Source organism: Thunnus albacares, chromosome 2, assembly GCF_914725855.1.
Source record: "Thunnus albacares chromosome 2, fThuAlb1.1, whole genome shotgun sequence".
NCBI lineage: Eukaryota > Metazoa > Chordata > Actinopteri > Scombriformes > Scombridae > Thunnus > Thunnus albacares.
Genome location: NC_058107.1, coordinates 37337173 through 37409261, shown reverse-complemented (window position 1 = coordinate 37409261; position 72089 = coordinate 37337173). Strand labels below are relative to the sequence as shown.

At 38.0% G+C, this 72089-nt stretch overlaps 4 protein-coding genes across 8 annotated transcripts in view; 2 read left to right on the top strand and 2 right to left on the bottom strand.

Annotated features, from left to right (window-relative positions):
* The window catches only part of LOC122968483 (GTPase IMAP family member 8-like), a 32267-nt gene extending 8074 nt beyond the window's left edge, over nucleotides 1-24193 (top strand). Inside the window, exons 1-5 of one of the 2 annotated variants that reach the window (XM_044333768.1) lie at nucleotides 1-1511; nucleotides 18002-18055; nucleotides 18295-18936; nucleotides 19037-19102; nucleotides 20724-24193. The exon at nucleotides 1-1511 is cut by the window's left edge and continues 460 nt beyond it. In XM_044333768.1, coding sequence (XP_044189703.1) covers nucleotides 1472-1511; nucleotides 18002-18055; nucleotides 18295-18936; nucleotides 19037-19102; nucleotides 20724-23458 — 3537 coding nt within the window. In that variant the 5' untranslated portion in view covers nucleotides 1-1471 and the 3' untranslated portion in view covers nucleotides 23459-24193. The remainder of the gene's footprint in view (nucleotides 1512-18001; nucleotides 18056-18294; nucleotides 18937-19036; nucleotides 19103-20723) is intronic. The other variant, XM_044333776.1, reaches the window with a different exon arrangement.
* Nucleotides 24194-36384: 12191 nt separating this feature from the next.
* On the top strand, nucleotides 36385-42539 carry LOC122968923 (actin, cytoplasmic). Its single transcript, XM_044334465.1, has 9 exons — nucleotides 36385-36493; nucleotides 38440-38564; nucleotides 38668-38796; nucleotides 39339-39449; nucleotides 39698-39782; nucleotides 40003-40164; nucleotides 40366-40557; nucleotides 41037-41218; nucleotides 41968-42539. The coding sequence occupies exons 2-9, from the start codon at nucleotides 38442-38444 to the stop codon at nucleotides 42109-42111; spliced, it is 1128 nt and encodes a 375-aa protein (XP_044190400.1). The 5' UTR covers nucleotides 36385-36493; nucleotides 38440-38441; the 3' UTR covers nucleotides 42112-42539.
* A 1813-nt stretch (nucleotides 42540-44352) lies between these two features.
* LOC122968570 (GTPase IMAP family member 8-like) lies at nucleotides 44353-70257 on the bottom strand. 4 transcript variants are annotated; one of them, XM_044333930.1, is made up of 6 exons: nucleotides 70200-70256; nucleotides 69176-69218; nucleotides 69032-69086; nucleotides 53309-53395; nucleotides 51370-51426; nucleotides 44353-48805 (listed from the first exon to the last, which is right to left on the bottom strand). In XM_044333930.1, the coding sequence occupies exons 4-6, from the start codon at nucleotides 53328-53330 to the stop codon at nucleotides 46404-46406; spliced, it is 2481 nt and encodes an 826-aa protein (XP_044189865.1). In that variant the 5' UTR covers nucleotides 53331-53395; nucleotides 69032-69086; nucleotides 69176-69218; nucleotides 70200-70256; the 3' UTR covers nucleotides 44353-46403. The 4 variants fall into 4 exon arrangements, with proteins under 4 accessions (XP_044189865.1, XP_044189857.1, XP_044189873.1 ...); XM_044333922.1 differs by lacking the exons at nucleotides 51370-51426; nucleotides 53309-53395 and adding an exon at nucleotides 67990-68052 and having other exon boundaries at nucleotides 70200-70257; XM_044333938.1 differs by lacking the exons at nucleotides 69032-69086; nucleotides 69176-69218; nucleotides 70200-70256 and adding an exon at nucleotides 54634-54721.
* On the bottom strand, nucleotides 57975-61597 carry LOC122968518 (GTPase IMAP family member 8-like). Its single transcript, XM_044333835.1, has 2 exons — nucleotides 60399-61597; nucleotides 57975-60246 (listed from the first exon to the last, which is right to left on the bottom strand). Exons 1-2 carry the CDS (start codon nucleotides 61522-61524, stop codon nucleotides 58169-58171), a joined length of 3204 nt encoding a protein of 1067 aa, XP_044189770.1. The 5' UTR covers nucleotides 61525-61597; the 3' UTR covers nucleotides 57975-58168.
* Nucleotides 70258-72089: the final 1832 nt, after the last annotated feature.

Genomic DNA, 72089 nt, shown 5'->3' with positions numbered 1-72089 from the left:
GACATGTACTCTTCAGTGATCTCATCTGAGAAAACCTTTTACTTCTGTTTTAATCTGACAGAAATTCAGTCAATAATACTTTTGGTGGGATTGAACATTTCTAACTCTGACCAGGATGTTGGTTAAGGGATTTACCAATTATCATAAACCAATAAAACAAACATCTGACCTGCAGTTCAACTTTCTGAATCTGACATCAACAATCTGAGCTGCCATTTCTCCTCAGTGAGCGGCTCTCTTGGCTGCTATAGTGACTGAATTTACCCAGATGTTAATATTTATCACAAAAAGTCCATTTAACAAAAATTAAAAATTGGTGTGAATTTCTCTTTGGTTGCCATAATATCAAATTTCCACACAGTAACTTCATCTCTGTCACAGTTAAATTTTACAGTCAAACAGCAGATCAAAGGTCTGATTTATTGCAGTGTGACCGTGTGTTGCTGCCAAGTTTGGGTGGATCATCATCTGAAGGGAAAACTGACTCAAGATTTACCTGTATGTTAGTTTTCATATTAATTTGCTCGTGTCTGAAGATGAAAAATAAGGACAAGTTTAGTGGGATGAGTCCTCACCCAGACTGAGTTAAATATTATATATACATATGATAAATCATAGATTAGTATAAGGAGCGGCAACCTCATTGTTTATCATGGTTTAGGCTTTTTCCAGAATTCCAACACTTTGTTGTAACTGTGCTAATTTATTTTCTCCAAGATAGAGACTCATCAAGCTGGACACACAGAGATCAAGTAGAGTGCACTTTATATCTAAAGACAGGTCCGATTTTGACTTTTTAACATATTTTAACGTATGATTAGAGTTCAAAGTCAAGTTTTTCTGTCCAATCAGGCTCCTCGTTTGCTCCTGACACACCTTTTGTTCACTCTCATTGAGTCAGTTTACACTGTGAAGTCTGTACTTTCCTTTATGAGCTTGAAGGTGAAATGGTGCAGTAACGACTTCAGGTGAGTAGATTTAACCAAAGAAATATTAGAATAATTAATTAATGACTTAATAGAAACAGTGTAATGCAGGTTGATTCAACAGCCGTGTGACTAAATGTTCAGCTTTTGTTGAGATGACTTTAATTGCTTGTGTTGACTGTGTGTTTAATTTCTATAACTGAATGTTATGGTTGTGGTCAGTTATGAGAAATACAGTTTACATAACAGTTCTGTCTCGTAGCACAAAGATACAAATTACCACAATTTTTAATCATCACTTCACGTTTTACAAGTTTAACTTTTCATTTTACAGACTGTTGAATCACTTTACAGTGTAAATGAATTTCTAGTCTTTCTTCTCACTGTATTTCTTCTTTTTAAATGGTATATTTACATTATCATTGTTAACTGAGAACTGATTTTTATTTTGTGTGCTGACTGTTCAGGTCTGATGCATCAGTGTTAAAGATCATAACTGTCACAGTGACTCTAACAGCTGAAAACTATCTGCTGTAAAAAGCACAATGACCGATGTACAACTGGTGACAACAGCAACAAGTTCAGGTAGGTGAAGCATTTCCAGCATTTTCAGGTGATTTTATATATTTTGTTTGTGTTTGATGTGATATGCAAAGACTTCTTCAATTCTTTAATTTAGAATGCCTTTTATGTCTTTTCTGGTATTATTCATGCTTTTATTGGTTTTATAGTTAGAAAATAAATCAATCCTTCTCTCAAAGTCCAAAATAAAGTCGAACGAGGAAATGATTAATATTACGGTGCAAGAGCACTAATATAACTACTACTGCTTCTGCTTGTAATAAAATTGTTTACAGTCTGTTAGTTACTTTTTAGTTTAGAGAGAGAGAGAGCTGAGCATGTGTCCTGTTTTGAACCAATACAGCTGTTTAAAGATGATAAAATATTGGTCAGACGCTGAGTGAGAAACACTTTGGCCTTCATCTCTTTTTGCATGTTGCAATAAATACAAAACACAATACTTTAGCCGTTTTAATCAACCACTTTACATTTGTATTGTTCAGAATGCAAAGCTGCCAAACAGTTGTTCAAATCAAGCTGCTGAACCAGTTCATACAATTAAATATGGAATTACAGATTGATGGATGAAACTAACTTCAATGATCTCTGCGAACAGCACAATTCCTGAACTATCAGACGTAGAAACTACTACAAAATTAAAGGTGCAAGCAGCGATGAATGGGCCCTCGTGCCCCATGCACGTTGGGCTGTGGTCATTTTTATCTCCAAACACAGCTGAATGAGCTGGAGCGTTATAGCACATTAACACGTTCCATAAGAGGAACAAACCAGACATGCCTTTGTAAGACTCAAAGGAATTGCACGAAGGTATACATGCCAGGGGAAAGAAACCCCAACATTGAATATATTATCCCTTACGCAGTTCTTAATAAAAAACAATTTTTAATATGTCCTCATGTTCAAAGCTTATATCTTTATCCATGTGAATATGTTGTCTTACGTAATGAATATTTATACATATAACGTTTCATGTAATTATTCAGTAATGTGTTACATGGTGAGCCAGAAGTACCATTACCACGGAAGTATGTTTTTTTACACTAAATGATTAACATCTTAATCGTTGACAAAATTTCGCAGTGAGCATGGCAATTTAATTTTCAGTAGTTTTTTTTGTTTGTTTGTTATATTTGGATGTTTTAATGATTTCATTCAATAACTGACATTTGTTCTCAGTACATTTATTTATTAATTCTGTTGTAAATGTGGTTTAAAAAAAGTTAATCAAGACAAACAATTAGTTAACTGTTTCACTTTACAATTTATGTAGGAGAAATAACCAACTTACAGACCTGAATTCTATCCATGCTGACAAATTGCAATCAAAATGGATTACTTTGATACATCTATTGATTCTAACAAAGTAAATAAGACTACAGTTAATATGAACTACTTTGGTGGAACACAAAAATATACATATGTACTTCTATGCCAAAATCCCTCTTGCTACAAGTCACCATCACTTGAAGGGTAGGAAGGTTGGGGACGCTCTATCACAGTAGCATCCTCAACCAGGAAGTTCATCTCAGAGAAAAACAAAGACTGGAGTTTAAATAGGAAAGGCAACCAAACTACTTTGTTGACTAAAATGATTCTACAGACAGATTTACTATGCAAACAAGGGGTCAGATCTACGTCTTCTGCTGCAATCTTGAAACTGTAAAGGTTTCAAGGGATAGAGAGAGAAAACATAAGATTGGGGGGACACAAAAGGGAGCAGAGAGCATGGAAAAAAACGGCAACAGTTCAGAGTTCATGCACACAAACATGAACAACTCTTATTTAAACTACTGATGGTGAACCTTATACAGTACATGCTAATGAAGAAAAATACAAATGTCTCAAATGTATTTACTGCTCAGTTATTAAATAAAAATAATTTCCTTTCCTGTCATGTTTATACGCAACATGTAGTTACTGAATTGTTGCAACTTTTCTAACCTACTGATCAGAATTGGAAACACTGAAGGGATACAGACAACATGCAACATGAAACCTGCTCATTTCCTTTTAAGATACATTTGTTCAATTGACATTGATCTTTTGATATTTTGGATCACTGAGGAGTAAAACTGTGTCATATTAACACATCAGGAATGAAGGAAACATGAACAGAAACATGCAGAAATATATACATTTAAACTTGCAAAAGAGACCAACAGCTAACATGTGGCAAAGACTAACACATCTACAATTACGAATTGCTGTGACACATGACTATATCATCCACCACAGGTTCAACCTTTAAGACATGAATTGTTCCATCTAAAATCTCTATCATGATCATTTTCACATAATACACACAATAAATACATAAAAATCCAAAAATTCTCCACAATAAATAGTACAAAATCTACAATTTATACACACGATTGACCAGTTGGAGTGGGACAAACCTACACTAAAAAAGACAACATCCATGATGAAAGCCAACCTACACATTATGAACAAGACAATACATTACAAGTCAGTTTGTTCCAACTGACTGACAACATGAACACGATGACAACAACACTTGCACTGGGATACTGCAATGTAGCTGTTTGACTCAGACAAACCAACCTAATCCTGATCTAAATTAAACTCCACATCAAAAACTGCCTCCACATCCTCAAAGTCATCAAACACAAACAAACTCTCTATGTCGTCTAACTGCCCCTAATCATCTTTAACACTAAAACTACACAGAATACTTTCATGATCACTGAAGTACGTGGGCATCACTGCACATTCCACATCATACTGTGTTGTCCTAACATAAACATGATAAATCAATGTCCCCTTCTCTGTAGGCTCTTGTGTTACATGTTGTTCAAATCCTTTTTGGGCCATGAATTTACAAATTGATGATCCTTTTAAAGAGTTTTCATTAAAATCTCCCATTACTACAATTGTGTTACTGATTTGATTTAACCAGTCAAGTAACTTCCCCAGATAATGTTTGAATAAAGAATTTGGATAACATGGTGGACAATAAATTACTGCCATCAATATGTTTAATTTGTTACACAGGCACACCAAACACTCCAGATTCAAATCTGGTACCTTCAGAATGTCACAGTCCAAATCGTCTACACTGTAAAGCCAACTCCACCATGTTCTAGATCCTGTAGTTCAGACAATTTGGGGTTACTGCTGCTGTAATACAAACCTCGAGGACGACTGTGGAAAGTGTACCCATCAATTTGCACAATGTTTAATGAGGATTGTGCGGTGAGCTGTGTGCTGTGACAGCAATACAGTTAGGCTGTAAATACTGTGTGCAAGACACCAATTCTAATAGGTGGCACCTTAAACTTTGAACGTTCATTAAATACACAGAGAAACTTTGTGCATTTATTGAAGGCTTTGGCTGCTCATTTAAAAATGGAGGCATGCTATCCATGGCCTCCTTTACGGTGTCCTTGCAGTAAATGGCCTTCTCTTCAAAATCCCTGATGATCAGTCCAGACAAAGCCCTAACACGACTCAGAGCTACATACGCCTGCCCAGGTGCAAACACCTTCTTCAATGACACTACAATTAAGCCCTGAACTTTGTGAACAGTACACACCCGCGCTAACCTTAGAGGAAACTGTAGATGCACACACCTACATTTAGTGGCCTTCTCCTTCTCTGGATCAATAGCAGTAGAATCCCTGCATTCTACTGCTGCATGTGCACATGTTTTCCTCCTCTGTAAGCCAATTTTATCATCATCAAATTTAACATAAACTTTGAGAGGAAATGTTTTATCATTACCAAAATCCATGTGAGTGACTGTGCCACTTGCTCCATTGACCAGACCATCTTCAACATCCACGTTCTTACACAACATCACACGCGCATCCTTGGCCAAACACAAAGTCTGCTCTAAACATGTGTCCAGTTCATTAATATGAGTCCCCCGTTCCTATTTCCCTGTTTTCTTATTGATTGTGAAATTTTTAGCTTCAGTTTTGATATAATCGGGACACATGTCAAACAACTTATTGAAATTGTGGTCATTTACTAAGCTCTCTTCCCCTGTCTCGCGTGATTTTAACAATTTGACGTCGCTCTGTAACATAGGGGTTTTCTTGGAACGCACTCGTAACCTGTTCAACAACTCTGCAAACAAGCTTTCCTTCTGCCTAACTACTGTTTTCAGCTCCACTACACTAAAGTGGCACCACAGTTCCACACCAACCTGACTCTTATACAGAGACTTCCCTTTAACAGGAGGCAACTGATAGAAGTCACCAACAGCTATCACACTAACATTACCAAATGGGGAAAAGTCACCTGTCTGCTTAATCTGCCTCAACCTGCCATGAACATAGGCCAACAGATTGTGATCAACCATACTGATTTCATCAATGATAAGAATTTGGAGGTGACTAAATTTAGCTCTCAGAGAGTTTAGTTTATCTTCACCCAAGGGGGTGTAAGGTAAACTAGAGTGTGTGCCAATACTCAGTGTGTGATGAATTGTTGATGCATTTAAAGTGTATGCAGCTAAGCCTGTAGAAGCAGTTAACAAAACACAAATATTGTCTGGTTGACAAAGTGTTGACTACAGCCTCCCTGAGCCACCTGTCACAAACACATGCAGAAGTCCTGGGTTTTTACCCATCACCTTTTGCAAACACCACTGTCTCACCTTACAAAAAACAGCCATCTGTGTCTCATTCAGAGACACAACCAAAGCTAAACCCTCATTTCTAGGCATGATGTTCCTGTTTCTCTCTAAATGTGCAACCCATCTGCTATCAACAGCCAAATCTGGAACATTCTCCATCGCTTCTACTAACTGCTCATCCCCTACCTCAACTTCCTGTTGCTGCCTTATTTCCTCTACACATTTAAAGCGTTCCACTTCCTGTTCAGGACACAGCTCCCCCCAAACATCTTAATCGACCCCGTTGTTCTGCTCGGCAATCTCCTGAGCTCACACCAAATCAAGACAATCTACTTCAAACTTTGCCCTGTTCTTGTCGACCACGCTCTTAACTGAATGCATGGAGCCATCACTACACGTCACCTCACCGTCTTTATAGAACTGACTAAACAGCTCAAAGCCTTCGGGTCTGAGGTCTGAGTCAGCTCTATAAAGAAGGAACAACTGCAGGAGAATCTGAAAATGGGCCTCCTCTTGTTTTTCTAAATCAAAATGCATATAACGAACAACTGCCACTGAGAACGCGTTCTCCTCAAGATGAATCCCAAACCATTTTTCAATTAAATCATGTCATTAGATTTTTCATTCTTGGAGAGAACACGATACTCAGACGCAAACGTAGCAATGCACATGTCATCAAATACATCATTGTCAAGCCTGTTCTTATACCTGTCTACTATGGTAGTCATCCACATATCTTCTGTCATGAGCTCACTACAAGCTGTTGGGACGGGCAGTAGTGCGTTTGGTTATTAGCAATTTCAACTATTCAACTATTATCATAGATAATTATGAATTATGAAAATAAGATATTGTTAACCTTAATCAATAATTCAGGCACCAACTGTTGGATCTGTGAGGAACGTTGATTATTTGCAATAATTATCAATTATCAAGGATAATTAACCAATTATGACAATAGAATTATTAATATGAATTAACAAATATGGGGCACCACCCGGAAACCGGGACCAATAACCAAACAAGGTAGTCTCATAAATCGGAGTTCACCTAGAATATTAATATCTGAGAGATATCAACATTCGAGGGTGAACAAAGAAGGATGAATTTGAGCTCTGACTCCTTCAGTCAGCCACTTTTACAATATTACACACAATAATGACAGAAGAACTTCTCTTTAAAGATATAACAGTGTTTATTAAACTTAGCAAAATTAACAAAGTTAACAAATGCTTCATTCAATAAACAACTATTCTAAAATCTAATCCTACCAAACAAAACACAAACAGCTATGTACAGGGTTGGACACATGCAGGGGGATGCATGTGTGTGTGTGTGTGTGTGTGTGTGTGCATGCGTGCGTGCGTGCGTGCGTGTGTGTGTGTGTGAGCGTGCGTGTCTGACAAGATGGCGACGGGGCCTGACGTGATGACGTCGTCGGTCTGCGGCGCGGACGTGACTACGGGAGGAAGTCACCTTGCGCGAGAACTGGATGGCAGAAATGTGGCGGTTAGACAGAAGCAAGACGACGCTGCCAGGTGGCCGGTGTCTTGCACTCACCCAATTCTCTGAAAAACACACGTGTCTGATGGCGGATAAGGAAAGACAAAGCGAAGCTTTGTCCGATGTTATCTGACCATCAGATGCGCAAAAAAGATGTCGGTGCGTGTATGTGTGTGTACGCGCGCGTGTATGTGTTAGCCAGAAGAGAGGGAAGAAGGAGAGAAAGCGATCGTGAGAGGGAGAGAAGCGGTTCTTCTGTCCACAGACAGCATGTGTACGGACGGCAGTCTGTAACGCACGTTGTCTGGTTTCTGACCAACAAAGCAACTTACTTTCTCACTCACGATGGCACAAACACAGCAGTAGTCCCGAGCGGGACCAACACAAAACAGTCTAGCGTGGTGAACACAACTAAACAGGCAGCAAACTTAAAATACTCCTCAGAGTAAAGCAGGAAAAATGGGACTCGGCGGTCCGTCAACAACACAACAAACGATAGCAATAAAGCTAAAAGCTAAACGCTAAACAACAGCAACTGATGCTGATAAGAACACACAATTACACTGCCTCTGCCCAGACTTATGCCTCTTACTTGGTCGCTTCAGAAAGCGAGCAGGGTGTGTGTGTAGTCCGTCTTTATGTCCGGCTTTGTCCTGGGTTCGGATGCAGATGGTGGCCGTTCTCGCACGGTCGGCGAAAAGCACAGCAGCTGGCTCTCGGCGGCGTGGCAGACAGAACAGCAGAGTCGACTCGGTGAAGAAGCGTTTCTTCCATCTCGAGGGAATTTGAGGACGCTGGTTGCAGCAGCAGTCTCTCTCGGATCCGGGAATGTGTTCGGGTGAACACGGGCGAAGTCGCTTCTCGTCTGGCGAGGGGAGTCCTCAATGAGGGGAAAACACATGCGTGGGGTACCCCCTTTAGTCAGCTGACTCAGAGGAACTGAAGTTACCCCTAGCTCAGTGACATGGGAAAGGTGTGTGCTTCAGGGCACGTTCAGTTTTTAAAGGGGCGGTGATGTCACGGCTGCGTCATCAGGGCGCTCCGCTGTGCAGGAGCGTCTCCGCCAATGAGACTGTATGTTGACTGTTCCCTGCTGAGGTGTGAAAATCGCAAAGCATCCTTGGAAATGGAGTTTGCAATGGACTCCCATTGTCTGTAAGCAGCATTTTGGCGCTATTCCTTTGTCTCGGGAGACACAAAGGAACAAGCACCTCGTGGTCAGGCCTCATAGGTTACATGTAGGCCTTCTCTGTGTGACCTCATGGTTTGAGGCCCAACAAAGCCGCTCACTGCTTCACTATGTAGTTCCCTGTCTGTACAAACACAACCTTTCTGGAACACTCCTTCAGATGCATGTTCGTTAGCCTATACACTGCCTCCTGGGCACAAGCGTCCCTGTTGTTAAATATACACTGCCTAGCTTCTTTAATGCTTCTTTAGCAGAGAAATTCTCTTGTTTTGTTGCTTCTTTTTGGGTATTACTCAATAATAGGCCAATTTCTCTCTCTGCTTTCATAATGTATGATATGATATAAATGACTACTGCGTAGGCATTGGCGACAAAGCTAATGTCCATGTTTGCATTCCAGCACTTTAACAACTGCTTACTATACTGATTTACCCAACCCTTGTTTACCCTTCTCCTATAAACAACCTTGGTCCTTCTCTCCATTCTCTTATAAGCCTCTTCAAAGATCTCCTGATTGATGCCCAGAGTCTGAAACAACTACTGTACACTTGCATAACTCACTTCATCTTTCTCGGCTCTCTTAACAGCTGTCTTAACATCTTTCAGAATATACTGTGTCCTCTCTTTTGGCATCAAATCATCATCATCCAAACACTTACAGACCAGCTTGTTTTTTGAACCAGGACCATTCTCAGTCTCCTTCACCTTCTGATCACATTTGCATTGTTTCATTTCTAATTTACAAATAAATGTCCTTGCAGAAACAGGCTTTGGGAAATTAAAACAACATCTTTTGTTTTTCCTGCATGATTTCGAATGTCATTTGGAATGTGTTTGGACTGATGACACAATGTCCAATACTGTCTCATCATCTGAGGGTAACTCACATATAACATTTATCAATAAAGTCAACCACCTCCTCATCTGTGTTCTTATCAATTTGGGGAGCACCTTCAATCCAAAACAGACAATGAACATGAGAACCACATTGCTGAAACTCTATCTTATAAAAGTAATCAATGATTTTGCCAATTGGTTGAGAAGGAGACATGAGAACCTCTTTCAAGAAACAATGCCATCTGTAGTCAAACATCCTTGCAGCTGTGACCGGGTTGCGACGCAGCAACTCACACCTGTCTTCCCACTCTAAATCCTCTACCGTCTGCATTCTGTCTTCCTGTTTCAGGATGCTGGCAGGAGATTCTGCCAGTGCAGATCTGCAGATGAAAACAAGCAAACTCATGTTGAGATCCCTAACTGATGTACACAGGCCAAGATGTCCTTCTGAACTGACTGCCAAAAAGCTTGAGTTCCTCTAATTGGTCTAAGACACCTAAACCCCTCATCGAACTGTAAGAGCTGCTTTAACGACTCCTCGTCCATCAACATTTTCTGACTAATCCTTTGAGTCTTCTGACCTCCTTTACCCTTACGTAACACCACAGAAATACCCAACGACACCCAATCTATCTCTGACATGTACTGAGAAAAAAAATGTACTCTGCATTATGCCCAAAATGACCATATACATGCATGATCCTATTGTTAAAGTAACGCGACAATGTTAAGTGATATGACCAACCGTCATGGAAAGTCTTATTACCAAGAGGAAATAACACACAGAAACATTTAGCCTCATTCATGTGGTCAGAAAGCACCCTAATTGGACTATTCCCTTCTGCAGGTGCAATGTTTACAATATCAGCAAAATACTGGTCTAATGCCTCCTGACCAATATCAACATTCATAAGACACGTGTCCTGAAACATGCAGTGCTGCTGTCTGTCATGTAACAGTTCATCTTGTATTATCTCTAATGTTTCCTCCACACCATCAACTACAGCCTGTTCTGTAACCTGACCACCTTCCTGAGCTGTCACCTCACCCTCTCCAACAACCTGTTCATCCTGACATGATTTTACCTTTACTACAACAGTTTCATCCTCACTGGCTGACTGATCCTCCTCACTCTCCCCATCTTTTTGCCTACAAAGCTCATTTACCCACTCTTCATTAAACTCAATATCCTTGTAATACACATTAGTCCTCTTTAAATACTCTAGCACCTGTCTTACACATGAAGTATCTACAAACTGATATTTGTAATGCCCTTTATATGTCAATTTTTGCTCTAACTTCACCTGCAGCAAACACCCTTCCATGCTAACACATGGCAACACATTAGTTGTCTGCACTACGTTGGCTGGAATACATGTTACGGGCCCATGTACTCCGTTCTGTCCTCCTTTAAGCAATGCCAACATTTTCATGAACGGAATGTGCAGAGCTATCAACTGCTGCTCTAAACTATTCAAACATCCCAGTTCAGGTGGAATGGGATCTAGATTTAAGGTATTAACCCAACATTCAGTTGTTATCTAACCTTTACTAATCTTACTGTGACACGTATAACAAATCCAAAGCTGACCTCTAGATGAAAGTAACTGACAGGGCACAACACAGTCATCAGAACATCTGTGCAAAAATGTCTCACTAATGCACGTCTCTGCAATACCAACCGTTGCAGAACTTCTACTATACACTTTCCAATCACAACTCAGCACCTGAGAACTGAACATCAACCTATGACAAACACAACACACAAAATCTGGTCCATCTCTGACCTTCTACAAAAACTGATCCATAACAAAACCAAAATCTTTTGGCTTCTCTATCCTCTGCTTCCTATTCAACCCAACACTGGCAATAACTTGCTGCTTAAACTCTGAACTATCATGATACTTTCTTCTCCTCTCTTCCCTACTCCTTTCTCTAACTTTCTCTCTATGCTTGAGGCTGTCTCTATATTTCACCATACTCTTTTCTTTACTCTTGGCTTTAACTCTCTCTCTATGCTGGAAGCTGTCTCTATATTTCACCATACTCTTTACTTTACTCTCAGCTTTAACGCTCTCTCTATGTGGTATATTTTCATGATAGTTTTCACAACTCCATAATTTTGCCCTTTCCCTAAACAGCACATTTTCATAATACATCTTTCTAATTCTTAACTGATGTTTCTCCCTAATCAACATATTCGATTTCTCCTGTGTCCTTTTCTTCTACCTCAAATACTTTGACCTCAGAGACTTACTACTTGATTTTACCTCAGTAGCATCCTCCACAACCTCATCACTATCAACACCTTTATCAGAAACTACAAATTCAAAATTACATCTTACTCCTGCCTTGTCATCGTCTACAACATCCTTCATTCTAGACCTAGTGCTGTAACCTGTCACTTCACTAACTTTACAGTAACCGTAACTACTCTGCAGTCCAGGCTTACAAACACAAACGACATTCTCAAAATGCCTGTCCATGATGTTCTCTAAGAAAATGCACTCTGCTGACAAATGCTCACTGCCACTGCTGTACTTCAGCCAACATCCACCATAAAAAGTATACACACTAACTCCTAACCAATCTGCTGTGACCTGTATTTCCACCTCTGTGGCCCAAGTGTTAACAGTTCTCATCCTGGACTGCTGAATGTACTGAATGCTGAATATTCACTCCTCAAAATACTCTGATATTTATCCGCATTGCTCTCCAGCTCTTTACATACTGCCAGTCTAATCTTACGATGGTGCTTCTGTGAACCAGTCACAGCCTGAGAGATGGTTCTGAAGAAGCAGTTACCATCTGCCATGATCCTCTCATTCCTACATGGAACACCTATCAACCCAACTTCTTTGGACATTGGACCACTGACCTTCACGAGGTCAACATTTAACTTCCTACACAAAACCTGACAAACATCTACACCAAGAGAACAGAAAACCAGCTCCTCATTTCTCACAGCACTAACAAACTCCACATCTGAGTTAACCTCACTAACAGCAAACCTCTTTAATTTCATAGACATGCAAGTGTCAGAAGAAATCTTGCGCTTTCTGCCATAAGTACTTGTTGGTTCTTCCTCGGAACCACTGCTCACCTCACTGGCTAAAGTCTGAACAGAAATGTTAGACAGTGCTGGACTTGCAGCTACACTAACTACACACTCAGACACGCCTGCAGAAACTTTATTTCTCCTGCACTCAGTAAGAACACTAAACTCTGATGCTGGAGCTGTATTCATCTCAATGATACACTACACTAACACTAACACCACACAGTTCGTATTGCTTCTGCCTGGAATTGTTAGCCAAATGACAGATGTAGTGGTGCAGGTCATCAAGACATGCAAAATGCAGAACCACACTTGTACCGTTGCAGTGTAACAAGCCAATATAACTGCATGAGTGACGGTCGACCATAGCAAACTGTCCATCCTTACAGATGATGGCAGAAGTGTTAAAACACAGTGTCAGAAGACATGTGCTGTACTGACTGAAGATCCTCTCCAGTCCATTATACAGACTGATGAACACACCAAAGTTAACTAGTTCACCTTCAGTCACATCTACTTCACCTAAGACCACATCACCAAAACTAAATCCACGCACTTGTCCATCAATCACTAATTGCTGTGGCAAATCTGGAACAGACAGCAGATCTGACTGATGCATAAGGACACCACTGTCACACAAACTGCTGTAGAACTTATCACCTATAACCAACATGTGATCCAGATCATGCCTCTCCCACAAGAACACACTGCTCACTGTGTGTTTGGTTAAGCTGACCAAAGCTATAGCCATACACTGCAATCCTCTGTATATAAACTGCTCGTCTCCCTGGTAAAATGACCCCCTAACAACCTTTACTAGCCTAATTCCTCTGCTATTCTTACCCACCACTGCCACAGCATTGCTGTTGGAATGTAACTGAGCAGCTTTAACATCAGGAACAGAAAAACAAGGAGCAAAACTAGACTTAGCTTTGCTGATCTGATGTGGTATCCGCGCTCCCTCCTCAATGGTGGACTCCATCGGCATGGCAGGGCAAGCTGCAGCAACCTCCTCCCCCACCACCTTTGGCACCACACCAGCAGACAATGGCACCACATACCCCTCCACGGACTCCTGGGCTGCCGCCTCCACCTGACACAAAATTTAAAAACGAGGTTTTACTAAGAAACAAAATAGGAGAAGAAATGTTGATGCTACCTGTCATCAACAACAAGTCACATATATTTAAACAAAAACAAACCTGCCGCACTGCTGGGCTGGGCCTGGAGGCAGACTCTGTCACATGGGCAGGTGAAGGTGTTGCCAGCACCTATAAAGAAAAGGAAAGGACACAAAAGTCATTGAAACAATGCACTCTTTAAATTTGCATACCAAACACCAACAAAGTAGCATCCTGATGACACATTTGCTCACCCGATACATAGGAATTACTCAACTCACCATCTCACAGCTTACACATGATGGTCAAGACAGAAACACACAACTGAATCTACATCTCAAAGATTTACACACACAGCAAATCAAACAGACAGGCAATTATATGCAATGCAGTCTCTCAGTCACAACCTGGCACAAAAAGGTAACTCAGCCAACCTTTAGCATCTGCAACATTAGCATATGTTTAGCATATGAGCATGTCATGTGAAATGAATACAAGCCATAAGCACAGGATATACACAAAAAACAAATCACCCTAAAAATCCTTAATACACCAATTCACATCTGAAGCTACTGAAAATGAGATTTTTCCCTCACAGAAACAAGACATCCTTCTTTAATAGCATGGCTAACTAAAAAACTATCATCCCATTTAAAAAATTGCTGACTTAATACACAGAAAACAGCCAACACAACTTCTCACAATTCAGCAATGGTGGACAAGCCAGAAACACACAACTGAATCTACATAACAGATTAAGCCAAATCACACACACACACGCAATTACATGCAATGCAGTCTCTCAGCCACAACTTAGCACAAAAGCTAGTTATTAACAGGTTAACAAAGCCAACCTTTAGCCTCTGCAATGTTAGCATAAGATTTAGAATGTCATGCTAATTGAATAAAAGCCATGAGCACAGGAAATAAAGAAAAAAAAAATTTCTCCCTAAACATCCTTAATACACCAATTCACATCTGAAGCCACTGAAAAGGATTTTTTCCCCTCACAAAAGAATAGAAAACCATCTGTAATAGCATGGCTGACTAACAAACTATTTACTTTCAGTGTATGGTTTCTCCCAAGCGGCAACCTCCAGGGCTGAAAAATGAGGCGAATGCTGAAGTGCCAAAAACCTGCATTCTATCTAATGGCCATCAGGGGGCGACTCCACTGCCTACAAAAAGAAGTCCAATTGTATGGAAGTCTATGAGAAAATGACCCTACTTCTCTCTTGATTGATTACCTCAGTGAACACTTTCCTGATGAGTTTGTGGTCTCAATTGCTAGTTTCAAGTCATCTTCAATATAGCATTATGTTCATTTTGTAAATTATGGTCCCATTTAGAATAAAATAGACGATAAAGCAGCATATGCTTCAGGGCATGGCTATGATGTGATTGACAAGTTGCTACCATGGCAACATTGTTGCTTTAGTAATGTAATCATGGCGTATAGGTGTAGCTGCTGCTATTTCACAATGCGTTTTCAGTTAACTAAAGTGTATTGTAACATTATGGTTTCCTAAAAACAATCTTGTTCAGCGTTTAGTTGTAATAAAAAATCAATCAATGAGTCGGATTATCCATTTTTTTAGTGAGTACATTTTGTTTTAACGGTTTTAGGCCTGTTTTTCGCTAGCGAAAATTAGCATTAGCATTGTCGCTGTTAACCATAGATTGTAAATGCACCATGCTAACCAAGCTAGCGCTATGGCCAGCCCCACCCCCTCATCCAAATATGGTCACTTCTGGCTCCAAAAATCAAACATGGCGACGGCCAAATCCAAGATGGCAATGGTCATACCGCTACACTCGAGGCTTCACAACGGCAGTTCGCAAACCAATGGGTGACATCACGGTGACTACGTCCATCCTTTTTGCAGTCTATGGTTTCTCCAAAACTTGACTCTGGCTCAACTTTCCCACCGCAGTCCAATGACTGCACATTACCCCCATTCAAATGTGGGGAGAACTGGCGTTTTCGCCGCACCGTCTGATTTGGTCTGAATATGGCCAGCATACAATTCGCATAAGCCCAAATTGTGATAATCAACGAAAAACCATCAATAAATCTTTTAATCCATCTCACATCATTTGCACTCCTTTTTGTATGTTATCATATTATTTTTACGTCAGCCACTTGTGTGTAAAAACTACATTTTCTCAGGGAAAAGTAAGCTGTGAGTGAAATTTTAGCCCACGCCTGCATCTAACCTCACCACAGAGTCAACAAACAACCGTCACATTACAAATTTACCATAAATGTTAAATGACAAAATAAGACGTTATTACTAAAAGCATCGGTAAACTTAACAAAGAGTTCATGTTAACAGAGATGAAAACAACGGGTAGCACCAATCACGTCAATAAAATGGCGTTTTCTGGGACTTTCTGGAAGCTGACAAATCACAAAGCTTGTCTCCATGGCTCTGGGAATCTGCCTAATTGCACTTCATGTGTGTCACCTGAATTACAAAACTGAATTATACATGTAAGACCTATAATTATTGTAAGATAAATGATAATGACACCAAACTTCATACAAAGTTTGATAAAAGCCGCCACTGGTGTGGGGGTTGAATACAGCTCATTTTTGTAGGATACAGCAGAAAGGACAACATACATACATACAATACATTATATATAAACTTTGTATGAAGTTTGGTGTTATTATCATTTATTTTACAATAATTATAGGTCTTATATGTATAATTCAGTAGTGGGGATGACCTATGACGAGAAGGGAAAAAATGGAGTGAGGATGACAGTTTAGTGATGAAGTGCTGTAGAAAAATAAAATCACAGCTAAAATTTGTAGCTCTGTACTGCAGTTTTTCCTTTATTAAGGCCTGAGCACCTTGCAGTTCACTCACGCTCTCCATTCAAATATATGAGTTTTTTTCTGTGTCCAATTAGCCTTTAGCCAAAATAAGACTTTTCTGTCTTTCTTCAGTATAACGCCACTTCACATCTAAATTTGTGAAGTGGCGATGGAGTTAATGGTATCGGCTTCAAACTTTAATATGTGATTTATGACACTGTGCTGAAAGGAAGTTGTTAAAAACTTTGAAATAACTCAAACAGTTTGGATTTTATAAGCCCTGAAAGTTGCAGTGCCACATCACATCAAATGTACCCCTTAACAATGGGGGAGGTATAGACTTTGTGTCAAACAGAGGCTTCTGATGTCTAAACTATAAGTCTGACCACTTTCAAACCTGTATCAATGGATTCGCCACGAAATGTCCTACTAAATATGATTTTTGATGTAAGATTTGGCCAAAGTAATATGATTTATGTGGAGTTTTTGAGCATGTTTAGGGGGTCAAATTTAGGGTTTAAGTGGAGTAATAATAAAGAAAGAAAGAAACAAACACACGAAATACAATAGGGCCTTCGCCCTTTGGACTTGGGCCCTAATTAAAGCTGCAAGCAGCGTTGAACAGGCCCTCACGCCTCTACGCACGTCGGGCTGCCGTGCAATCGAGGGGCTTCTGTTATGGGCATGTAGATGTCTTCAGACCCCGGCTGTTTTCAGACTGTGCAAGAAGGAGATAAACATCAATTCCTTTGTCCACTGTTTTGCCTGCTGCTGGGGCTGCTTCACTGAAATTTCGTAGGGGGCGCTATTCAGTCAGTTTGCATCACTGATGGAATATTGTCATGTAGTGTGCGGAGGTCCGAGGGCCCATTCATCGCTGTTTGCAGCTTTAATTCACAATGTGTTTCTAATTAAAATACTTCATTTTAATTATAGCTTGATAGAATAGCAAAGTTGCAGGGAACAAGAATTTCTTCGATGAGATTAAACTTGTAATGTCTGTGCTTTACACCTAAATGTTTGCTCTATATTTCCTGTATTTCAGCTTCTCTATACTTGCTACAGAGATACAGTTTCTCTATAGGATTTTTTTTTTTTACCTGCCAAGAAAGTTTTGTTTTCACTCCTGAATGTTTATATGCCTTTTTGTTTGTTAGTTGGTTGAAAAAGATTTTAGTGAAAAGGGAGAAAGTTAGACCATGTGATAACTAAATACAGTGATAGTTGGTAATGCAGTAAAAAAGCAGAACACAACAATGATGCTACATCATAATGATACCACTGTTACTGTCATCAGCATGCTTATTACACAATACATGGGAAAGAATAACTTATTGAGTAAATGATATTGTATATTACAGATGATCTGCAACCACTGAAGCGCAGCAGCAGCTTTGGATTACTGCCACCTGACAGTGAGTCAAACTGACCTTAGAAATATTCTGGTGTTTAATGAGATCTGAATTTACATTGTTTCACAGGAGGAGGGTCCATATTGTCTGGTTTAATGACATATACAAGATTAATAGCTGACAGAGTTTCTACAAATCTGCCTTCAAACTGCTGTGATTCTCTCTGGTTGACAATTTGAGCTGCTGACTTTGGATTAAATCTGCACACAGTTGCCTTGAATAATTCATTGTTTTGTTTCCAGTGTCTGAGCTGAGGGTTGTTCTGCTGGGGAACAGCTGGTCTGAGAGGAGTTCAGTGGGGAACATCATACTGGGAAAGATTGAGTTCAACACTAAGGAAGAACCAGACTGCTGTCTGAGAGTCAGAGGACAGTTGAAGGAGAAAGAAATAGTTCTCATCAACACCCCAGATCTGCTGCATCCAAACATCTCTGAAGACAAACTTACAAAACATGTAGAAAACTGTGTGAGTCTCTCTGATCCTGGACCTCATGTGTTCCTGCTGGTTCTACAGCCAGAAGACTTCACTGAGGAACACAAACTGAGACTCTGCAGAGTTCTTCAACTTCTCAGCGAGCGATCATTTGATCATTTACTGATACTGATATCACCAACCAGAGAGGAGAGTTCAGGTTTCATAGAAAACTACATGAACCATCCACCCTTAAAAGAGATGATCAGAATGTGCAGATACAGATACTTGAAGCAGATGGACCTTGAACTTCCAGAGCTGTTAACACGTTTGGGTCAAATTGTCAAAGAGAACAATGGAGAACATCTGAGCTGTGATGTATTTGAAGACGCACCTGCTTCACCTGATGAGGAACGAAGCCCAAAACAAAAGGAAACACAAACTGTTATCCTGGATGCTGTTACTGCTGCTGGTAAGTTCAGGAATGATTCTAATAAAGATATAAAAACTTTCTTCCAACAATTCATCCTTCAACATCAGGCTGCTGAGATAATAATGTCATGTTTTTACAGGGATCCGTGCTATTGATGAAAACACTGAGACTCTTCCTCTCACAGGGAAACCTATTCTCTCTAAAAGTAAGTGAATGATCACAAAAGTTGTAAATTTGTTATTATTACGTGCAGTCCTAAATCACATCTGTAGTAACAATAGCAAACTTTTACAGTAAACACAATGCAACATTAATCAAACAGCATATATGATGATATCAGTTTGACAACCATCATCGTGACCAGAGTTTATTTACAAGGCAACATGGTGATCCTCTGAATGCTGTGGTTCCTTCTACATGAGGCTGTACTGTTTTTCTATATGTAGCAGTGTGTTCTACAGATCCAAAGTATTTGTTTTCCTTGTGGGTGCTCACTCAGGGTAAATGTTTTTACATTTGCTCTCCAGATCAGCACATCCAGGCTACTGTATCTGGACTATTTTTTCTAACTGTATGACATGTCTGGTGTATGATATGCATGTCAACTGACAATATGCAATGCAGTCAGTGTGTGTTGAGTTTCATTTGAAGCCATTTTGAAGTTCAGCAGAGGGGAGAGAGGGGTTGAGGAACACAAATGGTAAGAAAGAGGATCATGTATAAGATTTAACAAGCACAGAATATTCTTGGTTCTTTATATGGATGTGTGATCACCAAATAAAGTGACAGTATTATGGAACATAAGTACACTGAGTGTTCAACCTGCTCTGAGCAGGCGAGCAGCAGACAGAACAAGACTGCAGTGAGCTACTGCATCACCACAATATCTGCTCCTCCCCCTGTGACGCACAGCGAGCCACCAAAATACCAAACTGGTGTAGTCCAGGAAGTAACCTCAGTGTACTGCAATAAAACAACAGTTGCAACACTGTGCTGATACAAGAGTATGGCTGCATGTCAGATCACAAAGCACAGCTGTCATAATTAACCGGTATTTATGTTTATGACATTGCTGTGATCATGTGTGATCAATAATTTTATCCATGACACTGGTTGACACAGTATTGATAAGCTGCAATCAAATGTATTATTCATTCAACTAACTGACAAAAGAAAAGACTCCCTCACTTTTTTCCTTATTTCTCTTTTTCTTTCCCACTAACTACAGACACAAAAAACTAGTTTTGCTGTAATTAAATACAAATAACATTTATCATTCATCTGTTAACAGATATAGACATTTATATACATTCAGAAATGAATTTCATGCTTCAGAAATGCAAACTGCTCCAGTAAAATTAGACCCGGCCTGTAAAGATGGCAGAGAGGAGAAAAGAGCTGAGAGTGAGACGCTCCACACAGAGCTGGTGGACATTTCTTTACTGGTTAGAATATCGACAGGTGAGCTGGAACCCAACACAGCTGGACCTGGTGGACATTTTCCATCATACAGACCAGAAGTAGTGGTCAAAGTACAGCAGCCTTTCTGAAGAGTTTATAAAGAAAAAGGACAGTGGTGTGTCCCACAAAGTTGCAACACATCAACTCATGATAACATGCATCAGGATGCTGCCTGTGTTCTGCCTTTTACAAACCCATCCTCTACCTTAACCTCTAGACATTAACTCTGGACTGTATGATCATAGTAATGATACTGAGGGTAGCGATTTTAGCTTATGAGTGTGTTTCTGGATTAAGATAATTTATAATTTTATTAATTTTGTATGACTCCATCTCTCTTTTATATGCTCTTTGTTTTATTGCAGCATCTGCACTCAGAATTCTGCTGTTGGGGAAAAAAGAGGACAAAAAGTCAAAACTTGGTAACTTCATCATTGGTAACACTTCACACATGCAAACATTACTGCCAAAACCTTATGTAATCAAACACAGTGTGGCTATCCATGGAGAATGGAGAGGAAAGTCTCTAAAAGTAGTAAAAACCCCAGACATCTTCAGTTTGAATGTGGCGACACTGAGAAGAGAGATGAGGAAACGTGTGACTCTTTGTCCTCCAGGACCAAATGTTCTGCTGCTGTTAGTGAAGCCTTCTGATTTCACTGAAGAGGACAGAAACACACTGAAGTTCATCCTGAGTTTGTTTGGTCAAGATGCTTTTAAACACTCCATGGTCATTGTGACACATGAGGGGATGGAAACAAGTTTCACTGTGAATCAGCTTGTTAGAGAATGTGGAGGAAGACACTACAACATGTTTAAAGATGACCACAGACAGTTGATGGAGAAGATTGAGAACATTGTTCATGAAAACAGAGGAACCTTCCTCGCCTTCTCTGAAGAGATCATGAGACCAAAGTCTGAACACATGAAACCAGTTTTAAACGTGGTTCTGTGTGGGAGGAGAGGAGCAGGGAAGACTTCAGCAGTCAAGGCCATTTTAGGTCAGACAGAGCTTCATTCAGTCTCCAACTCATCAGAGTGTGTTAAACATCAGGGAGAGGTGTGTGGATGTCGGGTTTCCCTGGTGGAGCTGCCTGCCTTGTATGGAAAACCTCAGGAGGCAGTGATGGAGGAATCATTCAGGTGTATCTCCCTCTGTGACCCTGAGGGCGTCCATGCCTTCATCCTGGTCCTACCTGTGGATCCCCTCACTGATGAAGACAAGGGAGAGTTAGAGACCATCCAGAACACATTCAGCTCTCCAGTCAATGACTTCACCATGATTCTGTTCACTGTGGAGTCAGATCCTACAGCTCCAGCTGTTGTTGACTTTGTAAGAAAGAACAGAGACATCCAGGAGCTCATTCAGAGCTGTCGAGGAAGACATGTTGTTCTCAACATCAAAAACAAGCAGCAGATCTCTGAGATGATGGATACTGTGGAGAAGATGAGAGTTGAAGGATCCAGATGCTTCACAAAGGACATGTTCACCAAGGCTCTGATGGAGAAGGTTACAAGACTTAAAGCTGAACTACAGAATGTGCCACAGAGAAATGATGATGAAAATCAGAGCAGAGAGAGTCTCAGGATGGTGCTGATTGGAAAGACTGGAAATGGAAAGAGTGCGACTGGAAACACCATTTTGGGCAAAGAACATTTCAAATCCACAGGCAGCTCAAGGTCAGTGACCAAGTTTTGCAAGAAAGCAACAGGAGAGATTGATGGACAGTCTGTTGTTGTAGTCGACACCCCCGGTTTGTTTGATACGACTCTGTCCAATGATGAAGTTCAACAGGAGCTTCTGAAATGCATCAGCATGTTGGCTCCTGGACCTCATGTAATCTTACTGGTGCTGCAGATTGGTCGATTTACAAAGGAGGAAAAAGAGTCAGTGGAGCTGATCAAGAAATATTTTGGTAAGAATTCAGCAGATTTCATCATCACTTTATTCACCAGAGGAGATGATCTCAGTCAGTCAATTGAGGATTACATCGAAGACTGTGATGACTTTTTGAAAAAACTAATAAATGATTGTGGAGGGAGACACCAGGTCTTCAACAATAAGGACCAGAAAGACCGCACACAAGTCAGTGAGTTGTTGACAAAGTCTAACAAAATGGTGAAGGAAAATGGCGGCAGCTGCTACACCAGCGAGATGTTCCAAGAGGCCGAAGAAGCCATACAGAAGGAAGTAGAGAGGATCCTGAAGGAGAAGGAAGAGGAGATGAAGAGGAAGCAGGAGGAACTTCAAACTAAACATAAGGAAGAAATGCAAGAGATGAGAAGAAGAATGAATGCAGAGAGAGCAGAAATTGAACAACAGAGAGCCAAACAACTTAAAGAAATGGAGGAAAAGATTAACAAGGAGCGAAGGGAGAGAAAGGAAGAACAAGTAATGAGAGAAAAAGAGGATAAGAAGAAGAAAAGGCAGGAACAACTTCAACAACAAGAGTGGGAGCAAAAACTTAAAAGTCTGAAGAAAAAAATAGAGTCAGAATCAGAGGAAAAGGAAACAATTGACAGAAAGTTGGAGCAGAGCAGAGCAGAGATGAGAAAAGAACGAGAGGCCTGGGAGAAGAAACAAAAAGAGTGGTGGGACAAACGACATCAAGAAGAAGAACAAAGACGACAGGAGGAGCAAGAAAAACTTAAAAAGCTCCAAGAAGAATATGATCAGGAAAGAGAAAAATATGAAATGAAAAGAAAAGAAGAAGATCGAATCAGAAAAGAACAAGAGGAGAAAGAGAGGAAAGAATCAGAGGAAAATTATAAGAAAAAACTGGATGACATGAAGAAGAAATATGAAGAGGAGGCCAGAAAACAAGCCGAAGAGTTCAATGAGTTCAGACAGAAATACACCAGAGACTTTGCTGTGTTGGTAGACAAGCACATGGAGGAAATACAGGAACTGAAGCAAAGACATGGCAGACAAATGCAAGAGAAAGAAGGGAGGCAGGACGAAGAGCTTCAACTCTTACAGAATCTTTCAAGTCACAAAGAAAAACATTTAAAAGAAGAAATTGATGACTTGAAGAAAAAACATGATCAAGAAATCAATGAACTGAAACAGAAATACAAAGACAAATGTATCATCCTCTGATGTTCCCATTGACTGAACTCTTCATCATTATTAGCATCATTTGAACATCATTTACCAGCAGTTAATGTGAAGTTTCTGGGCTGTTACATGCTGTCTTCATTTAAACAGATAGTTTTAAGAATACTTTGGGTTTTTTTTAAACATATTTTGTCAAATGTAAATGATTTTTAAATATATATATGTATAATTTTTGATATTTTCTTTTATATTCTTTTACTGTTTTTTTTGCTGGACGATGGAGGTGGTGCAGCCAGGAGACTGGGTGTTTTTTATTCACTTATTGATTGATAATCATTGTTGAATCAAACATGAATATGTTCAACAGTGTCCAGTAGGGAACCAGTGAGACCACCAAGAAACTTCTCTGACATCCGATAAAACAAATAACCAAGTTTCTCACAGCATTCATTCATGTACTTTCTCCATTATAAAGGACTTTACTTTTATATACAGTATATGTGTTTATTGAAATTTACAATTGTTTAATTACCACTGGATGGCAGCATGGTGTTTTCCAAAAACGATGACTGTAACATGATTGTAACAACTTCCTTTTATGTTGATTTCTTTAACATCACATCTTACTATCACGTTATTTTGTTTCTGTATAGACAATGGTGTCTTTAAAACCACAAATATTGTTTTTATTGTTTGCATGAGTGCCTAATTGATACCACAGCTATCTGCAGTGGATCTGTTCACTGTTTCATGGTCAATAAATTAACTGACTGAGAATTATCCACAGTGTCATTTGTAAAGAACAGCAGGATTACCAAACAGGCAAAGTGGGCAACTTCCCCTGAGACCAGAACTGTCAGAGGGCCAAACGCCACAAGGGTTTACTTTGTAGTAAGCTTATAAAAGTGTAATTATTTTTTGCACATTTGTTTTGTAATAGGCACCATAAAATCGTCCGAAGATGGCTTTTGTATTTTCACCTGATCTTCAGGTCGTCTTCTAAACAGGCACTGTGTCCATATCAATATATAAAAAACATTCAGTATGATTAAATTGGCATTATCTCTTCAAAACTACAAGATTTGTTTGCTTATGCTTTCTAATATTTTTTAATATACTCTAAATCAGCTGTCACTGTAAAAAGAACATTACAATCTATATTTCTGATTAACATATGAACAAGGCGAGGTTGCCCACTGTCCATTTTTTATTTGCCCTTATTATGGAACCCTTGGATATAAGAGTGTATGGAGCCTTAGAGGAGCCAGGGAGGAAAAAATGACTAATTCATGCTCTCGATTTAATAATTTGTGTGCACGGATGACTTAATTAGTGCTCGTGATCCATCTGTTTTGCCTGTTCCCCTCTAGAGGTCACCAATCGCATTCAAGCGATGAAGAAAACATTTCCCGTAACATCAGTTACTTCTCAATGTGCTGATGCACGTTGAATGAAGATTGAGTAAAACTTGTTTGATATGCTTCAGGTTTATGCTTAAAAGCCAAAAACTGAACTATACCCACATATCTTAGTCCAAGATCAAAATAAAACCTTGTTAAATCCAAGAGATCCACAGTGAGGGTGTAGCAAGATGACAGAGTAGCATGAGGGTGAATTCCTTTAAATTGAAAGCACAAATTATTAATTATCTTGTTAATATGTGTCAATGTTTCTGTATTTCATCCTTTGTGTGTTTTAAAGTTCTGTATTATAGTTTTGAAGTATATTTTCTATAATATCTTATTGTATTTAGAGAGTACAGTTGTTATTTTGCCACAACACCATATCTATGTGAAGTGAGGTGATTCCTGTTTGACTACTGCTGGTTACTGCAGTGTGAACGTACATCAATGATTCATATTCCTGATCCATATTCAACTCTTGGTCTAGACTAGACTAGACCAAGACTGAACATGTCTAAATGTATATTCACCCCCTCATGTGTGTTAATATCTCAGAAATAAACTAACAAAAGTGATAATTTGGTGTCCTGATGTGCTGGTTGTAGTCGAACGTTATGTTTGATATTTATTTCCCAGAACAAGACTGGTTTCTGTGCATTTTTAAACATCTTTTTTTTTTTTTAAGAGATAGAAGCTCTTATGTAACAGGGGAGATGTTAGTACAGGAACATGTAGACGTTTCTCTTCTTTTCTGCCACTAGAGGACAGTAGAGAGGTACTGTTGATATCCTGCAGGATGTGAAGGTTAAAGCAGGATTCAATCAAACACTTCCAGGTCTTAAAATCAGGATTTAAGTGGAAAAATCCATCATTTTATAATTTTTTTAAGAGGTAAAGTAAAGTAGTCAGTGGTTGACAAGTGATCACAGTGTCTATTTTCATGTTTCCATTTGTTTCACTTCATTAAAAGTTATGTAAAATAAAACTTGGGTCTTTACCTGCACATGTTTCTTTCCTGGATATATTTTCATTACATTATTACAAATTAAAATGACTCAAAATGCTGCTGTTGTCCTTTGAGAAACTACAGCACAGGCCTGCTGTAAAGCTGTACACACATATATTAAGAGTTGGGGGGAAGCTGCTGATTGGACACAACAGGAGAGAGCTGATTGGTTTCTGCTGCAACTTTTACTGATAAATCTTTAAACATTTATGTATTTTTAAATTTTTGTTTTACATTTGATTTTGTTATATTTGGTATTATTTTATATCTCTTTCATGAATTACATGAACTCTGCTGGGGTTTGATAATTGTAATTTTCCATTCAGAAGTGAACTGTCAGTAGCAACATGTGCAGACACATCATGTATCTTGTAACTGAGTCATTTTATTACATTAAACTCAGAATTTCTGTTTGTTGAGAAACATCTCTCACACATTTTTGTATGTTTTTGATGATGTCTGTATTGTTGACACTTACAGTAAATAATTTTATGCATAAACATGATTTGAGAGCTGAAACAGTAAATTAAATAATAAACAACAGTTTCATGTTTCATACAACAACGCTGAATATTTGCTGTTTTATTCTTTGTCTTATGTGATGAACGTCATTTTGGTCTTAATGATCAGTCGCTGCTTTTTAATGGAGAAAACAATTAATCCAGATTAATGAAACAGATCAGTATAGCTGCAGCCCTACATGATTTACTTTCTAAACAAGATTAAACCAGTTTTACTTATTTATTTTGGCAAAAATAAACCTCAAAACCCGTTTAGTACCAATAGAGCAATGTAAAAATACTCCATTACAAGTAAAAGTCCTGCATGAAAAATCCTACCACAGTAAAAGTACATAAGTATTATGAGCTTGATGTAGTTAAAGTATTGCAGTAAAAGTACATAAGTATTATGAGCTTGATGTAGTTAAAGTATTGCAGTAAAAGTAGTGGTTTGGTCCCTCTGACTGATATATTATTATATATGACATCATTAGATTATTAATAGTGAAGCATCAGTGTTAGAGCAGCATGTTACTGTTGTAGCTGCTGGAGGTGGAGCTAGTTTACACTACTTTATATACAGTTAGCTAGTTTAGTCCAGTGGTTCCCAACCTAGGGGTCGGGCCCCTCCAAAGGGTCAGCAGATAAATCTGAGGGGTGGTGAGATGATTAATGGGAGAGGAAAGAAGAAAAAACAAAGTTCTGATACACAAATGTGTTTTCAGTTTTTGGACTTTTTCTCTAATCTTTGATTTTTGCTGAAATATTGGATCATTTGAACATTTCTTGAAATGAAAGCATGTGAGAAGTTTAGAGGGAAAAATCACTATTTGGTGGAGCTGTTAACAACTCATAGACATGTGAAATGTGACCCCGACTACACACTGCTTTTTGTAAGACGTCAAAAGCCAAAAAGGTTGGAAACCACTGGTTTCATCTTTAACAATGTGTTGTATTTTAAAAGCTTGTTATATTATCCATTGTGTCAAATCTTCATCTGAAAAGTAACTAAAGCTGTCAAATAAATGTAGTGGAGTAGAAAGTACAATATTTCCCTCTGAAATGTAGAAAGTAGCATCACATGGAAATACTCAAGTTATTTTCCACCACTGTCTAAAATCTACTGCCTCCCAAGTGAAAACAAGACTCTGACATTTTAGAGACACTCAGACTTCCTGTTAACTGTTTCACAAACACGTTTTACATTTTAAATGGATGTTTCCTTCCGTCTGTGCAGCCATTAGTTTCGTCTCATTTCCATGTAAATCAGCTTGTAGAGACTTGAAAACTGCATCTAATCTCTATCAGTCAACACGCTGTCATTTACTCTCGGCCTGTTTCCTTCTCTGCATTTCTGCCCCAAAAATGTAACTGACAGAGATAAAGGCAGAAATGATGTCAACCGTGATGGATTATCTCTCCACCACAGTCTCAATTCTCTGCACGTTGATTTTATAAAAATCAATTAAATTTTTACAAAAAAAGTAGCATACACAGACGAGACCCTGTGATCTCCATCCTGTCAGGAAGTTTCTCATGTGTTCACACCTTTTTAGGTCTTTGTGTTGTTGCATGTAAATCAGTTTCAGAGTGAGTGTGGTTTCATTAGAGGCAGACTGACACTCCTCCGGCTCCTTGAACAGGCCTGAACCAGCCGGAGAATGTGGACAATGTCGGCTCTGCCTGACTCCGGGGCGATGATCACAGGTCAGGGCTCTAAACCTGCATGCCGAGGCAAACCGGTGCTGTGACTTCACTGTAGGGAAATCCTGCACTTCAGTATTCTGCAGCACGACGACAACCTTAAAGACTGTAAATCTAATGCATTCACATGTTCAGTTTGGTAAAAGAAAAACAAGAATTGGGGGTAAAATAGTGAAGAAATAGTTTCTTCCAAAGCTTTATTAATTATTCTTGTGCTCCTTTCTGAGCACTATTCTACTTCTAATATACTTTTAGGTAGTTTAAATATTGCACACTCCTTTTTTTTGTAATATATAGACAAATAGTGCCTCCACATCTCCACCCTGCTCTTGACATTCAAGGATTTTGGAGTTGTGTATCTTCAGTGGATGACAAAGTACTCAGAAGAACCCAGTAAAAGTAGAAATACCACACTGTAAAAATACTCTTCTACAAGTAAAATTCAACCCCTAAAAATTTAAAGTTTTATCAGGAAAATGTACTTGAAGTATCAAAAGTCAAAGTGCTCATTATGCAGAATTCTTTCTATTATAGAAAATATTTTATTGTTTTAATATGCACGCAAAAAATGTAATATTTTACTCTGAAACGTAGTGGAGTAGAAGTAGAACCTAGAAGAAAATGGAAATACTGCCATTTTCTGACTGCCCTACAGTACTTTAGTAAATATATTTAGTTAATTTAAACCACTGTGTATTTTAGATGCATCACATTTTATCAGCTTATTATTTATTTTGTGAGAAAAATCAGAATCTGTGAAGTCAGTGGTGTCTGCATCCATCGAGTGAATGTTGTGGAATAAAAGTATAAATTGTAAAAATCAGTAAAAACTGAAGTACAGCAGGATCCCTCTGCAGCAGATGTGTCATTTGGTGGACCTTCAGCTGCAGTTGAGCCCATATAAGGACAACAGCAGCACGACTTTGTCACAATACTCATTTAACTACAAGTAGTTTGGTAAAATAAACAAGAATTAGCAGTAAAATTCAGCTAAAAATCAAAAGTTGAATCATTCACTGAGTTTTTATTATTCTCTTGCTCACTTATGAACATTTTATTTTAATCTCATATACTTTTATACAGTTGAAAGATGGCGTACATTCCCTGATTTTGTGATATATAAAACACCCAACAGAGCCTCCAAATCTCTAAATCTTGTCCTGCAGCTGCACGCCACGTCTGGATTTGGAGGTTCTGTATCTTTGACGCATCTCATTGTATCAGCTCATCAGTTATTTTGCAAGTTTAACTCAGAACCTGTGAAGTCTCTGGTATCTGCATCCTTCAGGTAAATGTTAAGAAATAAAAGTATAAATCATCACAATCTGTAAAACTTAAAGTACAGCAGGTCTTCAGTGAATCTCACTTCCCTCCACTGCAGCAGGTGTGTCACTTGGTGGACTTTCAGCTGAAGTTAAGTCCATACAAGGACAGATGGGAAGAAGCTTCGGTCTGATACGCAGAAGGGGGGCGCGGTCACACCTGGGGAGGACCGCCCCCTGAAATCTGAAAGGCACACTCAGGTGTCACCCCGAAATCCTGAGCTGTGATTGGCCGATTGCCAAGTTAGAGGTGAAACAAGAGAAAGATTTTGAGGTTGTTGTTGCCCAAAAATGAGAATTTTTATTGCATAACAAGAGTTTACATGAATGAAAGACGAACAGTCGAGTGGTTGTAACTGAAGATGCAGACATGTCTGTGCAGGTTCAGGGTGTGGACACAATAACAGGAACACCTTTGCAATATAAAGCCTTGCAAAAGTGTTGCTATTGTGAAGCAGTAATGTTGAGTTTTTGTTGCGAGTGTGTCGTTACATCATTAAGTGGAACATCTCATAAAAGACTAAATGACTACAGTAGAAAGAAAATGATATCATTAAACAGCACTGAAGGGGAATTATATAAGAAGTGAACGAGGACGAGTTTATCTTCTTTACAGAGCACAAAAGAACAAACCGGAGATGAAAAGAGACAGAAAAGAGTGACAAGGAGGCAAAAACAACCTGAATAAAGAAAATTATTAAATGAATTAAGGCAACAAATGAAAAGAGAGAAGAAGGTGACAGAAGAATTAAAAGAGTTAAAAAGTAAAAGGTGAAGAGAAGTAAAAAGAGGAAAAACAAACAGCCAGAAAACAGAAGAAAGTGAGAAAATGAAAGGAAAAGTGTAAATGAAGAGAAGTAAAAAGATCAGGGCCAGATTAACTTGTCAGAGGGTCCTCGGGCCGAAATCAGCTGTGGGCCCCTGTTGACCCCCCGTCCCACTGATTCCTGAGCCAAAACTAGATTTTCACACATGCAGGGTCCCTCTGTAAGAGACAACCTCAAGATTTAGATATGTAAATATTAGATATGATATTATAGACGAGGGCAGAAGTCAGAACCGTCTGGTACGACGTCTGTCAACAACACTTACAGGATTCATCTTCACATCGGATCCACAACTTTGTTTACTTGGAAATTTTACGACCTTTCAAAAAAAGTTTATAGAAACAGCAAAGACATGAACGTCAGACTCCCATCTCTTCATAAATACATGTTTTTGGAAATGAACACATACTCTCACCAATTAAAACAACATCTTTCTAAACATTTGGCAGCCTTATTGAAGCTAAATGGACACTTTGCTGACGCTGGTATCAGACTTGATATGAAAATGTTTTTACAACTGATTAGCCTTTCATCTATAAATAATAATAATTATATTAATCACAACCTCCTTCTGGATAAGGTCTTTTCAGGTTGTATGTGGGTGGGACAGGCAAGATATTTGGAGCTGCGTTTGTGCTGCTGTGATTGTTTAAAGCAGAACGGATCGCTTTCTGTTTTCCTCAGAGCGTCGCTCCATGAAGAAAAGATCAACACCACTTTAGAAATAAAAGAGAAGAAAGAAGAATGTTCACTGAAGAGGTTAATTGAAATTGTCACAACTTTATATTAAATCTGGGAATAGAAAAGCAGAAAGCAGAGAGAAATTCTTAAGTATGTGTTGAGAAAAGATAACTGGGTTGGTAGCATGTTTATGTTTTTACAGAATGAAAGAAACTGCACAACAGAGACGGTGAGAACATATTTTCTGTCTGTTGATTTTCATATGAAGGATGAAGATCAGCCTGACTGGATACTGATCCAGTATTCTGAGATTCTAGATTAGCTCACTGATTTCTAGAAATCAAAAGACAAGTTCACTCAATGTGACTAAAACGTAGCACACACAGATATAAGTAGTGTCTTATCAGATTCGCCTGTGTAATATTCCAGGTTTATCATATAGCAATAAGACAATAGAAAGAGGTTGGCCACCTAACAAATTATTATGAGATATAGCTACCAATAACTACTGGGGAAAACAAAAGCGCCATCCTCTTCCTCTTTTGGTTGTCACACTTCCTTTGTGCCGTAAAACGAGCCTCATTTTCCTGTGAGGTCATATGATGACAGACAGAACTGCATAGCGACAGCGAGGCTTATAGGGAACCAATCTAAACACAGATGGTGTCATTATTCTAAAGCTGTCAACATTTACCTCATGATAATAAGTTAAAGCAAAAAAGTTTTCTGGTTCCACTTTAATTTGAACATGGTTAAGTTTTCTAACTTTGACTCAAAAGCCTGGAAAAGAGGACAAGTTGGATTATTTAATTAAGAGTTAATTCTGATTTCTCCTGGATGATATAGAATATGTTTTAATCATTGATTTGATTGCTCTTAAAGATTGATCTTTAAGTGGTTTGGGTTTGGAAGTGTTTACACAAACCTCTGGCTTGTATACATTTGTGGTGTCTTGTAGGCACATGTGACATAGTTATATACATGACACAATAATAATAAATTCATTCATTCAGTTTTGTTATATTTAAAATCTGAAAATAACATATTCCTTTTCACAAGCCACCTTGTTTCTTCTTGCTGGGGTTAGTTCAGGGGAAAGGCATCATTCACACTTTGTGACAGAGGTGAGAGGAAGCACGAGGAAGAGCTCATTTGTTTGTTGTATTTAGCTGAACAACAAGAGAAAGTCAAAAAGAAGAAAGTAGTGTGTGTGTGACTGCTTAACAAGAATAGGACTGAATAGAACTGAGGATGTGGAGAACAGTTCTTACATCCAGTACATGAAACTGGTGTCCGGTTTTCTTTAGTAGTTCATGCGTAGTTGGCAAACTTGTAGTCTGTACAGGAAGTGCGTCACAGATTTTGGCCTGTATGTTGATGCCCTCACAGGGACCTGGTTCATGCAGATTAGGGCAAATGGCAAAGTTTTTTCATTAAAGCAGCTATGACAGCTGATTTTTATAACATTACAGTCTGATCTGTCAATGTATAATGTGTTTGGCTCGTAGTGATGAACCTACAGAGAATCATCAGAGACTCTGCAGCTCCTCTCGGCTTTACGGAGCTTTATATTGAGTTTCAGCTCATTGTTTATCTGTCCGGCTGCAACTTTACTGTTTTAGTTCACTCTCAGTGCTCTCATAGCATTGTTTTGGGCCACAGCAGGCAGCTGTTTTCAGAGAAAAAGCTGTAAAAAGCCACTACCTGCTCAGCACCAAACAGACACAGTTAGCTGTTGCTGGTGGACTTACATTCACCAGGTGGACAGAAACTCGACTCCAAATGAATGATAATGTTGCTCCGTAACTGCTGGATGTGGAAATAAGCAACTGTTTGTTCAACATATCAACTTAAAAGCTGATGATATGTCAGTGTTGTGTTTATTGCTTGTTTCTGCTGAAAACTAGTGGACATAAATAATCAGTCATTACAGGTTTAAGTTAATAAATCAATAATAGTAGATTGGACCAAAGTGCAGACAGAATGCAGAAAGATGCAGAAACAGATAACAACAGAGCTCACACAGTCCTGCTCCTCTGCTTTGCTGCTTGTTGCTTCGTGTCATGAGAAAAAAAAAAGTTTGGAGCCACTGATTCAGAGGATGAAGACAAGGAGGAGGAGGAGGAGGAGGAGGAAGGTTTGAACCCACCAGTTAGCTGTAAGAGTTCCAACTAATCTGAGGACTTGTGGATAAAGTACAGGCTTCCAGGAAACAGACGACAATTAAGCAGCTGCTTTGAATTCCACAGTGACACAGCAGTGACCTTCCTGCTGAATCTGTTCACACCAACAAAAACAGTACAGATTACTGCAGAGCTGCACAGCACATGATGTTTTTAGAGGTTTCTGGGTATCTTTAGGGCTGCAACTAATGATTACTTTCATTATCAATTAATCTGTTGATTATTTTCTTGATTAATCGATTAGTTGTTTGGACCAGAAAATGTCAGAAAATGGTGAAAAAAGTCACCCACAGACCAAGATATGATGTCCTCAGATGTCTTCTTTTGTCCAACAGTCCACAACACAAAGATATTCAGTTTACTGTCATACAGGACGAAAGAAACCAGAAAATATTCACATTTGAGAAACTGGAATCATAGTTGTCAACTGATTGATTAATTATTAATTAATCGATGCAGCTCTAGATACCTTATTTTAAAAAATCATATGAACCTGCTTCTCTACAAAACCTCTAAAGGTAAAGTTGTCACATGAACTTTATCTAAATCAAATTTAGTCTAAAACTTACAAAAATCAGTAACTATCTGATCAAATTACAATTAAACAATTAAACTAAAAAAACTATGCAGAGCTGACCAGTTTATCCAGCTCTGATCTAGATTTGATCAATTTAAAAAAAAGAAGTTAATTTTAGTGTAAAAACAAGAATAAACTTGCAGAGAAAATGTTTAGTCCAATTCAGAACATACATGTACAATCTGAACTTCTGTCTTTGTGGACTTAAAGTTGAAATTAAAGACAAATTCACCCCCAGTCAATGTGAACACAGTCTGATAATTCATTAGAACTATATTCTGATGCTTCATATGTGAGCATGCAGTGATCACAACTACACATGTAGTTTCTCTGTATTTTAGCCACGTTAGCAGCATGTCTCTATGTATGGCCATGTCAGTCAGTTGATCCTCCACTTTAGTCCAGACTGAAATATCTCAACAACTATTAGACTGATTGCTATGTAATTGTGTGCACACATTCATGTTCCTCAGAGGATGAATCCTACTGACTTATCAAAATATCTCAAAAACTTTTGGATGGCTTGTGATGACTTTTTGTTCAGACATTCATGTTCCCCTCAGGATAAATTGTAATATCTTTGATCCTCTGACTTTTCATCTAGTGCCATCATATCAGCATTTAATTATGTCCAATAATTTGTTTTATGACTAAATTCCTGAAAGCCCATGACATTCCCATGAGCCTCAGCTGTAATTTGTGGCTAGTGCTAATTCACAAACATGAGTGTGCTAACACGCTAAACCAACACAGTGTAACATTCAGTGGAGACTCCAGGAGACCAATGATGTAGTGACGTCAGGGTTGATTTGTCACAACTATTTACCAGCTAGTTTCAGTTTTATCACAACTAGATGACTGTAGGCGTAAATTTTTCATTAAGTTGAATTAAAAGAAGGTTATTTGTATTTTTCTGTCTCGATCGAGGACTTCTTTGTTCTTTGAGGACTTTTATATATACAATAAATTCATTCATTTATAGGAGAGAAGATTGTAATGAGTTTAACTTTACAAACTCATGTTGTTGGTCCTGATTTGCAGGATTTACTTGCAGCTTGAAACCAAAACAAAACCAGAAACATTCGGACTGAAGTTCCTGCTTTTAGCTTTTTGTTCCCACATCAGATAACATCACCTGTAATGAATAACCTGCGCAGCGTAACTCAGATTCATTTGAATAAAGAAAATAAACACTGATGTTGTGTCTGAAATTGCTCCCACTCAATAGTTTACTCCACAGAGATTAAACACTTAACACAGCTGTGATTTAAACTTGTATTTAAGGGAAATTACATTGTGGGACCTTTAAAAAAATACCTTTTTTGTTCCATTTTGGGAATTTTTGGGGAAATTTAGAGCATAAACTTTACACTCACCATGTAGGCACTGAAGTAAAGTGTCCTAAAATAAATATAATGTATAAAATAGTGAATAAGGGCATCAATCATATTTAATATTTTCTCAAGAAACAACAGCTTCATTAAACAATATTTATATTTTTAAGGTTATTTGTAGGGCATTTAGACTTTATTTCTGATGGTGTATAGTAGAGAGATGTAGAGAGATCAAATGATGCTGCATTCTGCAACTTTAAGCAGCTTTCAGTTCATTGACCAACTAAACCAGAACTCTGTCTGGTTGTTTAAAACACCGGGCAGCTGTTAGCAGCGGCTAACACAAGCTAACCTGTGTTAGCCTGTGTGAACTAGAGCTCTGACACACTGACTGTGTATTTTGCAACATCCTTGTTTCAAGTCATCTCTCACTTCTCTACTGTCGCTGTCAAAAAGTTATTTGACATTTTAATGTTTGATTTGTAAGAAGAAAAGCTCTTAAACTGGATTTATGGTTGATTAATGGCGGTCTAATAACTACTGTGTAGGTTTTGATTTATATTTCTGCATCACATTTCTCCCACTGATATCACCACCGCAACACTATCAGACATGATCAGGCTACAGCTGCAACCAATGATTATTTTCATCACTGATTAATCTGATAATTATTCTCGACTGACATGTGTCTAACAAATTAACATGATGAAGGAACATGTCACCCAGTGCAGCGGTGTGGCTCACTGACGTGTTTTTACTAGTTTTTGGACAACAACGGAGGAATAAGATATATCAGGCTTTGATACGAACACAATACTTGTTAGTAGATCAGTTCATTGTTCAAAACTGCACATCATTCAATTCAGTTATATAGATGTCTGCTATTTGTTGCAGTCTTATCTTTTTTTCCTCTCTCTTTACCCTTTCTTGTCTTAGAGAGTGCCCTGTTCAAGCCCCTTTGAGGGTTTTTGACATCTCACATTTTTCTGTTGTTCATATGTAGCCTGTTTCAATTTGTATCTTCTGCTTATGTGTAAACAAATAAAGAAAAGCCCCCCCCCGAAAAAATCAATTCAGTCAGTCATTTGAAGAAGTGTTATTTGGTCCAGAGATGAGTTGTTTGGGTTGAGAGAGGCCCTTTCTACCTCCAGAAAAACATTTTAAATCTTTTCTCAACCTTCCGGTCTGACGGGCCAATCACAGCTCTTCTTCTGTGGTAAATTTCAGCAAAAACCCTGCAGGGTTATTTTTTTTAAGGGGGAACTGGTTGAAAGGTTCCACGCGCCCCCTCCCCCTTGACAGATGCCTGCTTCAACCAATCAGAGCGCGAGCTGAGAGAACCTGAAGGATCCCGCTCACCTGGACCAATCAGAGCGTCCGCTGAGAGAACGTTACCTTTTATGGACAACGCCAGCAGCCCCGCGAGCGCAAATAAAACCGGTGCTCTTGGCTCGTGATGCCGCTTTCACTGAGCACAGCTGGGGCAGAACAACACCTGCAAGACTTCACCTAGAGACACACCCGAGACTCACCTGCACAGGTAAGAACCACCGCTGCACCTTCTGTCAGTTCTGAAGTCTTTTTCTCTGAAGTTTCACACAAAATGTAACCGAGATTTATTAGAAAACACAGATTTATTGAACCGATTCATCAACATTGAATCACTTCAGGTGTGTGAGAGGCAGCAGATGGCAGGATGTCTGACGCATCCCCCCGTTTAGAGACAAATGTATTAATGTATTATGTTTCACTGCTTCCGGAAACGTTTGAAATGGAAAACTTATTTTCAGGTCTTAAAGCTTTTAAGTTCATTAATAAAACATTTAGGCTCCAGTAGAGTTATTTATTTATTTATTTAGGTATTTTATGCAAATAAAACTTTCTGACAGAATCTTGAAACATTTTTCAGGGTTTATGACTGTGTGAGTTTCTCTCTGTAAGCTCACAGATAGGCGTCGTTAACTCTAATCAGTTTTATCATCAGGGTGTCAGGAAAACTATCTGATCTCTGCAAGTATGAGGATGTTGTGTCAAAAAAACGGTGTTTCCCACCAACCAAACTTCCTGGTTTTTTTGTTTTGTTTTTTTAAAAGAGGAAGGGAAAAAAAGCCAAATTCTAACAAAATACTTGACTGTTCACGTTAGAAACTGTGAGACTGAAATAAAGCTTTAACAAGGAGATCAAGCCTGATAAATTTCATCTACTTCTGAAACTCGCATCTAAAATGAAATGAGCAATATCACACACATGCAAGAGGAAATTATCTCCATGGACACTTCTTAAAAAGTATATTTTTAATCTGTTAAGTCACCTTGTGTCCAAATACTTTTTGATAAAATTAGGAAAAAATGTCAAATAATTGTGCAGTGATTTCACTGTGGCAATAAGTTCTGCAATGAAATCTTAATTCAGTAAAATGCTGCTCTAGTTTAGATGTTGAAGCTTTCATTCATCTGTTTCTAACAATTTATATTCACAATTTCGTTTTCAAATCAATAAGTTTTGCTCTTTTACCTCTGACTCTTGTTAGTGGACATCTAGATATCATTGTCAGACTATGAATGTCCTGAGGGGAGGGCTGGTCCTCTCTGCATCAGATACTCAACAAAATAAAACCTTGAATCTTGGTTAAACTTAACTTGTCCTTCACTAACAGATCTGACGCTGCAGTTAACCTGACTCGCCTCACATGTGATATTTTAAAAAAAAAAAAAAAAAAAAAAAAAAAAGGTGCAGTAAAGGTATAAAAACATTAGCTACATGTTGAATGGTGAAGGCAGACACAGTCTTGGCTGAACAGGAGTGGTTTATGTTCTGCCTGAACTTGTTTAAAAATGTCCTGAAGTGAAGAAGGTCACAAGAAAAGCTCATCTGATTGGACGACTTAAAAACTGCCACGCCCAACTAACTACTGTCATTCCAGCGTGGGCTGGCCGTCTCCTGCTGGGGGGAAACGAATGAAAAGATGGTACAGAATGAATGAAGACTAGTTTATCTGAAGAGGAAGTTCACATCAACAGAAACCTCTAAGTGCACCTGTACATGATGCAGAGCCTTAAAATCAGTGCTTAAGTTTCTGCAACATTAATCAAGTTTCTGATCATGCTGAAGAATGTTGCATCACTTTTTAAAGGTGCATTTGTAATTTTTAATGTGGCTAAATCTCAAAACTTGACTGTGGCTCCATTTCAAAATGTCAGTTATGAGCTTGGAGGAAAAGAATTTAGGAAAAGGTTGTATATCAACCTCAATTTCTGACTTAACTTATTCCTATTATATCATAATTTGTTTAGATATTTTAATTTTAAATGTGCTTAAATCTTATACTGCGTTCAGGCAAAGTTCTTGTAACACTAAGTGGACATTTCAGTAACCAAGAGTTTTTGCATCTTGTCCTGTTGGTCCTGAAATCCAACATTTACATGATTTTACAGATTTATTAGGAGGATTTTAAACATGTTGCATTAATCCAAATGTCATTTCAGAAATGGATGAAGACATCGCTGCCCTCGTTGTTGACAATGGCTCCGGCATGTGCAAGGCCGGTTTTGCCGGAGATGATGCTCCCCGTGCTGTCTTCCCCTCCATCGTGGGTCGCCCCAGACATCAGGTACAACCTGCTAACATGATTATCACCTGCATCTCAGGACTACAACATGCATCAGTAAGGTAAATGCTGCGTAAAGACGTGATCTGTAACGGTGTGTCTGCAGGGTGTGATGGTTGGAATGGGACAGAAGGACAGCTACGTGGGTGACGAGGCTCAGAGCAAAAGAGGCATCCTGACTCTGAAGTACCCCATCGAGCACGGCATCGTCACCAACTGGGACGATATGGAGAAGGTGAAGACATTTATCCCACCTTACAAAATAATTCTTCTGTTCAGACAGAAAACTACTTGAACAGTGACTCAGGTGGTGTGAAAATGTAACTTTCTGCCTTTGGCTGATGTGGTTGAACTTCCTGTTTGTGCCTCTGTTCAAACCAGAACTGTTGTTGGAGTGAAAGTCTGTTGACTCCTTCCACTGAAATTTAATTTCCTAGTTAAAACAAATTACTGAGGTTGTTGCTCTGGAGACATTTTCATTCATCTTCTGTAGCTACATGCACAGAATGACACAAAACATCGACAGCATGACTCTGGATGGTCTGCCATATTTGAAGAGATCAGTGTAAACTGTCATATTCATACTGTTTGCCACTTTTAATTCATTACTGGGGGGTGGACAAAAAAGGAAAATATCCTTTATTCATAACAGCTAGAAACTGCAACGGGAATGCAGGAAGAGAAAACAAAGTGTTCATGTGTTTTTCTCAGAAAATTTGACAGTTTCTGTAGCTGAATAATTGAGTCTAACTTCCAACTCTCCGTCCTGTCCTGCAGATCTGGCATCACACCTTCTACAACGAGCTCCGTGTTGCTCCTGAGGAGCATCCAGTCCTGCTGACCGAGGCTCCGCTCAACCCCAAAGCCAACAGGGAGAAGATGACACAGGTGTGTTCATGCGACTGCTCAACACAGACAATGAACTGTTTGCTGTTTAAAATCTACTGAGGCTCTCGAAGCACCAATGTGTCCTGTAATTCTGTAACATTCGGCGCCTAAGATGCATTTTCTGTTTAGCCGATTTTATTTTTATTTTTATTTTTTTTCTTAATGCACTGATGCTGTTTCCTGGCTCCTTGTCAGTTCAATCATCTTCCAGTTTCCACACTGACACTTTCTGTCTCTCTTTGGTCCAGATCATGTTTGAGACCTTCAACTGTCCTGCCATGTATGTGGCCATCCAGGCCGTCCTGTCACTGTACGCCTCCGGTCGTACCACAGGTGAGAGGACCACAACATGTCTCTGAGCCTTAAAATGCTGTTAATGGATTAACTAATGGATTTAACTCTAAGCTGCTCATCAGCAGTGAAACATCAACTCTCAAACACCACAGGAACTGCTGCTGTGGAGGTCGCAGTCTGCTGATGCTGCTGCTAATAATGAATCACATGTGACCTCAGACTGTTGGTAATGAGTGGGGTCTTTTTCTTTGTCCTGCAGGTATCGTGATGGACTCTGGTGATGGTGTCAGCCACACTGTGCCCATCTATGAGGGTTATGCTCTGCCTCATGCCATCCTCCGTCTGGACCTGGCTGGCAGAGATCTGACAGATTACCTGATGAAGATCCTCACAGAGAGAGGCTACAGCTTCACCACCACTGGTACAAAACGGTTTTTACCTCCTAAAGTGATAAATGGTTTAGGCCAAACTTGTAATCTTGAGTGTCCTGTTGGAACAGGAGATGAAGCTCCTGCATATATGCAGCCACAGCAGAGGATGATGACTTTAAATGCTTTAGAAGTTCTAAAATATTGGAAAGCTTGTCTTTTTCTCACTGTAATATTTCCACTCTCACCTCCAGCTGAGCGTGAGATCGTGCGTGACATCAAGGAGAAGCTCTGCTACGTGGCTCTGGACTTCGAGCAGGAGATGCAGACGGCAGCTTCCTCCTCCTCCCTGGAGAAGAGCTACGAGCTTCCTGACGGTCAGGTCATCACCATCGGCAACGAGAGGTTCCGCTGCCCCGAGACGCTGTTCCAGCCTTCATTCATCGGTTGGTAACGAATGTTAAACGGACTGTATCACTAAAGAAAATAAGCCCAACACTTAGTGTTATGAGAATGTGACCCTTAATTTAAAATAGCTGCACTTTGTATGGCACAATATCAGAATCCAGCCTGCTGCAGTTGTGGCCTCTTCTTGGTCAATACTTCAATATACAATTGAAACAAACACCCACAAGGTACACCAGGTCCCATACTACAGCAGCCAAATCTCTGATCCCTTTTGAATGTTTTAAACCTTCATCTTAGTCACTCTGAAGCCTTTTGCAGTGAAAACCTAAGTTTAAGGTCTTCATCCTAATAACACCCTAAACACTTGATATCCAATCACTTAAAGTTCTTGTACAGAGTGAATTTTCTACCATCAAGGCATCATCTTAGTTGGGTTTTCTAGCATAAACATGACCACAAAAGGCTCTGAAGCAACACTGAAGTTGAACTGAACACTTAAATCTGTCTGTGTGCTCAGGAATGGAGTCAGCCGGCGTCCACGAGACGACCTACAACAGCATCATGAAGTGCGACGTGGACATCCGTAAAGATTTGTACGCCAACACTGTGCTGTCGGGCGGCACCACCATGTACCCCGGCATCGCTGACCGAATGCAGAAGGAGATCACTGCCCTGGCCCCACCCACCATGAAAATCAAGGTATAACATTTCTTTTTCATGCACATCAGTGAAAGAACGACTCTTTATCAGATTTTCTTGATATACTTGATTTGTCAGGAAGGGGTACAAAGTAGAGGCTTGTAAACCTTGTTGCAGGAGTAACAGTCTGTCTGCAGGTCATACTTTAAGGTGCCGTTTATCTCCTGACTTGTAAGTTCTACTGCCCCCAGTGGACAAACTTGGTCATCAGTTTTCTGGGGAATCTGATCTGTAAACCTTTTTTTTTTTTTTTTTTTTTTTTTTTTTTTTTTTTTTTTTTATAGAAGAGACACTATTTAGTGATTGGTTTAATGTCACATTACAAGTTACTTTAACTTGTCAAAATGTCTGTCCCTCCTGAGAAATTTGGTTTACAAAGTGAACAAAAAGTCTTAAGATCAAAATTTAATCAAAACAAGTTGTGCATGTATCAATTCCCATACATGTTCTTTGACTTTGGTTTCCTGAAAAGCAGTCATCCAGTCAGGAGGTTCTGATTTTCTGGAACGCATTTACAAAGTGGAAAAATCTAAACAGATTTTTTTTTTTTTTTTTTTTTTTAAATGTAAGACCTTCATTTTTCAAACCCTACTTTGTCTGTTACTGAACTGCTAATGCTGGAGTTTTGGGGCCTTTTTTCCGTCAGAAGGAAATGAAACATGGCGGATAATTTTTGCATGATACTGGTCATATTAATTGGTGAAATCCTGCTTCCCAGTCTAACCCATTTTCCCTCCTTCCACCTCCAGATCATCGCTCCCCCAGAGAGGAAGTACTCCGTCTGGATCGGCGGCTCCATCCTGGCCTCCCTCTCCACCTTCCAGCAGATGTGGATCAGCAAGCAGGAGTACGATGAGTCCGGCCCCGCCATCGTCCACCGCAAGTGCTTCTAGAAAGATCCACGTCGTCTTCCTCTGCTTTTCAACTGCTCCATCCAACTAGAAATGTCTCTGGTTTCTCTTGTATGAACAGACTAAAAGATGTGAGATGCCACATACAAGATGAATAAGCGACTGTTTACATTTTAATGTTTCAGCTCGGCAGATCCTCAGCAGCTCACCTGAACCTCCACTGAACTTCCAAACATTTCTGAACATGTTACTCTTAACTGTGCTCACAGCTTCTGCTCCTCCTGGTGATAAAACTACTGCTCAAACAAACAGTATTATCACTCAACATCTTTTCTACCTCTATCTGCTGCAATAAATTGCACATATCAGCTTTTCCTCCTCGTCCATTCTGTCAATTCACTCTGTCAGAGTTGAGTTGTATCAATACTCCGCAGGAGTGTTATCAATAAAATGCCAACATGTGATGGTTACATCTTCTCTATGTGGTCATTTGCTGATGTTCACATTGAAAATTGTAAATATCTGGTGTTTTCTGGACTCAATTCCATTAAATGTCTAATTCTGTAGCACAATGATTTAACAAAAAAAAAAGCTTCATTATAAAAGCAAATTATGACAAACGCAATACAAAGGATAAAGTTTAAAGGAAAGATAATTTCTAAACTGATCCCATAATCAACAGCAGTTTTGTTTCCCTCCCTGGGTCCAAATACAGTACATATAAATGCAGGTCATGCTCTTTTCCTCTTCTATTTTTCTAATATCCAACTACATACTAAGTGAAGTTTTCTACTTTTTAAAGATGTCAACACTTTTGACTCTCATAAATCTACAGTAGATAATAATGTGAACACAAGGCTCACTATAACAGTGATACACATCTGATACACTTAATGAAATAAAAGTGGTAATTTGTACAGCACAGATGTATGTGAATAACAATACTCTGCTGCAGCCATGAAGCAGGCCACTGTTTATTGTATGTAGAAAAACTATCAATTACATTTCTAGTTTCAAAGTGTTTGAGTCATTTTTTGCAAGTTGAGTATCAACATAAATTGCTGTTGGTCTTCAATTCCTAATCGGAATTATGTCATCTGCCCTCAGATACAACCCCAAAAATGTTTCAATTGTATTGGATGAATTAAAATAAACAACCAAAAATATATTTATTGGTCTGTGTTTTCATGACGCCTGTACGTTGGCCACCTAGTTTACAGCGCTGAAAAAAACCTGACCCATGGTTGACCTTGACTGCTGACCCCTGAAATACAGAATCTGTAAATACAGCCCCCCGGCTCTTTCAACATACACAGTTCTTAAAAATGTTTTTGCAAAGCAATGTGTCCCAGTTCCATACTACATACTAACTGTATACAATATACCAATCTTAATAGTTTACTGTTTTATGCTGTTAGTACAATCAACATCCTAAACTGTTTTATACTAACAGGGAATGATGCAATGCTTACGCCATCAAACATCAATCAAACTTCAATTGTGGAATGCCAATTAAACTAAATGTGTAGGACTTACAAGCTTTAAACAGTTTATGAGTGTGACACTACAGTTTGTGAACAATTTACCCAAATGAAAAAAAAAGATATTCTCACTTATGTCTAGTGTTATCTGTCCATGCAAAGAGTTTCTGTTTTATGTTCTGAGGCTTTGTGATATCTGCTTTCATATCACACAACAGAGGTGAGTTTAATTTCATTTGTGCTGCTAAAAATATTGAAAAATGACATTTGAAAAACTCAACATACAGCATGTTTCCTTACAGAAACATTTTTATTGTGACTGTTTCTTTGGTAGAAAGTAGTTTCAGTGAGAAGCATAAAGTTGCAGTCACAGAGAACTTTCCATTCATTTCAGTGAACAAAGGGTTGAGACACATTAGCTTCTTGATACGTAGATATATGATGTACAATTTATGGAATGCTAATTTGAACCTGCTAACCTTGCTAGCTCATGTAGCTTGTGCTTCCAAACCTTCCAACCTTATTTCCTGCTTTTTACCAGCACAGCTCACCAATAAGAGTCTGACAGGACTAGAACAGGAATATTGTTTCTAGAGAGCAAATTGGGTTTTAGTTTTCCTAATGAATTTTCTGAATTCTTCAGGCACAACAAACAAAATTCCATAAACTTCCATCGCACCGGTGTGGCAGCAGAAACATAAAACTACAACTGTCTGCTGCCAGTCCCAAAAGATTTTTTTTTATCCTGTGTGCACAAAATATAGACCTATAATACCTTGTGTGTATCTTTTTACATGCAAACTCTGGTTATGGAAACAAATGGAGGACGAACAGTTCACAGTATATATTTTATTAGGATCAGGTTATTCATATAAATAGAGTATCTGTGTCTCCAGATTTTTCATTAAGAAGCCTCCCAGTGTCATCTAACAAAACTGAACCAACACATACATGAACCAAGACAACAGATGTAAGTTGTGTTTTAAGGGGACACAAAAAGGTAAATCTGAGGTTATGTTTTATCAGATAAACACAGTACATTTGCTTTGAGTGAACTGCCATCGAGGATGTTAAAATGTTTCACTAAACAATAAATTACAAGTCAAAAGTTTGGACACATTTTCTCATTAAAGTGAGTGGGAAGGTGTATCCAAACTCTTGACTGGTACTTTATGTACAAACAATTTATAAACAAAATTTAAAGATATGTATGGAAAAGTATAAACAGTGCTCACGTTTTATATTTACATTTAAATCACAGAACAAAGCATCTGTTTTGCTGAAAGATATGCCCGACAAATATTTGAAAAAACAAACAAACAAACACATTTGTTTAAAAACACTGTTCTGGAGGCATTAATCCTCATCTAATCTCTAACCAGAGATTACAGCGATTAGAAAAATGTTTTCCGCTGTACCATAAAACAGATTTTTTTCCCCCCAAGTACATATTTCACAAGTGTACCAAAATGTTTTTTTTTAACAGTAACGGTTATATATGACTTTATATTATAATATATTTTCATGCACAATAACACATTTATATTTTTCTTGTACTGTACACAATGAGCGAGGAGACATGACTTTAGAGTCTTACCTTGGGAAAATTGATAAAAATCTTTTTATTGTATTTTTTTTATCCTGATAGAGGAACTTTTTAGGGAACTGGAAAAACCTCAAAACTGTGAAATTAAATATTGTTCTTAAATGACCTTCTGAGTTTTTCAATTTCAATCATATCATCATATAACATTCAACAGTTTCAGAGATGCAGAGATTATTTTGTTTTTGTATATTGTGAATAAAACAGGACTGAGAATAGACCATTGTGGGACACCAATACTGTCCTGAAGGAGACTTGACTTGGAACTATTGGAAACTGTTGCCTGAGTTCTAACCTAGAGATAGTCATAAAACCATTTAATGCACTGATTGATTGTGATGAACAAACTGGATGAGCAAATAAATGGGAATATATACAGCATATATTACTTGTCCAAACAAACAAGAACATTAACGTAGTCAGTGGGCATTGTGCTATTCTGAGCAAGCTGATTGAACTTTGTGTAGGGAGGCAAACATGATAAAGAAAAAACATGTTAAAGTTATTCTCAACATGTGTACAAGTATAAAACATCTCCAAACAACCTTGGTGCATGTTTGCTCACATGCAGACTGGGAAACATGTTCCAGCTTTAAACAATTATTATGATTCAGTGTGAAAAAATATATAAACACTGTAAAATATATGTCATTTAAAATGTATTTAAAGGGACAATCAAAGACGGATTACAATAAAACAGACTTGTCATGTAAGCTTGGATATTTTAAATAAAAATGATAGCCCACAGCGGTTTAGCCATACGTCCAAATTAATCAATTTTTATGACATTTCTGTGTTTTCAATATTGTAGTGTATTTCAGTGTTATATTTTGATTAGTTGAGCAAAAAGACTGGAAGCAAGGGGACATTGTTAGCTTAGCTCCATCAAATGTGCCTCGGAGCAGCTTACAAACTGTCTTATTTACACATATGTAGTTTAACAGAAAAATAAAACAAGTAATTTAATCGTAGTAATTTAGTTACTAGTTACTATTTACATGTATTGTCATCTCAGCCTTCCAGCTAGCCACTGGTGTGACTGGAATCGAGGAATCCTGGTTTCTTTCAGACTTTGGAGGATGTGTAAACACGGCAGCTTCACTGTAAGGACTTCTGGAGGACTGTGTGCAGTCACGAGACCTAAGCTATCAGTCGATGGTCCGTAAATACCCCTAAACTGTACGATAGCTGCTAAGTTGTAAAAATCTTCATGTGTGTTCACTTGGCTTAGTATTATCTGTAGTGTGTATTTATGTATGATGCAGAAATACATAATACAATAAAAATACTAGGAACAACGACAGCACAAAAAAACAATATATCCATTTCTTTCTCTTGTGATGGTACTCTTCTTGGAGATTTCTGAGGCTTGTTTTCTCCTCCTCCAGGTTCTGTTTTAGGTCCCTATATTTTTGTTCCCAGATGTCCTTCCTTTCTTTATCCCAGGCCTCTCTATTTCTCTTTATCTCTTTTCTACACTGCTCCAGCTTCTTCTCAGCGCTTTCCCTTTCCTCTCTTTCTGATTTAACTCTTTTCTCTGAATCCTCCAGTTTTCTTCTCCATTCCTGACGCTGAGTTTCTTCGTGTTTTTTCCGTTTTCTCTCCTCTTCCTCACGTTCTTTCTTTCTCCCCTCACACTCCTTGTTTAAGCATTCCTCCTTGTCCTTCAGCTGTTTTGCTCTCAGTTTTTTCTCCTGTTCAATTTCTCCACTCTGTTCACTGATTTTTCTTTTTAGTGTTTTCATCTCCTCCTGATGTTTTCTCCTGAGTTCTTCCTCTTTTTTCTTCATCTCTTCTTCCTTCTGTTTCAAGATATTCTTAACTTCTATTTGTTTGAGTTCCTCAGTGTCATTACTCATCTCAGTCTTGTAGCAGCCGCTGCCATTTTTCTTCACCATGTTATCAATCTTGGTCAGCAGCTCTCTGACTTGTGTGCGGTTTGTCTGATCTTTGTTGTTGAATACCTGGTATCTCCCTCCACACTCAATTATTAGTTGTTTGACAAAGTCATCACAGTCTTCAATGTAACTCTCAAATGACTGATCATCCAGTTCATCTCCTCTGGTGAAGATGATGATGGTGAAATCTCCTGATTTCTTGCCAAAATATTTCTTGATCAGCTCCACAGAGTCTTTTTCTTTTTGTGAAAAGCTCCCGATTTGCAGCACCAATAAGAACACATGAGGTCCAGGAGCCACCATGCTGATGCATTTGTTGAACTCCAGTTGAACTTCATCATCAGAGAGAGTCGTATCAAACAAGCCGGGGGTGGTGACCACAGTGATGAGCTGTCCATCGATCTCCCCTGTTGCTTTCTTACAAGACTTGGTTGCTGGCTTTGGTCTGATTCTGGGTTTAAAATACTTCTCACCCAAAATGGTGTTTCCAGTTGCACTCTTTCCACAGCCAGTCTTCCCAATCAGCACCATCCTGACACTCTCTCTGCTCTGATTGCTCTGAAGTCTTGTAACCTTCTCCATCTGAGCCTTGGTGAACATGTCCTTTGTGAAGCATCTGGATCCTTCAACTCTCATCTTCTCCACAGTATCCAACATCTCAGAGATCTGCTGCTTGTTCTTGATGTTGAGAACAACATGTCTTCCTCCACAGCTCTGAATGAGCTCCTGGATGTCTCTGTTCTTTCTTACAAAGTCAACAGCTGGAGCTGTAGGATCTGACTCCACAGTGAACAGAATCATGGTGAAGTCATTGACTTGAGAGCTGAATGTGTTCTGGATGGTCTTTAACTCTCCCTTGTCTTCATCAGTGAGGGGATCCACAGGTAGGACCAGGATGAAGGCATGGACGCCCTCAGGATCACAGAGGGAGATACACCTGAATGATTCCTCCATCACTGCCTCCTGAGGTTTTCCATACAAGGCAGGCAGCTCCACCAGGGAAACCCAACGTCCACACACCTCTCCCTGATGTTTAACACACTCTGATGAGTTGGAGACTGAATGAAGCTCTGTCTGACCTAAAATGGCCTTGACTGCTGAAGTCTTCACTGCTTCTCTCCTCCCACACAGAACCAGGTTTAAAACTGGTTCAGTGTGTTCAGACTTTGGTCTCATGATTAAACCAGCATCCTGCTCATCAAATACATCACAGCTCAGATGTTCTCCATTGTTTTCCTGTGAAGTTTGACCCAAACGTGTTAACAGCTCTGAAAGTTCAAGGTTCTTCTGCTTCAAGTATCTGTATCTGCACATTCTGATCATCTCTTTTAAGTGAGGATGGTTCATGTAGTTTTCTATGAAACCTGAACTCTCCTCTCTGGTTGGTGATATCAATATCAGTGAATGATCAAATGATTGATCACTGAAGAGTTGAAGAACTGTGCAGAGCCTCAGTTTGTGTTTCTCAGTGAAGACTTCAGGATGTAGAACCAGCAGGAACACATGAGGTCCAGGATCAGAGAGACTCACACAGTTTTTTACATGTTCTGTCAGTTTGTCTTCAGAGATGTTTGGATGCAGCAGATCTGGGGTGTTGATAAGAACTATTTTTTTCTCCTTCAACTGTCCTCTGACTGTCAGACAGCAGTCTGGTTCTTCTTCAGTGTTGAACTCAGTCTTTCCCAGTATGAAGTTCCCCACTGAACTCCTCTCAGACCAGCTGTTCCCCAGCAGAACAACCCTCAGCTCAGACACTGAAAACAAAACAATGAATTAGAAAGATGAACCAGCACTGAATAGAACAGGATTATGATAGAACATGATTCTAAACAGTGGAACTGAAGAAAAGCTGTCAGCCATCCAGAATTTGAATTTTTAATGCAAAAACAGTAATGCAGTGCCTCTGCCAATCCAAACCACCACTCAGTGCAGATGTAGGCACTTTGTGCTATTTGTGGCCATATTTGTCAGAGGTGTTTTTCATCATCCAAACTCATATATACTGTATGTACATACAGTATATAATACATACATTTATATATGAGACAATCAGTTGATTAGATCCAAGGAGCCTTACAGACTGAATAGTGTGACCAAAATGACCGAAATGTTGGTGATAAATGTATGTGGCCTGCTCCTGTTCTTCAAACATGGTTTAGCTAATTCAGGTTAAATTATGTTAGTAAAAATGATTGATATGAATGTAGAAAATATTATTGAATTATGTTATAACTTGGTCCTTCAAATGCAGTTAAATGTTAGATTTGTTAAAGGATTTGACTGCTGATTTTCTATATTTTTCTTGTCAACAAATCTCATGTTTGGATCCAAACCAACAATGAACTGATCTACTAACAAGTACTGTGTGTGTATCCACAGTCTGATATATCTTATTCCTCTGTGCGGTAGATCTCTGTTAAACTGGGTGTTTCTTCACACTAAAAAATTTGGCACATTAGTTTGTCTAGTACAACATTGTAATTTCTGTCTGTGGATCAGTAACTTCCTGACAGACAGGAAGTGTGTGAGGCTGGAAATCACCCCTCCACCCCTCTGATCATCTGAACAGGAGCACCAAAGGGCGGCGTGCTCTCCCCCCACCTCTACTGTCTGTACACGAATGACTTCGCCGCCACAAGCTCCTCCTGAAAAGTTTGCAGATGACACAACCGTCACTGGTCACAACCGTGACACAACCGTCACATCCTGCTACAGTAGATTTAACAATAGACTTCAGGAGAGTCCCCGCCCTACCCTCCCTCCACCCACCAGCTTCTTTCCAGAAGCTGTTGCCCTACTTAATAGCTGAATTAACTGTTATCAAACTTTACAGTTCACATCCCTCATTTAATCCCTGCAATGTCACTTTCATATATTTCATCAAACTGGACTTGTACATTGATTCAACCTCCACTGTTACATCATTTAATTATTTATGCACATGTCACATTAAATTTTTGCTCTAGTCACCTTCATATATTTCATACACCGCATTTCTTTGTCCATAGCACAGTCCATATTTCCTTTGTACAGTCACAATCACAGTTTGTATGCTTTTATACTTTGCTAATAAAACAGATTCTGATTCTGATTTCTCAAAGAACTTCAGGAGAAAGTCCAGAGGCTGTAGCACAACAAGCTAGTGAAGCTGTAAACAGAACACAGGCTCGGTGGCGTCTGCCTTACACAGTTATTATTTATTTATTTATTTATTTATAAACAAACTAACGTGACCAAACTCTTCATGATGAAAGAATGAGAGGTGTGACTCACTCACATGTTTTTAATATTTTCTGGACAACAACGGAGGAATAAGATATATCAGGCTTTGATACACACACAATACTTGTTAGTAGATCAGTTCATTGTTGGTTTGGATCCAAACATGAGACTTTATGACAATATTAAAAATATAGAAAATCACCAGATTGATCCTTTAATCTTTGTTGACGTTCTCTTGAATAGCAGCGTTCTCTTATCAATAGGCAACAACAGTAGACAGTCAGAACCATGATTATCATTCATATGATTGTAATCATGATTGGCTGACATGGCGTTTTGACCAAAAACAGCATATTTTACTACAGCTGAACATAGCAGTTAATTTAAAGCTGAGCAAGCACCTTAAACACATTCTAACGACAGCATGAAACCTGAAAAAAATGTAAAAATAAATAAATAAATGTAAGCACTCAGTCTTAAAAAGGCCTAATTACATAAATCTATAATTTATCAAACTGACTTATTTAAGTAGAATTCATTCATGAAACAAGTACATCCTTAGTTCTGTGTTTAAAGTGGCTATAATCAATATTAATATATCAATGATGGATCACATCGATGGACTATGTGCATGTGAAAGGGGTCGCTCACAATGATGAAAGAAGAATTATCATCTGACTCAGCAGCTCTTCTCAGCTCTAGAAAGTATTTCAGTGTGTTTCAGCTCATTGTTTTGGAACTTTACTGTTTTGTTTCACTGTCTCTGCTCTCATTGTGTCATTTTTGGCCGCAGCAGAAACCAAAACTAACACTGTTAGTAACACTAATTGTACATTACCTGTGCGGCACTTTAAGCCAGTTTGGCTTGTGTCAATTGATCAACAATCAGATACTTCAGTACAGTACATCAATGAACTCAGTTACCCACATAGGAAGAACAAGATCAACATCGTGTGCCTTTGATAAAACACTTTTAAATGTATGAGTTTTAAAATTAATTTAAATTTGAAAAAGTTCTTAACATTCTCCCACAAACTCTTCTTTTACTTCATTATATCTCGAAACACCTAAACAGAGTCAGATCAGTTGAACTCACTGTCAGGGGGCATAAATTCATTGCTCCTGCTGCACCTCAGAGGTCTCTCTTTGACTTCTGCAAGAAAAAAGAAAAGCTATATTTTAGAAAAATTTTACATTTCAGATTCCTTTATACTGTTGGGACTCCTCAGTAGACAAAGTACAGCGACTCTAGAAAACAAGTCCATTAACACGATATATTAAAAAAATAAATATGTAAATAATTATTGATATCTATATTATTTTTAATCCAAAGGCAGAACATGCTTTCTACTTATCAAATCAAACTCATGCACACACACACACACACACACACACACACACACACACACACACACACACACACACACACACAACACACACACACACACACACACACACACACACACACACACACACACATGCACACACACACACACACACACATGCACACATGAGTTAATTTAAGTTCTGAGGAACTTCAAGGTTTCTAATAATTTATATATATATATATTATATTTTCACTCTGCCTTATTTTAGTTGGAAAGCAGCCCTGAATATTTTCCTTTTCATGTCTCATGTCATTGTTAAAGAGCAACTTTCAGGTTTAATTTCTTAATAGATTTACAGTTTATATATCATGAAAATCGATGTATGATTTATTAGTTTAATGAGACATGAAGGCAGAAATTTACATGGAAAATTATTATTATCATTATTATTATTATTATTATTACTGCCTCATAAAATTGACAATAATTGACTATATATATATATATATATATATATATATATATATATAGTATATAGTAGTAGTATAGTATATATATATATGTATGTATATATATATATATATATATATATATATATATATATATATATATATATATATATATATATATATATATAATGAGAACACAAACTATATATATATATATATATATATATATATATATATATATATATATATATATACATATATATATATATATATATATATATATATATACATATATAAATCGACTATATGTACATACACACACACACACACATATATATGTATATAAATTATGTCTTATACCATTTTACCACACATTCACACATTAGTTCACTGGAGTTGTTAGATAGATACTGTAAATTACTGTTACATATTTAGATATTGTAGATAATGTTAGAGATAAATAGATAGATTGAAGTACAAACTGTACTCTTATGTTCTGAATACAATTAGATCAGATTCATCTATTCATCACTATTATGTTCATCCTAGTGGTGATTTTAACAGAACAAGTGTCAACTCACTCAGTCTCGAGTGTCAACATCAGCCAGTGGATTTTCTCCTCTGTCTCTTACATTGGAAACACATCAGAAAGAATCTCTTTGCAGTAAGTATGAACAGGACAAATGATTAAAGCAAGTAATAACTGTTTCAGTGTTCATATGCTCCTGGCAGTTGTTTTGAGACTTGAAAATTTTTGAATCTATCCTTTAAGCCCTGGTGAAACAAAGGAGTGTACTTTCTTGATCATAATAGTTTTCATCCATATGTCTAATATAACAAGCCTTATTATTTTCATAGCATAGTTTGTGTTCTCATTAGATGGAGCAGTGACCCTCTAGAAAGGTACTGACCCTCTCCTAGATTATCCTGCCTCTAAAACAGCAAATGTCATCAACAAAACATAGTTACATTATTGATATCGATTACTGTGATGTTGGATTTTGTGAATGAAATATTGCAGCGATAGATTCCTCTTAGCAGCCCAGAAAAACACAGTCTGAAAACAGTCAGCTGCTGTTTGCTAATAAATGTGTAACGCTGTGTCGCCACCTAGTGGTACAGATTTGGCCCTACAACTGAGATATGAGGAGGAACTTTTAGCTTGGCCAACTATTTTCAATTTAACATCAAACATAGTAACTCTGAACAGCTTGTGAGAGTTTTTGCATATTTCTGCTGTAAATCTGACTATACTCACCAGATGCTGCTGCAGCTGCCATCCTGTCACTGTGCTGGAAACACCAGAAGAAGCTCAGCTGAAGACCAGCAGCCTGCTTTTAAAACCCTTCAAACACAAAAGGACAAAATAATTCTCATTCTTTTAAAAATAATCATTCTCCAGGACACTTTCAACAACCTGGAGCCAGTTCTCTTTCTGTGGTCCAATACAAATTTTTGATGCAGTCTGGAGTTGCAACAATTTCAGGTGAACATCTACAGATTTTTTTTCCCACAAAATCTCTCAAAACACATAAGATGCCGACAGACAAAAAGTGAAAAGTGTAGAATAAATAACGGACGTCTCTCACAGCAAACATTCTGACATAGAGGAAAAGCACAGGTGTTATTAACATTCATAGGTCTATTCCATGTAGGTGTGTTTGTTCCAGTATTGCTTTTACATTTTTATGGTAAATACTGTAGAGCCTTTATGTGTTATGCTCATATAGATATTTGACATGTGTAGAGTATTTCTCTGATGTACTAATTACTTTTCTTTTTAAATGGGTTTAATGTGTATTAATAATACAGATCAATTTCCCCTTTATGATAGTAAAGATTGATTGTTGACTTGGTGATAATTCATGTGTGAGAGAGGACTGTACTCATCCCAAACCAGCTGTCATTCCTTCAATCACTTCTGTTATTTTAAAGCTGCTGTTACACATTCGGGGGTTTTCAGAGTAATATAAAGCATGACTGTGAGATCATAACTTCAGTATTTCACCTTTACCTCTTCTTTGAACAACAGCTTTTCTCTCAGCTGCTGCAGGGACATCGGACAGAAATCAAATTGTGACCGTTCTAATGGCGTTAAATGTCAAAAACAGCTCAGTTTTCCAGGACGTTCAGAACAAAAGAGTCACCTCCCAGGACTCTTATCATCAGGAAGTCAAACTTCCTTTCCTTTTTTTTTTTTTTTTTTTTTTTTCTTAAAAACGGTTTTTTTCTCAAAGAAAATCACCAGATCTTTTATTTCCTGTCTAACAGATTTGCCACAAAGACCTGAAACCAGTCAACATACTAGTGTTCAGCCGAGAATATGAAAGAATAATGTGAAAGATAATTCAAGTTTTTCTTCTCTATTCCATTTTGTTGCCGCGATGTTTTACCAGCTGTACTGCAAGCGGCCCACCCATCACCCCAAACCGCTTCAAAACCATCAAGTATCAGTTTTAATCACTTTGTAAACTCATGAGACATAAATAATAAAAAGTCTTTTCATTCCTCTACAGTTCTAACACATTACATCAACTTTATATGTATTTTATTTGTATTTAATTCGGTAGTTAATTTACTTACTTGGTGACGTTTTCATTCTTGCTGCGCCATCAGTCCAAAGACGATGAAAGTGAAACTTAAGTCAAAGAGAGAGAAAAAAAGTTCTGCATCGGTTTTTCTCTCATGTTCAGATGTGTTTCACCAATATTCAAAATCAGCCAAACATATTCAAGTTCATGAACTGAAACAAGCGTTTAAAAATCAAAATGAACAAAACTTATTTCTCTCTGAAATAAAACCATCTGAAATGATTTTTCTTCACAGAATAAATCAATGAGATATAATTATTATAATTATAACTATTTTTATTCACTGTAGAAACACTGTCTGCATTGTTGAGACGTAAACGTCATCACATTATAGACTGTGCGCAGGATTTTAATTGATTTTTTTTTTTTTTACAAAAAAAACAAACAAACAAAAATACTATAAAAATTTAAAAGAAATAAAAGTTCTTACAGGTGTCATTTTTCATTTATGGCTATTTAAACATGGGCGAATCTTTCTGTTACAGCATGATTTGTTTTTTTATTGTCTCAATTTCTGCAGTATTTTGTGTCTATAATTTGGTTTTATTTGTCCAGGTTTTGAGATTTCTGCCTCCACTTTAAAACAATGTAAATTACTGGATCCTCATTTGTGGAAACATGTAGTGAAGCCCTTTAACAGACTGCAGTAGATGATGTTAGAGCTCCACCTGCTGGACATAACACTGAAAACACACAAGAGGAGCAGTGATGGAACTAGCCAACAACCTGAAACAAATACTAGCTTTGTGAGGCTCCTCTTGAAGCTTTTTTCACTCTGTCAGAGGTGCTAATTCAGCTCAGTGGTTCTTTTGGATTCTGTAGTTTGTCATGATGTGAAGTAAATATCTTGTTGAATGTCTGACAGTGTTTCAAGGGTCTACTGTGGTTAACAACTCTTTTGTGTGACTGACTGAATATTTTATCATGTTACAGGATTGTTTACCTCAGAAGTGGGTTTTAAACACATGATGCCCACCTTTTCAATAAAATATCAGCTAAGAAACCCAAAATGTTGATTTTCCATCTGTAATCCTAATTTATATTCTAATCATTCTAAAAAATCATTTCAATTATCACAAGTGAACTTATTGGGCCTTTAACAACACAAACCTAAAACAATAACCAGGTTGAAGTTAATAAACTCTACACTGCTGGTATTTGTTACAGGACTGTTGTGTTGAATTGCATAACTTGTTCCTGCAGATTTAAAGGGTTTAGAATTTACTGCTGTTAGGCCTGATTTGAATAATTGCAGTTGTTAACAGCACAAAGGAGAAACCACACTTCAATTTCCTTGAGAAAAAATAATCTGACTATTAAAATTAATTTTATTTGTAATAAGTTTTGACACTGATCAGCAGCAGGTTGTAAACTCTGTTTGACCTCTGAGGAGAAACTCACACTGAGGCATGAAATAAATGATTCACGTCAGTTCAGTTACAGTTTTGTTTATTCAGCTGGACAAAATGTTAAAGGATACATTTCCAGATTGTTCAGTAAGAAAATCAAAACAAAAACACAGACAGCATGTAAAATCATGTCTTTGATAAGAAATAAAAGAGAAATCAAGATGTCAAATATCAATATTCACTAATTATGCACAACCTCTATTCAAATATATATTCTTATCAGTAAAACTAAATATTCCAAATATGAACAAGCAACATATGATTGTAAAATCATTTATTAAAGAACAGTAAAACTATTAAGGGAATTCAAAATCTAACCCTATTGTGTTTGTATAAAATACTGCTGCTCAGTAACTACACAAACATTTCCTGCTTATATCAATGCTAACTACACTAAAAATCACTGGGTCACAATTATACATTAGGTTAACTTCACGCAGTAACAATCTGCCACAACAAGCTTTATCTAAAAACAAATATATTGTTTCTTGTACAAAATGATGTGCAGATGACATTCAAAAGATACACAAGTTATTAACAATCAATATAAAACAATTACATGTAAGTTCAAAAGAGTAGAATAGATTACAACAAGCTTCATGTTGGGTAAATAACTCAACATTTAAAAAAACAACAACAAAAAACAACTGACTAACCAAAGATGAAGATGTGGCAAGATACTAATACCACATTCAGACTGAATGTAGTATCTTGATAAAAGGGAAAAATTCTATGACTATGACTATGAAGAGCAGAGCATGTCGCCTTTAGAGAATATGGAGAGGAAAAATACATGTGTTGTCTCATTTCCATGAGGCCAGTATTACAGGAAAATACTGTGAACAAAACAACCAACAGACAATATTACTCTCTGCTAACTAATTTGCAGTGAGCTGGTAAACCTTTTAAAAACACCACTAGGGGAAAAATGTCACCAAAGTTAACATTGATGCAAAATGATGAAGGGCCGTAGATGTAATGTTAGCGTTAACTTCAGATGGATATCTCTGGTGTTTAAAGGCTCTTGGTAGGAATGAGTGCAGGGTTGTTGGCTGTCAATCATCTAAAGCTTCAGACAGCTGACTCATATTAGCTTTAGATAAACTTTGGAATGTATTTTTTCTCAAAATGAGGATTTTGTCCCCCTTTACTTACATTGGAAACTCATTAGGGAAGGATCTCTTTGTGGTAACAGTAGACTGACATACAAGCACTTGTTGTTTTAAAACAGACTTGGAAAATTGTGAACCTATGCTTATATGTTTGCATTCATATATCTGACTTTTAGCCACTTGTTTGAAGAAAAACCCAGACAGTCAATATTTAAATGAACAGGTGAGTGAATCCAGCTTCTTGGCCAGTTTGTGATTATCAGCTTGATTTGAGTCTTTTGTTTAACCACAGTGCAGAGTGATGTGGATATTGCATCTAAACCATTACAGTCTGGTATATTGCCTCTTCGGGTACCCTTGCCATACATAGGAACAATGACTGTAACCATGGTAACTGTACCTATTCTCTCCTCCTCGTCCTCTCTTTTCTCTCTTTGTCAGGCCATCAGCCATCCTGGTACCACTCTGCTTTTCTGGCTGTCGGCGCCATTCCCAGAAGTTCTGCTTTTGGTTCCTCATCCTGCAGGAGATTCAGCCTCAGCTCATGTCTCTCCCTTTATATGTGGTTTCTTGTCTCTCCTTCCTCTGTCTGTGTGAATAGTATGATGTGAGTTTCCTCTATTCTGTTTTTGGCAGCACCTGGAAGTTGCTCAGTGTCCTCTTGATCACATTCTTCATATATATTCATGCTGTATTTGTGTAATTTTGCTTTCTTTGGTCTATTCTGTACATGCAACATCTAATTCCTGTCTGTCTGTCCTGGGAGACGGATCCCTCCTTGGTTGCTCTTCCTGAGGTTTCTTCCATTTTTCAAGGGAGTTTTTCCTTATAGAGAATATTGTATTGCTGTACAGATTGTAAAGCCCCTTGAGGCAATTTTTAAAGGCTATAAAAATGAACTTGACTCATATACATCAAAAAGTATGACAAGCCTCTGATGGCTTAGAGGACATTAAAAGTAAAAAACACATGACAAGATGAGTTGCTGTTGGAATAAATAAACATCTCATGAAATGCAACAGGACTGTTGCTCCTCTGGGGTCAGAAGTTTCTCCTTCAAGTTATTCATTTCTTTTTCATGTTTTCTCTGCAGGTCATTCAATTCTTCCTCCTGACTGTCTCCCTTCAATTGCTGTTTCAACTCATTCATCTCTTGTTCGTGTTTCTTCTGTAATTCATCCATTTTTTCTCTCTCATTTCTCTTGTTTTCTTCCAGAATTTGCTCTTTGAAATCATTCAGTTTTTGCTCATGTTGTTTCAGTAATTTATCCAGCTGTTCCCTCTGATGTTGTTGCTGTTGGGTCAGAAGTCGTTGTTTCAACTCATTAATATCTTGGGCATGTTTGATGGACAATTCAGACCTTTTTATGCTCTGGTTTGGGGTTGAAGGTTCCTTGTCCAGGGCTTTCATTTCCTGGTTGTGTTTTTTCTTTAATTTATCAATTTGTTCCTTTTCTCTTTTTCTGTTTTGGCTTGAAAGATCTTTTATAAATGTATCCACCTCCTTTCTGTGTTGTTCCTGCATTGTCCTTAGTTTTTCCCTGTTTTCTTTCTTTTGAGTCAGAATTAGCAGTATCAAGTCAGTCATTTCTCCCATATGTTTGTTCTGCAGTTCATCCATAACTTGTTTCAGATTTTTTTCTTTGTGGTCTGCGAGTTCTTTCAAGCTGTCATAATCCTGCTGCTGCTTCTTCATTTCGGCCTCATGTTGTTGCTTCAGAACCATCACTTCCTCCAAGTGTTTTTCTATTTGAGCTGCAAAGTCCGCCTCCTTTTTCTCTTTGAATTCATTGAACTCTTCAGCTCGTTTTCTGGCCTCCTCTTCATATTTCTTCTTCATATTCTCCAGTTTTGTGTTATAGTTTTCTTCTAACTCTTTCCGCTCCGTTTCCTCCTGTTCCCTTCTGATCTGATCCTCTTCTTTCCTTTTGTTTTCATATTTTTCTCTTTCCTGCTCATATTCTTCTTGGAGCTTCCTTAGTCTTTCTTGTGCCTCCTGTTGTCTCTGTTCATCTTCTTTTTGTTTTTCTTTGCGTTCCTTCTCCCAGGCCTCTTGTTTTTTTCTCATCTCTGCTCTACTCTGCACCAGCTCTTTATCAATGGTTTCTTTTTCTTTGGATTCTGACTTTATTCTTTCCTCAAGATCTTTTTGTTGTTGTTCCCACTTTTGTCGCTGAATTTCTTCCTGTTCTTTCCTTTTCTTGTCTTCTTCTTCTCTCTTTTCTTGTTCTATCTTTCTCTGTTCACGCTCCTTGTTAATGTTTTCCTCCTTCTCCTTGAGTTCTTTTTCTCTCAGTTGTCTCTCCTTTTCAATTTCTGCTCTCTGTTCTTTTATTCTTCTTTCCATTGTTTGAATTTCTTCTTCATGTTTTCTTCCAAGTTCCTCCCTCTCTCTTTTCATCTCTTCTTCTTTCTCCTTCAGGATCCTCTGCACTTCCTTCTTTATTGCTGCCTCGGCCTCTTGGAACATCTCATTGGTGTAGCAGCTGCCGCCATTTTTCTTCACCATGGAGTCAATCTTGTTTATCAGTTCACTGACTTGTGTGTGGTTTTGTTGATCAAAGTTATTAAACACATGGTATCTTCCTCCACATTTGTCAATCATATCCTCGAATGATTTGTCACATTTTTTTCTAATGTAATCTTCAATGGACCGCTTCTCATGTTCCAGTGAATCTCCTCTTGTGAAAAGAATGATGGTGAATTTTTCTGAATTCTTCCCAAAGACTTCCTTGATGAGTTTTAATGTCTCCTTCTCTTCTTGTGTGAATCTGCCAATCTGTACCACCAACAGGAAGACATGTGGTCCTGGAGCCAGAAGACTGATGCATTTCACCATCTCCTCATTAACCTCTTCATGGGACAAAGTTGTGTCAAACAGACCAGGAGTGTCGACCACAACGACAGGACGACCGTCTACTTCACTCTGTGCTTTCTGACAAAGCCTGGTGACTGATGTTGGGCTTGACTCAGCCTCAAACTCTTTTCTTCCCAGAATGGTGTTTCCTGAAGAGCTCTTTCCACTGCCAGTCTTCCCTATCAGCACAATCCTGAGACTCTCTGAGCTCTGATTCTCATCATCACCTGTAACGTTGAAAGATCAGGATTTTCATTAAATATTGACAGTTGAAACAGTATAGACTGCAGAGTATGTTGAATGGATGGTTTAAGACACACACACACAAAAAATGTTATTATTAATTATGTATATTTTAAATTTAACATGTAGTACTTACAGCTGACCATAGTTTTTGTGTTCATTGCCTTAAGCTCAGTCTGAAGTGTGGTGATGATTGTCTGTTGTTGTATGATCTTCTCTATTTGGACATGTGCAAATGTTTCTGTTGTATAGCAGAATGGTTTATTATTGTTGAGTCTCATCTTCTCCACAGTATCCAACATCTCAGAGATCTGCTGCTTGTCCTTGATGTTGAGAACAACATGTCTTCCTCCACAGCTCTGAATGAGCTCCTGGATGTCTCTGTTCTTTCTTACAAAGTCAACAACAGCTGGAGCTGTAGGATCTGTCTCCACAGTGAACAGAATCATGGTGAAGTCATTGACTGGAGAGCTGAATGTGTTCTGGATGGTCTCTAACTCTCTCTTGTCTTCATCAGTGAGGGGATCCACAGGTAGGACCAGGATGAAGGCATGGACGCCCTCAGGATCACAGAGGGAGACACACCTGAATGATTCCTCCATCACTGCCTCCTGAGGTTTTCCATACAAGGCAGGCAGCTCCACCAGGGAAACCCGACGTCCACACACCTCTCCCTGATGTTTAACACACTCTGATGAGTTGGAGACTGAATGAAGCTCTGTCTGACCTAAAATGGCCTTGGCTGCTGAAGTCTTCCCCGCTCCTCTCCTCCCACACAGAACCAGTTTTAAAACTGGTTTAATGTGTTCAGACTTTGATCTTATGGTCTCTTCAGTGAAAGTGAGGAAGGTTCCTTTGTTTTCATGCACAATGTTCTCAATCTTCTCCATTAACAGGTTATGGTCACTGTCAAACATCTTGTAGTGTCTTCCTCCACAGTCTTTAAGCAGCTGATTCACAGCTGAAATGTCATTCTCCTTGTGTTTCATGATGACCATGGAGTGTTTAAAAGCATCTTGACCGAACAAACTCAGGATGAACTTCAGTGTTTTTCTGTCCTCCTCTGTGAAATCAGAAGGCTTCACTAACAGCAGCAGAACATTTGGTCCAGGAGGACAAAGAGTCACACATCTCTTAATCTCTTGTCTCACAGTTTCCACAGGCAGACTGAAGATGTCTGGAGTTTTCACTACTGTTAATGATTTCTCTCTCCACTTTCCATTTGCAGCCTGACACTGTTTTCCTGTAAAGACTTTTGGCATGAACACATGAAACTCTTTTTTCCCGATGAGGATGTTTCCCAGTATTGTTTTTTTGTCATCACGTTTTCCAAACAACACTATCCTGAGTTCATGTGCTGTGAAAATAAATAAATAAATACATTTTGAAAATTACCTTCTAAGATCATCATCTTCTATTATTGTAAGCAGACGTCACTCGTTGCAGCTTGCAACTACACAGTTGCACCAAGGATTCACTAAAGTATTCTTTTACAATATCTTGACATTGTGCACATTTACTTACAGTGGTATGAAGTGCTACTTTCCATCCTGGATGTCCCTGTAAACATAAAAATACCATTTATCACATCAAGACGGAACAAATATCTCGATACAATCATTTGTGATAATTTACAAAATTCCCATCATGTGTCAGAATGTTTTTCTGAGTTTACCGGCGGTTTCATCAGCATCCAAAATGTTTTCCATTTGTGTTGGATTTGGATGGTCATCAGATAAGGCAGTTGCTGTATTCTTACATACATCACAGCTCAGATCTTCTCCATTGTTCTCTTTGACAATTTGACCGAATCGTGTTAACAGCTCTGGAAGTTCAAGGTTCTTCTGCTTTAAATATCTGTATCTGCACATTCTGATCATTTCTTTTAAGGGTGGATGGTTCATGTAGTTTTCCATGAAACCTGAACTCTCCTCTCTGTGTGGTGATATCAGTATCAGTGAATATTCAAATGATCGATCACTGAAAAGTTCAAGGATTGTTTGTAGCCTCTTTTTGTGTTCCTCAGTGAAGTCTTCAGGATGTATAACCAACAGGAACACATGAGGTCCAGGATCAGAGAGACTCATACAGTTTTCTATAAACTCTGTCAGTTTGTCTTCAGAGATGTTTGGAAGCAGCAGATCTGGGGTGTTGATGAGAACTATTTCTTTCTCCTTCAACTGTCCTCTGACTCTCTGACAGCAGTCTGGTGCTTCCTCAGTGTTGAACTCAGTCTTTCCCAGTATGAAGTTCCCCACTGAACTCCTCTCAGACCAGCTGTTCCCAAGCACAACGACCCTCAGCTCTGACACTGTAATGAAAATAAATTCAGTTATTTCAACAGGAACTTTACATTACATCCACTTGTTTGTCTCATACTGTACTTCTACTGTCACTGCTGTCAATGTCAGCCAGTAAAAAATATGCTTTCGGTTATACAAGTGTAATGGGGGTCATTACAAGGCCTGTATGTCTGAGGTTAAATTATTATTTTAAACTTCTTAACGGATCAACATGAAATGTTTTCTAATAATGCTAGAGGGATAAACAGAGCAGAGCAAAGGAGATGATGAAAATGTTGATAGGCTTGTAAGAGTCACCTTCAATTATTCTCATGCAAGTAAAGCCAAGTTCCCTTTGTAGTAATATTGTAAATACAACATTATTCATCAAAAAAAACTGGTCTCTATCAAGTAAAATAATGTGTTTATAGAATTAGTGCACTAGAGCAATTTAAAGAGTATTTCTACACCCTTGGAAGGCTCACCCATTAAACAATATAAATATAAATCTGAATAAACAAGAATAATTCAGACTCAGTTCAGTTTGACTCACTGTCAGGAGGCATGATTTCATAACTGCTGCTACGCTTCAGAGGTTGAGCTTCATCAGTAACTGTAAGGATATAGAAATACACATTCATTCATCCTTCAAGCCAAGAAGAGCGAATGCCTTCCTTCAGTATAATGTTGTCAGAAAAAAACTTGCTAACTAACAGTCAAATGGATGTTATTCTGATGGGACAGACTTTTTCAGTATTTTGGGCCCATTCTTTTTTGATGTAATGTCATTTTGATTGGTTCTTTTACTGTGGGTATAAATGTGTAGTAACCAGATTAGACATGTGACAGACCTTGGCATTTGGTCCAGCACCCAACTGAACACTGACATTTGTATTCTACCCATTGAATTGTGTGTTACATTAGTAAACAGTTTTATGCAAAGGTTTGGCCACACCTTGATAAACTACATAATTTGGTGATTTTCAATTGAAAGATGTAAACACAGTCTCTCTATGATATGGAAAAAACACAATATTTTCAGCAAACATGTATAATGCATGTTACTTTTCATGTCATAAATTGAACAAAAAATAAAAAATAAAGACGTCATTGTGACATGTGAAAAAGTTTGGGCACCGTACATAGTCAATACTTAGTAACATCCCCTCTGGCAGATATCAGCTTGCAAATGCCTTTTGTAGCCAGATGAAAGTCTTCCAATTCTCTTACTTGGGATTTTCTCCCATTCATCCTGCAAAAGGCTTCTAGTTCTGCAATATTCTTGGGCAGTCTTACGTGCACAGCTTTTTTAAGATCTACCCACAGATTTTCAGTTATGTTTAAGTCAGGGGACTGAGGGCCATTCCAAAACCTTCATCTTGTGTCTCTTGAGATAGTCCATGCTGGATTTTGAGGTATGTTTAGGATCATTATCCTGTTGTAGAAGCCATCCTCCTTTCAGCTTCAGCTTTTTTACAGACAGTGGGATGTTTGCTTCCAGACTTTGCTGGTATTTAGTGGAATCCATTCTTCCCTCTACACACGCAATGTTTCCTGCTGCAACACAACCCTAAAGCATGATAGATCCACCCCCATGCTTAACAGTTGGCAAGGTGTTCTTTTCATGAAATGCTGCTACTTGTTTTCTCTAAACATTCCTTTGCTGATTGTGTCCAAAGAGTTTTAATTTAACTTCATCAGTCCATAGCACTTGTTTCCAAAACACATCAGGCATCTGTAGATGTTCCGTTGTATTTATCTGATACAGGTAAGGTTTCCTTCTATTGACTCTTGGGCAGCACCATCACTCCTAAGTCTGATAAATCTTCCTGCAGGTTTTTGCAGTCAAATGGGGGTTTAATTCGCCTTTCTGACCAGCATATTAGCAGGTCTCTCTGAGAGTTTTCTTGATCTTGCAGATTTCATCTTGACCTCAACAGCTGCCCTAAACTGCCATCTCTTAACTACATTTCACACTGTGGAAACTGCAAGCTGATAAGGCTTTGCTAACTTCTCGTAGCCTTAACATGCATTGTGGGCATCAATAACTTCCATTTTCAGCATCTTACACAGCTGCTTAGAGGAACTCATGGTTACTGAGTGTTCACACAAGGTCTGAAGAGTCAGAGTATTTGTAAAGCTTTGAAATTGGCACCAGCTGACATTTCCTGATGACAACTGTTGACATGCATCAGGCCTAATGAGCTGACTAAGGTCTGAAATCTTGTACAAAGAACTGCCGACTTCAGAACTCTTTGGGTGCCCAAACATTTGTACATGTCGCAAAAGTCAGGTCAAGTTAATAACTTTATTTCCATTATGTAAGCACAACGAAATTGCAATTGTGTCAACTTCAAATGGTGCATTTGTATTTAAGACTTTACACAAATTTACTTCACACATTTTTAAAAAGAATAAATAAGACAGAAATATAAAAATTTCAGTGATAAAGAGTGTAGAATTTGAGCAATATCAGTACAAAATATAAGCAATATAAAATATAAAATGCAATTAATGATAAAATACAACAAAAATACAACTAACAGCAACAGCATCAGCAGCAAAAATACGGCAAGGGTCTGGTGTACAGATATGAGGTGATGGTGTGTTGGGGGTGTTCAAGGATATGTGTATATCACATGATCGGTGGCTTAAAGTGACATGTAAGTAAATAAGTACTGCATGTGTCCAAAGTTGGCAGCATATGAGTCTTAGTCTCAGACTGGGGAAATGTCTGAGTTTAATAGTGGCACAGCTTTTGGTAAGAAGTTGTTTTTCTGTCTATTTGTGCATGTACGAACTGATCTGTGGCCTCTGCCTGATGGGAAGAGCTTCAACAGATGGTGTCCAGGGTGTGTGATGTCTTTTATGATGTTCTTAGCCCTCCTCACACAGTGAATGCTGTGAAGATGTTCTAGTGATGGCAGCTCAGCTCCAATTCCAATTTCAATGATGTATTTATTTATTTTTATTTTATGACATAAAAAGTAACTGCATTAATATTTGCTGAAAGTATTGTGCTTTATGTTCCAGATCCTAGAGAGACTGTATTTACATCTTTACAATTAAAAATAATCACCACATAGGTTATTTATAACCAAAACCAGGTGCAAAGTTGATGATAATTCTCTGTGGCTTCACAACTTTAAGTGACCCCTTTCACATTACACACAGTCATTTGATTGATTCTGGACAGATATGACTATCATTGTGCACAATAAGGAATTTCAGTGCTATTATTATATTTGGGACTTGATAACCCCCGAAACACACACACACATACACACACACATACACACACATACACACACACCAAAAAAAGCCCTGGACGATCTTAGCTTAGCCCCACATCTTTTCATTTCCTAAAAACGTCTCTGCTCTTACGTCTAACTCTACTTGTATTTTTCATTCAGATAGTCTTGGTATTGTACACTCCACAATCTCTACGCACCGGGTATTTGTGGGACCAGCTTGCACATGACAGAAAAAAATAAAATCTTGCAACACCACAGATGGGCATATAGGCTGCCCCAGCCACCCGGAGACGGGGGTGTTGCGGCAGCTCTAGCATCCATAGTTATAACACTTACAGAGCAGAAATTTGATGATTCTGAGCCGTGATCTCAAGTCATACGAAATGTCTTTTTTCTATGATTTCTGAGTGGATTTGCTGATGCTTAAGGCAGGGACACACATGACAACTGCTGAACTGATTCTGAATCTGATTTGGATGTGACGACTGATGGGAGCAACTTGGACTTGGAGCAGGTCAGTTCCAGTCTGGGTCAGCTGGTGTTAACAAAATCATTTTCTAATCTCAAGTTTTCATAAAGATTATTTTTGGCATGTTTGATATTTGCGACTGACATCTTGTGTGTCACCCAAGGGAGATTTACCGGTAAATTAACAAAAGAAGAAGAAAGGTTTGTGGTGTGAAAGAAATGGAGGAAAAGCTAATTGAGTTGTAAAGAGAACAAATTACTTAAATCAAAAAGCTACACAGCCAACCAGAACCTGAAGTTAGCTTTGTTTTACAAACTTCACTCACCTCCAGTCACAGTCCACATTACCCACATCTCTCCATCCAAGATCTCACACAAACACTGAGCTTTTTTAAATTTTTTTTTTTTGCCTTTTCTGCACAAATTGCATATAAATTGTATGACAACTATGATATAGGCAGCACAAGCGATTGGCTGCCTCCATGTTTGTTTTGGTACAAGAACACATGATAACTGGCATCTTTCTTGTGGTGTTTCAGCCCGGTCGCCAGAATAAAACATTGGCAGTTTACGTTTCTGCAAACCACAGAAATGTTGAATATCTATGTTTCAACATATGTAGTAAGTAGCATATTAACATTTCAACAAAACGTATCATCTCAACATTTCTAAAGGGACGTAGTTTTCATGCGATCTATATGAGCTGACTTTCCTATTAGGAGGAGGAGTCAGTGGATGGTTGGTAAGTTTTAGCAAGTTGGAAGTCAGCAGAGAGCACGGTTCGAGACCACCTTGAAACCAATGCCAGCTTCCCGTTTCAACTGACCAAAGCTGGTGTTTTTAGCAAGACGTCAGCTGTTTTTATTTTATTTTTTATTTTTATTTTAACCCAAACCATGATCTTCCCCTAACCCTAACCAAGTGGTCTTTGTGCCTAAACCTAACCAGACCTTAACCACAGCGTTGTCACACCATAAAACATCATTATTTAACGGGTAGAAATGTTAATATGCTACGTTTGTAGAAATGTTGATATGATACATATTACATGTATTAAAACGTATATATTCAACATTTCAGTGGTTTGCAGAAATGTTCAGTGCCAACATTTTGTTCTGGTGACTGGGTTGGGTGTTTAAGGGTTGGTCAGCCTCCAGAACACAAGTCGTACTGCACAGTGGTTCAGTGTGTTGTCTGTGTGATTACTCAGTCATTAGATTTATGCTCCTTCCTGACAGTCAGAGATAAAAAATCAGTTCCAGCTGGTGGAAACAATCTTAAACAATCTTTCTACTTTTTGTAGGTGTCAGTCAGTGTGCAGGTTTGTCCCCAGCTTTAGCCTCAGTAAATTGCAGATGAACAGCCATCTTTGTAAAGTGTAGGTTTAGGTGATTTTTACAGTGTGTATAATGTCTGCTCTATCATTGATTCATGATTTTGACACAAATTGGCTTCCTGCTGGTGCAAAGTGTTGACAGGTTTTTTGGAGAGTTTTTCTTCATCCAAACTGAGGGTCTAAAGATAGAGGATGTCATATGTTGTACAGATTGTGAAGCCTCTTGATGCAAATTTATGATTTGTGTTTTTGGGCTAAATAACAAAAATGGACTTGACTACTTCATAAAGTTCCTGGCAAATTTGATGGTTTAACTATTTGAATATCTCTTACTTTATTCATGATATATAAGATGGTGTTGAAGAATTCTCATTCAGTTTGACTTACAATCAGGACGCTCAAGTTTAGGGCTGCTCCTGTTGCACTTCTGGACATTTAAATCATCATCATCTGTAAAAAAACAAAACAGAAAAACCCAGATAAATCATCAAACACCTATATATCTAAAATTCCTTTACACTGATAAGTAATGTACTGTACACACACACAGCTAAACAGTAAACAGTGATGGTTGAGGTCCGGACAAAGTTTGAGTTTCCAGGTTCAGGCTGTGTTGTTGCGTAAACCTTTAGGCTTAGTTCAGGTTCCAGTTTGGTTATTTATTTTTAGTTAATTATCAATAAATGTCTCTCTTCCTCTCTCTGACTGTGCCAATCACCTCAGTCCATGAGTGTCATGTGTTGCAACAGATATAAAATGATCAGAAGGAGAGAGACAACACTGTAGTTGATGTGTTTTTGTGTTAGACTGAACTAAGTGTCAGTAATGAATGTAATAAAGCAAAAATACAGCTTCAGGTCTCAGGTTTGGCTTGGATGTTAAATTTGGCAAGTCAGATGATGAGATGATTAATGGGAGAGGAAAGAAGAAAAAACAAAGTTCTGATACACAAATCTGTTTTTTTAGTTTTTGGACTTTTTCTCTAATCTTTGATTTTTGCTGAAATATTGGATCATTTGAACATTTATTGAAATGAAAGCATGTGAGAAGTTTAGAGGGAAGAATCACTATTTGGTGGAGCTGTTAACAACTCATAGACATGTGAAATGTGACCCCGACTACACACTGCTTTTTGTAAGACGTCAAAAGCCAATAAAGGTTGGAAACCACTGGTTTCATCTTTAACAATGTGTTGTATTTTAAAAGCTTGTTATATTATCCATTGTGTCAAATCTTCATCTGAAAAGTAACTAAAGCTGTCAAATAAATGTAGTGGAGTAGAAAGTACAATATTTCCCTCTGAAATGTAGAAAGTAGCATCACATGGAAATACTCAAGTAAAGTACACGTACCTAACTTATACAGTACTTGAGTGAATGTACTTAGTTACTTTCCACCTCTGGGACTAATTAAGTCTGACTGAACTCACCAGATCCTTCAGTCGCCATAATCTACTCTGCTGGAAACATCAGAGACTGATTCAGCTGGAGGGGAGAGAAGAAGAAATAAAGCTCATTAAAGTGTTGAGGTGACATGAAGACGTGTGTCTGAGGACAAACATGTGGATACTTACTGGTGTCAGAGTTTGTGCTCTGTGTTCTCTTTGAGGAGTTCTGCTGAAGAAACATAACAACATCACAATCATCTTGAGACGAGAATAAAAACATCAAGATACAGTTTGGGAAAGATGAGGTCATAATTAAACAAACCAGTGATTAAAAACTGTGATGTTTGACAGTTTGAAGGATTTTATTTTCTTGCTCTTTAAAATCTAAAAACATGTTCTGAGTCAAAGCAGCTGAGAGGCAGAAATGTTCTTTTTTTTATCTTATTTACAGGCAAATATTCAATAAATGAAAATCTCTAAGATTAAAATGACCAAATATTGAATATTTTATTGACATAAAGACCAATTCTTTAACCACTAAATATTTTACTGTGTGTGTATATATATGTCTTTGTGAGGACATTTTGTTGGTCACTATTTCAAAGGACAAAGACCAAAAGTTTAAAAGGGTTAAAACTCAGTTTTAGAGTTAAGATTAGAGTTGGTTTTCTAGGTTTGGACATTCAGTTGTTCTAGTTAAAGTTGGTTAGAGATTAGGGAATAAATTATGTCAATGAGTGTCCTGACAACTGTAGGAAGACAAACCTGTGTGTGTGTGTGTGTGTGTGTGTGTGTGTGTGTGTGTGTGTGTGTGTGTGTGTGTGTGTGTGTGTGTGCGCGTCCTAAAATAAAGGGTTTAATGTAAAACATGTTTTAACTGATAAATCTGAACTCGGGAAAGACTTTAGTTTCCTCCAAAAGTGATCAATCTAAATGTACGTAAATGTAACTTTAATGACAGATTTATAACTTCCTGATTCTGTTTTAGACTCTGAATCTGAAATTAATAACCGTTAACATTAATGCACATCGATCTGACTAAAAAGATCATTTGACTTTGTAATTTAAGAAAAAACGGGAAATCTTCCGTTTTTTCTTTTTTTCTCGAGCTCGTCAGTTTAAAGTTAGTGAACAGAAAACTTAGCAGCTCAGTTAGTGATTAACTGTGATAAATTAATACAACAGTAAAACGATCTGAACAGAAACTCACCTGATGATGTTGAATTTTCACTGATGTCAGTTTGTGTCTTTTCTGCTTTTCTTTGAGTTTCGTCGGTGAAATTCTTGCTGCGACATCAGTTCAGACCAAAGTGAAAATCAGAAAGACTCTTCATATTTCACAACATGTTCAGACTCGTTTCTAAAAAATTCAAACAATAGTTGAAGTACATCTGAAGGACTCATTTATTGACGGGGGAAATACTTTGATGAATAGAAAGAAACGTGTTCATTTTATTCAGATTTGAGCTTTTTTTTCCAGGATTTTTATTTTTGATATATGATTTTTTCATATTTCTAATGAAATACATGAAAACGAGAGTGTATTATTTACTTCTTATTTTCATTCTTAAACATTTAGATTTCTTTGATGATTTGCTGTTAAAGTGATATTCATATGTTTTGTTTAAATATAATATTTGTTGAATATGTGTAAGTTTCGGTGATGAATGTTGGTTACGACGTTCTTCATCGTTCTTCTTCACATCCAGAATGATAAATGACAGAACTCTGTTAATCCTGAAGGTAAATAAAGTGTTACAGAAACAGAAATATAACTATAATACACTATTTGCTGAGTATACACTGTTCAATGATGTTAATATGTTATAATGCACTATACAGTATTAGTACATTATTATCATGATGGCCTTTTATCAGAACATCTGAACTGAGGATTTTAATGTTGTGCAGTTTTTTCTTCTTTATTTCTCATTAACTTTCTATCAGAGGAGAATCTATAAATGCTTTGTTGTATTTTCAGTTTCCTCTTTAGTCTCTTAAATGATGAAATATTTCACTTCTTGCTTATAATTTCAACACAGACAGAAATTGTCTCATTAAAGTCAAAACAATGTAATTCAAAGGATTCAAAGGTTTTATTGTCATTATGCAGAAATAAACAAGTTATCAATGCAAATTAAATGATCAGTTCACTATGTCTCTATCTGGTGCCTTCAATTACTTATTATTATTTAACATATATACTAGAAACTATGTTTAATAACGTATTTAAAACATATTAGTAGCAAATATATACAGACACACACATCATACCCACCACTCACTGTACTGTAATGTTCTTTCTTCCAACACACAACCAGACAGGTGAACAATCAATATGAGATATTAAACTGAAGTCAGTCTGACCACAAACCACCTTTAAAAATATCACAACTGTAAAATTATTTAAATGAGAACCATGAACAGAAATGTGAACAAAATAAAAACATCAAACACAGCAACAAGCAGGTGTTGTGTGAAGCTCTCAGCCTCAGAGAGTGAAGTTACAGCTCCACCTGCTGGACATGGAGACACTATCAGACAATGACTTCCTGTATACAGACACCTCAAGACCAGAGTGTGGAAAAAGTTCTTTTAGAGCAGAGATGGAAGAAGTATTCAGATCCTTTACTGCAGTAAAAGTACTAATACACAATGTAAAAATACTCCATTACAAGTAAAAGTCCTGCATGAAAAATCCTACAACAGTAAAAGTACATAAGTATTATGAGCTTGATGTAGTTAAAGTATTGCAGTAAAAGTACATAAGTATTATGAGCTTGATGTAGTTAAAGTATTGCAGTAAAAGTACATAGGTATTATGAGCTTGATGTAGTTAAAGTATTGCAGTAAAAGTACATAAGTATTATGAGCTTGATGTAGTTAAAGTATTGCAGTAAAAGTAGTGGTTTGGTCCCTCTGACTGATATATTATTATATATGACATCATTAGATTATTAATACTGAAGCATCAATAATGTTTTTATAAAGATAAATATACTGTTGGTATTCAGTAATTGTGTAGTTTAAACAGTTTTCGTGAAAATATGTATTTTACTTGACTATAACAAAATTTCATCATTTTATATGTTTATTATTG

Excerpts from the sequence above, each read along its gene's own strand:
- LOC122968518 (XM_044333835.1), bottom strand. The coding sequence starts at position 61,524 with ATGCCAAAAGTCTTTACAGGAAAACAGTGTCAGGCTGCAAATGGAAAG. Across the intron at positions 60,247-60,398 it reads CACAAAAACTATGGTCAGCT|GTGATGATGAGAATCAGAGC; the intron begins GTAAGTACTACA and ends TCAACGTTACAG.
- LOC122968923 (XM_044334465.1), top strand. The coding sequence starts at position 38,442 with ATGGATGAAGACATCGCTGCCCTCGTTGTTGACAATGGCTCCGGCATG. Across the intron at positions 40,558-41,036 it reads GTTCCAGCCTTCATTCATCG|GAATGGAGTCAGCCGGCGTC; the intron begins GTTGGTAACGAA and ends CTGTGTGCTCAG. Across the intron at positions 41,219-41,967 it reads CACCCACCATGAAAATCAAG|ATCATCGCTCCCCCAGAGAG; the intron begins GTATAACATTTC and ends TTCCACCTCCAG.
- LOC122968570 (XM_044333922.1), bottom strand. Across the intron at positions 48,806-67,989 it reads TAAACTTGAGCGTCCTGATT|TGTCTGAGCTGAGGGTTGTT; the intron begins GTAAGTCAAACT and ends TTTTGTTTTCAG.